Here is a 55,845-nt window from a genome sequence, read left to right as displayed (position 1 = left end):
ACTCTTTCCTTTGGAGATGAGATCTGCAGGTGGAATAAAACAAGCTTTGCTCGAAGTCATTGAATAGATTTTGAAAGAGAGTTGATAGCAGGGAATATTTGGGAATTACATGGCTGGTGAGACTAGTAATCTGATTAGTAGTATAGCTCTTGTCTTGTTGAGAGGACCTGCTACTCTAATACACTCCTAAAACAGCAAGCATGTCATCAACACAGTTAACTCTCTACAAGTGCTGGCAACATTTGCATTGCTTTAGTTAAAATTCACTGACATAAATTAACCTTGTTCCCAATATGCTTAAATTCTCTGCTTAATCCAGCGATTAGATGCCACCAAAATTAGAATGGGCTTTCAAGCAGACAGATTAAAGTAACCCTCTGTTCAATATTAGATGTTAAGGAAGAATGATGTCTCTGCTTTACATCACCTTTTCTGGTACGACAAGGTATAATTTGTACAGGAGGAAGACAAGTACTCAATGGTGACTAGAAACTGGCGGTCAAAACAAAAGGCAAAGAGGAGGAAATCCAGAATCCTTCCAAGATGCTATATTTTAAAGGAGACAGACTCTAGAATGGATTTTTCCAGACTCCAATATTTATGTAGTAAATATTACTACAGTTAGAGTTAGCTAACTCAGTGTTCGCTGACTGAGCAAGTAGTAAGAAATAAGCTACTGGTAAATGTGTGAGTGAGAGTATGTGTCTGTGTTTTTCTTGCTTTTTTAAAAATAACCTACTCGACTGTTATGTTTTTATTTCTGAAATGAATAATGAAGTGGTGCTTACTCTTACTGGTTACTGTGTGCTTTGGTTGTATTCCTTATTTTTTACTGGTTACAGATTCCAGCCCTAACACTGCAAATTCTTCACCCAGGCAGCTAGTTTATTGTATACCATGGGACCAATTACCTTTCATAACTTGCAGCATGGGCTCCTTGGCATTGTATCAGTGCTCCTTGTTAACACAATACCACAAGTCAAATAACTCAACTGGTAGAACAAATTAATTTAAGAGGAAGAACATGTCCAGCTAATTCAGCTTTCTGTAGCTGTGACTGATTTTTATGGAGATAGATAAAAAGAAAGTGATGGTGTTTGAGGTCATGAAATCTTCAAACTAATCACTATAATCAACGCACATTTGAAGAGGAGGCTTTGATCTTTTCACATGCCTGTCTTTAAAACTATTTTACACCAATGAGTTTAACAACCAAGCCCTGCTTCCTTGGACTATTGGGAAAGAACATCTAATGAAATACAGGGACAGCTGCTGTGACAACTTGGAAAAGAAGGGGCAAATTCTTACAACTATACAAGCAGCTACTCCACAATAGCAAGTAAGTCCCATTGTTTTATATACAACCATTTGAAGACGGAAAACCCACTTGTTTTGGTTCATTAACAAAAATAAAGCTTGAATGGCAGAAAGTAGTCTCAGCCGACAGTCTGTGTTTATGGAGTTTTTATTCAGCTCTGCAAGGTTGTTGTTCGGTTACCTTACACAGGAACCAGTATAGGTAGGTAAGGGATCCAGCAAGACCATTAAAAAAACCACCCGAATCTTCCTTATGTGAAAGGTTTGCTGCTCTCGAAGATCCTGTGAACACCACAAGCACTGTGAGGACGGCAGTATCTGCTGAATTACTCTGTAGTAAAAGCTCTACAGGCCAAGTGTTGCCATGTTTGTAGGGAATACTGGTGTGTGGCTAAGTGACTTCATTCACATTGTGACTGCAGAAATCTCGTGTCATTTTTAAGGAAAAATAGTTCATTAACAGCTGATACAGAGTCTCGTGCCTTTCTGTAGGCTTGTGTGGTGAGTACCACCATACAATGTAGAGCAGTGCCAGTGTTTTAACTCACCACTCAGTATTTTCCACAGCGCTTTGTGAAAACAGTTGCATGTCATTCTTCTGAGTAAGGACCTCCAAAAGCAAGTGTTAGCAGCTCAGGAGCTTAGCAGGCAGTAAGCCAGGGAATTCAAGTTGCCTTTTCCTTGGAAGGTGCTGCCTGGAGCCACTAACTCAGCTATGAATCACTGACAAGCGGGTGGACAGGAGTGATACAAACTGTGACTTCTCTGCAGTTTAAGGGTTCTTGTTCCTCATAGAAATTCTCTCGAGTTAGTTAATTCTACAAACAGACCATTACAACAAAGCAGGTTTGAACTACAATACAAATGATGCAAGTCTGGCATTACTGGATGGTTACCCATTGAACAGTAGTTCCAGAGCACCACAGCCTGGAAATCAGGCCTTTAGCTGCCGTATTTACACTATTGTTACAAAAAAAAAAAAAGAAAAAAAAAAAACAAAAAAACCTGGGGGGAAAAAAAGGAAACCCTGAAAAAACTCAACCCCAACTCCCCAAGAACAGGCAGCCAGAAACGCTGAGCTCTGCCTCTTCAGTCTTCACACAATCCATCACTTCCAGTCTCCGGGATGCTGTTCCTACAAGGGGCCCTTGAACTGGTTTCCTGACAGATGTTGCCTGATGGAGGGTTTGGAGCTCGCGGCATCACCCAGCTTTCTCCAGACAACCTGTAAGAGAAAACAAAGGGTGAGGGAGGGAAAGACGGGAATTAAAATCCAAAGCCTCTGAGGAATTAAGTGCTCCACCCCTGGCGGTGTTCAAGGCCAGGCTGGACAGAGCCTTGGGCGACATAGTTTAGTGTGTGGTGTCCCTGCTCATGGCAGGGGGGTTGGAACCAGATGATCTTGAGGTCCTTTCCAACCCTAATTATTCTATGATTTGCAGTATTTCTACAATTGCAGTCTGAAAGTCACCATCAGCCGTTTCCTAGAGCTGCGCTGTAATTCTCCCCAAAGCCACTGGATGGCACCTGCGCACCAGTTCCCAAGGAAAACACCATTGATGCATTTTTCTAATTAGTCTCTCTTGAAATTAGAACTATTTTCGCTTGGGGTAACAGCATAAAACAAATACACTAGGTTCAGAAGTTGAGTTCAATGCTAGGTCAGCCCTGCCATGCTTACAGAAAAGATGCTACCACGAACACAAAAATAATGAAAAGGCAATGATTAAAAATACACATCTGTGACTTTCTAAACACGTGTATTTTGTCACTCTAGGGCCACTGAGAGAAGGGAGACGATGTTTTTAAAAATAAGAAGCTGCAAAGCACTTTATATCTGCCAACATCAAATAAATATTTAAAGAAAAAACAGCTGATGACAAACAGAAATGAGTCCATTTGGAAGGATGAAGTTACGATGTTTACCTTTCCCCCCGCATGGCTGCACGGAATGTGGCATTAAGCAGACAAAATACCCTAAAGAGCATGTGCCCGTTTAGTCTGGTCTTGGCTTTGCTTATCGGGATCCAGCAACGAAAGTGAAGTACCTCAGCCCTTGCCAAGGATGCTTGTTCTCAAACTCTGCTCACAGCTGAAGCATGGCGTAACTGCTGCGCAGCTGGAGGCAGTGCCACGGCAGCAGGTACAGCAGAGCAGAGGTTTGGTACAAAGGCCCACCATACCGGATGTGGCAAGTTCAGTTAACAGCGTGGTTGCCAAAATGTTAGCAGTGCTGACAGCTCTCCACACATCATGGTACTGTCCAACAGCTCCAGACAAGAAGATTCTCCCTCTGATGTTATCTTACGGTTTAGGTTCAAACCCATTCAAACTGTACAGCTGTAAAGATGGCAATCAATTGCTGCTCAGCCCAAACTGAGTCCCTAAGGGCACAGGCAGAGTCAACTGCTAACCGGACTCTCCTAGCCACGGAGTGCCACTTGCACAGCTCTGTCAGCTTGACCAGCTACTCTACACTTGAAGGCAGCAAAGTGGGAATTAGCAGCTGAGCAAAGGCTGCTCCATGCGGTGAATGAGGCACTCGGGTTACTAATACCCAAAGCAGTGGTCAGCAGAGCCTCCACTCTGCCCTTGTGCCTGTGGATCTTGCATCAAGCAGGGCTTGTACACAGCAGACCCCTCCTCCTCCACACTTACAACAAAAGACCATGAAAGAAACCCCTAGAGTTACTGAGAGGAGTTCGTACATTGCACATTTCACGAACGATCGCTTTCTCCTTTTCACTCAGGTCTTCCTCATAGTTGTCTTGCATTTGCCTGTCCAAATTTTCATGGACCTCAAGGACCTACAAAAAACAACATTACAAAAGCATTATTCTCCTCAAATAATTATGTGTCCCTAACAACAGCATTGATCCGTATCTAAATTGGCAGGAGTCACAAAGCCTCGAGATGAGCCAAGACCAAGCATGACATGAAGAGGGGTGCCTCCAGCCTCCTCCTTCACTGGTGATGGCATGCATCTGTCCCACCCCCTGCATGGTATGGCTGCCACCACAGTCTTGGGGGACCATGTGGTAAGTGGCAGTGAGCTGCCTGTGCCCACAGACACGTCTCTTCCAGGAAGGCTGCTAACAGCCCCACCTTCCAGGCAGCGCCCCCAGCAAGGCAGCCCCCTCAATACCCCCTCCATCGCATCCGCACACATGCAGATTGCTCCTCCAGACAGGCGTGTTGGACAAGTCAGGTGTATCACAGCACAGGACTACCTCCAGATGAGTGACCTACATACCTCACCCAGGGCTTTGCCACTGCTGAGCAAGGTGGTTAGCTCATTGTGCAGGGTCAAAGCTCCTGGAATCACCCAATGCCATCAAACAGCACATTCACCATGATGCATCCACACGCATATAAAGCCATACAGCAGGTGTATCTGAGTGTGAAACTATTCCTACACCTCCTAGGGAAGTACAGAGCTAGATACAATGCAAGGATGGGTTTCACCCTTTCCTGAGGTATACAGCACTGGCTGCTCCATGAAATGGGATACCAGGGTAGACTACCCCTGGGTCTGCCTCCACACAGCAATCCTGCTGTACTTCAAACTGTGTTACAAACAAAAATAGGTCATTCTCCTAGGGCCCTTAACCTACTTGGGACCAATCTTTGCACAGGTAAGAATTATCCTCATCCTTTCAAAGAGCAGAGGAAAAGCAAGAGGGATGCAAAAGGCATGTGCATGCTGACAAAGAGAACATCTATTTTTTTGCTAAAGAGGAGGGAATTAATTATTGATCCAGCTGGACTGGCACATCGAACTTGCTCGTCTGGAGCCAGAGTGTTTCCAACGCTCAGCTGAAAGGCAGCAGCCTGCAGGATCACACCCCCGTGCACAGCACCAGGGCTGCCTGGCTGGCAGCTAAGCACCGGCTGTGTCCGCAGGGCAAGCGTCAAGGGCAGCCATGGTTTAGATTAGTTAAAGATCACATCAGTTCCAGCCTCTGCTTCCACCAGCCATCAATCTTGCAGGCACAGGAGTCCCAGTGGACAGAAACAAACTGTTTTTCTAGAACTTGTGCTTAACCTAAAACCACATTCCCTAGTCCAGGAGGTGTGGAAGGATGGCACAGGCCACTTCTTTCAGTAGAAATGTCTTTTAATGGTGTAAACCAGGCAGAGATGAGAGCTGAGCAGACACAAGTTACGGTTGTACTTCATTTCTGAATGACTTGGGACTCATTTACTCTGGAAACCATCCTGCTCCCAAGGCCCACCCCACATCTACCTAGGCACTTTGTAAAGATGTATTAGCATCTTGGGTATGGGAAAAAGCAATTTTGGGGGGATAAAACTCAACAGCCTAGCCTGGAAAGGCAGACTAGAAAAAAATACGCTGATGAGTGAAATCAGGTCCTGAAGAAAGACAGGAAGGACTCTTAGTGCTGATCCAGCCCCAGCCATTCTCAGATCCTGCTAGGCGCCTCCTCAGCTGTTTAGACCAGGTTAATGTTCCTCCAGTTACACTGCTGGGGACTACGGATGTGCCTTCACATAAATTGCCTATAGCTCAGCTAAAGTTCAAGGACTGTGGATTCAGCTAGGATCTAAGAAACCAGGGTATATCCTCCCATGGTTTCTGCCACATCCCAACCCAGGAGCCCACAGAAAGCAGACAAATGTACCCCACGCTTGGAAGTGGCTCATGCCATCCCCTCCCTTCTGCTGTTGTTCAAGGTGCACTGACAGCACTTGTCATTTTGTGGACACACGGGTGCGATGCGATGACCCTGGGTAAAACAGCAGCCGGCACGGGCAGCCTGCTCCACTCGGATGCAGGCAAACGGGGCTGGACCGGGTGATGCTGCTCTTCTGCCTGGGGACACCACCTCCCGAAGATAACCTGCACCTCGCTCTCAGTGAGCATGCGGCTGGTCTGGCTTTCTCCCTGATGATGTGTGAACTGTGAGGAACACCTCAAGTATATTTAGTTGTCCTTCACTGAAGTCTGTGAACAAGGCAGTGTCACCTCAAAGTCACCCGGTCCATCACATCCACCTCCCTCCTGACTGGCTGCACTAGCCCCACATGGCCATGCAATGAATATTTAACACACAAACAAACAAAAACCCCACCAGAGAGTCTGGATGACTGTAGTAAAGCTTTGGAAGGGAAGCTGAAAGCAGAGGTAAGCGTTTCTGTACCAGAAAGCACTCTGAGGGATGCTTTCCAAAGGGTGCAAGCCTCGCTGATTTTACTGATTTATAACTCAACTGGACAAAGCACTGGGGAACATGCCATCCTGTTTCAGCAAGGGAACAGTCTACATGCCCTGCTAGGACTGTTCCTTAGTTTTGGCAGGGCCAAATCCTGCTTTACCCAAGATCAGCAGGAGTGATTGATCACCTGCTTGATGGTTCTGTGCACATGGAAAAGGTCCAGGCTGCTGCTGTGGGGCAGTTGGGTTATAGGCTGAATGTCGTTCTCTCACATGTGTCTCCTCCTCACCTCCCCACATCTTTAGCAGGTTTTCTCAATTCCCAAGAAGAGTGCTTTGATGTTCAGTGAGATACTGAGCTGTAGCATATGTACCTTTTATTCTTGTTAGCAAAAACAGCTGTCAGGAGTGCCAGCCTGTCATCTTGCTCCTTATTTAGTAGGCGTAAATAAACAAAAACTATTTCAGAAGCAAAAATAAAGAAAACCCCTAAACGTGCTAAAGGAAGAACTTAATTATGCTGAATGGCACACAACGCTTCAGCCACACAGCCAGTATTCAGCTGCCAGAAAAAACTAAGGAAAAAGCCTAGAGGATACCACATAGATGGGTGCAGATGAGACAATCCAGAAGCCCTGCAAAGTGCACAGCCCCTCAGCGCCCTTCACTTGAGCTGCACTGCACAGACTTGAGCACAAGCATCCTGCAAGACAAGCAAAGCCAACTTCCACCTCTCCTTGCTTTTCCTCATGGTAAGGAGCTAGCCTGCTACAGCCATAAGGACTCTTTTACATAACCAACAAGGGCTTTTTCTAATATCTGATGTGGTAGAGCCAAAGCATAAAGTCTCATTTTTAGGCTACTCTCTTCTCTACTCCCTCCTCAAGGGAAGGTCATGAACTGTATCTCAGGCAGGGAGGGTCTAAGCTGCATCCAGTTTCCCACCTGCAGGTGCTGGCACTGGAAAAGCTATTCAGTTCTGCAGGGTGCAGTAAGACCTACCCCGTATGCTATAGCATGCCATGGCCAAAACCCATCATCTTCTACCCAGCTTAAGATCCACAGATGGAGACCAACAGCCACAATTTGACTGTGCCACATGAGATCATGGCCAGTTTCCTCAGTTTTTTCAATTACCAGCTGATCCTTAGAAATGCGCCACAGGATGAAAAATAAACGCCTTCTCATGCCTCCCTCCCACACTGACCTACAGGAGAATTTCCTCCTCACTTCAAATGTGCGAATATTCTTAACCCTGTGTGTGAGCAGGACACGTCATGTGAGATCTTTTATGGCCCATGAGATGTGACTGCTGTGTTACCTGCTTCCTGACTCCAGCCATGGCGCTTTCCAGGGTTTGGGAAACAGATGAACGTACCACACTGGGCAAATAATGAAGTTGCAGAGGAGAATTTATTCCAGCCTTTCCTAGCAATCAACAAAGCTTTGAAGTAGAGGATTACTAATAATATGTGCTAACAAACAACCATATATGCAACTTCAACTCTTTTATATTGGCACAGCATTGTTGTGCCAGACCCCCTAAACTTCATTTCCAGTTTCCAAGAATCTTCTTCATGATTTTCCAGTCCTTTCCATAAGCTTACCAAACCACATCTTAAAACCATTTATGTTTCCTGCCCTTACCAACAAATTCAGTCACATAATCCTTAAAGCAAATAAGAACCTAATTTTCCCCCAGAATGTGTTCATAATATTGTAACTTAAAAACATTATCAACTCTGCTTAATGTGGTATCTCACCACCACCCCACCAAATGCAACAAAGAGCCGAAGTAGAAAGTTATGAAACCCACACTGGGGAAGAAAAAGCCAAGAGCAGTAGTCTGGACTGCATAACGGCTTGGATGATTAAATGCAAGTAAAACTATTAGTACAAAGCATCAGAAAAAACAAAGGTATCACATGAATCTGCAATGTTCTGCAAATCTATACATCCATATATTCCAATCAGAGCCTAATTTAGTTAGAGACTTTCCAGCCATCGCTAGAGCACCTTGGAAAGGATTTGTGCTTTTGTGTCCCTTAGATACTCAGAAGGAACTTGCTTAGCTAGTTAAACTTGCAACACCAGGGTATCACATTTTCCTGCTAATGGATGGTCACTAGCACTTGAGAACTGCTGTGAAATCATGGTGCAAGTTTTCTCCTTTAATTCAGCTAGCAGTGTCCCATGGGTTTTATTACCAATGATCCTGACTTTAATCCCCACTCATGATACACATATCTGCACGGTATGATGCCATGGTTTGCTGTGTACTTACATAAAAAAAGTTCTCCTTTGAAGACTGTTGCAGGATTTAAAAATAAAGCATATGGAGGAACTGCTTTTTGTGTTCCATTTAAAACAGCATTTTGGTCACCACTGTCACCCCAGAGATCCAGTTTACACAGGACTGATGAACAGGAAGGGTAACTGTCCTGGGTTCAGCTACAGCAGTCATTTTTTCTCCTTCTTAGTAGCTGGTGCAGTGCTGTGGTTTTGACTTTCAGCCTGGGAACAACGCTGATAACACCGATGTTTTTAGTTGTTGCTCAGTAATGTTTACTCCGACCAAGGACTTTCTCAGTCTCATGCTCTGCCAGTGAGAAGGGGCACAAGAAGCCGGGAGGAAGCAGAGGCAGGACACCTGACCCAAACTGGCCAAAGGGCTATTCCACACCACAGCACGTCATGCCCAGTATAGAAACTGGGGGGAGTTACCCGGAAGGCCCAGATCGCTGCTCGGGTCAGGCTGGGCATTGGTTGGCGGGTGGTGAGCGGTTGTGCCCTCTCCCCTTGTTATTCCTCTTATCATTATTATTGGTAGCAGTAGTGGTTTGTATTATACCTTAGTTACTGGAGAGCTGTTATCTCAACCTGTGGGAGTTACATTCCTCCGATTCTCCTCCCCATCCCTCCGGGAGCGGGGGCGAGGAAGAAGGAGGGCAGAGAGCGAGTGGCTGCGTGGTTCTGAGTTGCCGGCTGGGCTTAAACCACGACAGTAACCAACACCTTCAGCATCAGCAGCTTTTGCTGGAGGTTTCCCACCCCAAAAAATAGTCATGCACAATCTTGCTTAACTCCACAACTATTTGAAGCAATGATTATTCATCATGATACAGGTGCTAGTCACCAACATTCTGCCTGAGCATTAACTTTCTAGTTGTTATGTTTCCATGAGAAGAGCAACTGTCTAGTTCTGCCACTTCAGTGTTAGCTGCACCGCACCACACGGTACAGCATCACGGTGCATGGCTGTGCAGTGATCTGCAGCATCCTTACCTTCATAGCGTGCACAACAGCCTCTGGCTTCTGACCAACAGGGACATATCCTGCTGCAGGAGAAGATGCAAGATCAGATGTCATGCGAGCTGGTCCCTGTTGAAATAAGAGACGATATGCTTTCATTCCTTTTGGGTGGTTTAAGCAAGGAGAAAGAAAATAACAAGAAAATTTGAGCACTAGCTTCTCTCAAATTCAATCAGCCACCTGCAAAGACAAAAGACACCACTACTCTTCCTCACAAATCACCTGACTTAATGCCATTTAAGCCTACCATCACACAGTCTGGATGTACTCGGGCAGGAGATCGCGCCAGTTTAAAGCTAAATTGATTCAAAAAACGTTTTTCGCTCACTTTGGATAACTTTGTACAAGGACAAGATCAAACGGTCTCATCCTTCTAGCCAAGGGAGCAAGGCAGACAAGATGATTTTCCAGCATAAAGCAGCCATTGCTAAGAACTAAGAAGCTGCATTCATGAGAGAAACAGTTGGTGTAACTTCATTGCTTTTCTGGCAACATTCTTACATAGACATCAAGTACCAATCTTCAGCTACAGAGAAAATTGTGAAAGCAGCCTTAAAACAAGCAGATGTCCAAACCTAATGCTGGCTGAGTTTGTTTCCAAAATGCGGGCCAGTCCTCCTGCATGAAGGATCCCATTGGGAAAGATGCCGAAATTACATTTTACAAAAGATTTCTACTGTCCAAATAGCCTTGTAAGCACTTTTCATAGGGCTTTCCCTTTTTCTAAATGCATCTGACTTGGATTATGAGAGACACAGTATCTTTATTCAGTGAGATGCACCCTGCCTGTCCCTAATATTTTTGCATTCCTTCATATCAGTGGGAGAAATCAACAATGAAACCATTGACCAAATTCTATTTAGTCTTCACATCCTTTACGAAATACAAAGAATTATTATACTGAGCCTCTGAAAGCAAATTAGGATGGCAGAGCGGCATGTAGCACCATCACAAGAATGCTTTCACATACAACACGAGGCACTCCTTTCTCATCTTTACCACGTTTAAAAACACAGCATGTTTTATGCTTCATCTCATCACTTTGCCTTCTAAGCCCAGGCCAGCAAGCTAGTTGTGCCAGAAAGGAGGACGAACGTAGGGGCACTTCGCCACCTCTCGTCTTTCCAAACGTTTTAAGTTGTGGGGGCCTTTTTATTAATAAAAGTGTTCATGTGCATACATTAAAGAAAAAGATGGGCCAATCCGTCAGGCTATAGACAAAAATAGCATGAAAGGCATGGAGCCATTCATGCCTAGGCCACTGATCTGTGCTTAACCCTTGTTGGGACCAACAGCCATAGACTCGTAACTGAGATGCTGGTGATACAAGAATTTCCTTCTGAGATGCAGGCATCTCAGAAAAAGGAAAATAAGACTTAGTAACTCCACAGTAATTCTCTGCGGAGATGTAGCAAACTGACAAAGCACAGAGACCAAGAGACGCTCACAGGCTGGGCATAGTTCTGGACTTGCTGGCAGAGCGTTACAGCTTGCTGGAGCTGTGACAACATGGGGACATGTCCTCATCCATCTCATCCATAACATCACATAGAAAAGGCAGAGGCTGGGGACCAGGGACTGGGTCACAGCTGTGACTTAAGACTGCAAAAATGGGTTAACAGTTTCTCACAGGGCTGGTAAATGCAACAGAGTCCTTCCAGAATCAGCCTCCTACAGAAGTCAAAGACACCAATACATGCCTAATTCCTCTGGCTTTAGCATGAAAGGTGCCTTCTTTCTATAAATTACTAAGATTATGACAACTGAAGGCAAAATACTCAGGAGTTTGCAGCCATGAATGACACTTGATATGGATCTTCCCCCACAGTCCTCTTTAGAAGTAACACAGGAAATACCAAGCAAAGGTCTAACATCCAATATTTCTTCTGAGATGAGAGTAATGTCACAAAGTAAAAGGAATTCTGATGGATCTGGCTGTTGATAACAGCTTAAAAACTGTGTTTAAAATACAGTTTTCTGACCAAAGTAGAGTATATCATGAGGTATCCTATACAACAGGCAGCAGCAGCTTCTCCTCACAAAACTGAAGTCACTAATGAGCTACAAAGCATTTCCATGATTGTAATCACTCTCAAAATCATTATACAATGCAAATGAAACCAGAATGATTAGAGAGAATTTTTTTCTAAAGAGCTTGAACATACTTAACAGACCACCATACCGACAAGATAAAAGTAATCTTGCAAGCATGGTGATGAACTGCATATATTGTGTAACACAAGAAACATTGAAAAGGGTCACCTTCCTTCTTGGGTAAGTTGCTGAAATTCAGTAAGGGCAATCAACTGAGCTCCACTTGAAAATAGGTAGAGAATTTGACTGAAGAAGAGAAAAACAACATTAAAGAAAGAGGGATGCAGCAGGGGAGGTCGGCCGCAAACTTGCTGTTGAAGTCTCAGTAACAGATGACTAATTTCTAAAACAGGCATGATCCTTGATCCTCAGCTTGGAAGCCAAAACCCCCAGCCAACTGAAACAGATGTCCAAATTGCTGAGTGCAATTGTCAGCAATGGCGAGGGCACCAACCAACCACAACAGTGGCCCGCTATGCCCCAAGCCACAGAGGCCTCCCCACCATGTCAGACTGTCACTACAAAAGGCCAAACATGCACGTGAAGAAAGTGGGGGACAAGCAAAGACCTCACCAACATCCATACTCTTTCCAAGTGTAGGATGTAACAAGTAACAATACCCACGCTGCTAATGGTGGCGTAATATTTATCATTACACTTAGTGCTTTTCGTGCAGTTGCACCCTTAGAAAAGGCTCTTTCCAGACACACAAAGAAAGAGAGTTTTGTAACAGGGGTAGGTGCTTTATTCCCACTGATTTCACTATAGTTCACAGAAAATAAAAGCTTCAGCTAAACTCCTATCAGCTTCCTGCATGGAGGCATACATAAAGGAGGCCAGAAAAGAGGGGGCTGTAGTCAGCAAGGAAACAAACGACAACATATCCAGCAGGATGCATGGCCAGCCTTTGGAGGATGGAGGAGACGAAAACAGGCAGAGTTCACCAACAGTGTTAGCTGAAGGGGAGGAAATGGAGGGAACTGGAGATAAGGTCAAGGTTGATGGACTGGAAAACTGCCAACATAGGAGAAAAGTCACGGAATGGGAAGAAAGAGGAGGATGTACATTGTCCAAGCAGGAAACCAGTTGAGATGAGGTGCAGAGGAGGGGAAACCAGAGATACAAGACAGGAGATTGGAAGAAAGGCAGGAGGGAGGGCAAAATCTCAGGAAGTCATTGTTAAGGTAGTAGCTGGAACGGCACAGATGAAGGAGGTTCCTCATGCCTAAAATAGATGCGGTTGGAAACTGGGGGTAAGAATTACCACAGCTGCACCCCAGCATTCTAACTCAGCCACTCTGAGGACCTCCATCACTACAGCAACCCATGCCCTTCCCATTCCCTATAGCTGACATTTTCACAGCCATGGGAACACACTGACTCAGCACCCTGACAGACAATAATAGCAAGGTTAATTTGGTTATATCCTAAGAAGCAGAAATTGTCCATACAGGCAAAAAGCAATACGGTGTCTTTTGGTGCATGAATCACCCCATTTCCTCTCCCTGCCTGGGTTTCTCAAATATGCCCTCTCTGTATTAGATGGACAGCTGGCATTTCAACTCGATAGGTTTTCATAGCATTTGGTAGCTCAGAGATGGTTCACTCTTCATCCCCAGACATGTGGCTGAGCTGCCACATAACTATATAAATGAATAGCGCTAAAAGACAGCTCAGAAGTCACGAAAAGGATGACACTACATTAATAATAAAGTTGTTGAGAAATATCAACTTGATAATTTTTCTCGTTCTGCTGAGGCTGAAGCTCAGCAGAATGAGAAGCTGGGTCATTTCAGAACTCAAAGTTTCTTTATTCCCTTTGGCCCAACTAGCTTCAGAGCTGCTCCAAGTTTACAGCAGCAGAGACAAGAACAGAAGTTTGCTTAACTCATCACTTACACAATGAACTCGTCATTCAAAAGGAAACAACTGTGTATCTATATTGTGGTGTCGAATGGTCAGCTGGGTAGAACTGCATCATACACCACTTTCTGTTTCACCAACAGGCAGCTACAGTGTCACTTAGGATCAGCTCCCATCCCCATCATGCCAGCCCCACATCGTGCATGCTCAAACCACAACTCCACCAGAGAAGTCCAGTTCTGTCTGAGACCCTCCCAGAAACCTCTCACTGGAGCCTGCTGAGCTTTTGGATCAATCTCCAAGTCAGTAAGGAGATTCACAGTCTAGCTGTCTGATTAACAGACTAAGAAAGGAGAGTAACGCTGCAGTCTCTCATACCAGAGCATCCTTGAAGTAATATGCTATACATAGGGGATAAATCCCCCAGTTCTCTATTGCTAAAAATGATACTTGACCTGGTGACAACCTCAAATCCAAAGCAGAAAACAAATCAAAATCAAGCTATCCCCACTCACTGCTCCAGCCCAGAACCCAAAGACAATCAGTAAAGCAACAGCACTTACGTGGGAAAGAAAATCCAAAGACCACAAATACTGCCAATGATCCTTTTTAATCTGACACAAAAAATGAAGAACAGAGGCCTTAACCTGCAGGTGCTGAAGAACATCTGCTGCTCTGTATCAAGCCACAGATGGCATTGCCAATGTCTAAGACCAAGTTGCCTAATGAGTCCTTGCTGGCTCTATCTGTTTGCATGGGATGTGGTCCAGCACACATGCTGACAAGTACCACCATCAATACCCTATTCCTGCATGTTTGGAGGAACAAAATTGATAGGACTTTCTGTAATAGGGCATGCTAGGAACTCCTGATAATAACACACCTCCAGAGAGGCAAAGTAAGGCTTAAAATATGAAACATTTCTTAATAACAGTGGGAATGCTTTGGAACCCAAAAAGAAAAGAGCCTAACTGGGGATGACAGGTGTCTGCTGTTTTAGAGGTTTTGGGTTGGAAATCTCAAAAAGGAACAAAGAAGTTGCGATAAACAATTTCTTCTTGATTCCTCTTGGGATCTGAAAAGACATGAGACCTTAGTCCTGCCATCAGTTTTCAATCTCTTTCTGCTCAATTATATTCTGTCTTTTAATGACATCCTTTCCTACCTCTGCTCTGAGAGAGCTATTCCTGATCTGCAGAAAGACTGCAAAAGACTGTTTCAAAACCCAGAGGAGAAGATCATGCTGATTTTACTTCACCTAACAGTCACAGACCAGGCAGTGAGGATGCTTCAGACCAACACAGAGCATATGAGCAAGTGTTAATGCTTCTGAACCTCACATCTTGTTTCCTTCTATTAATTTTTGTCTATCATTTCAAAAAACAAGCAGACATTTAGGATTCAAACCCGATTAAATAACCTACACTTTTCTAATGGCATTCCTCAGACAACATTAAAACTAAATGGAGTCATATCAGACACTGTGAAGTTTTTATTGCCAAGACAGAACAAGGAAAATTACATTACAGGCAGGCCGGGTCAGACAATGAAATTCCCAGGCAGATCTATTTATCTTGCCATGGTTTTGTTTGCAGCCTGCTTACCAGGCTTGAATTATACTTGGACCCTTCCTTAGCACCTTGTCACCATCCAGGTGTTTTACACAAATAAAGGTGCCGACACTGCTCTGTAAATTAGGAACAATTAAATTAAGGGACAAGCAGGAGGCAGCAGTATACCCACAGCCATGTGGAAAACAGGTAGCAGAGCTGGGCAGTTAACAAGGAAAGGTGCCATGTCTGACTGCAAATCCCAGCCTTGGCATGCTGGCAGAATGGGAGCCCAGCATATTTTGGCTTTGTGAATGGTTCTTCTGGCTATCAAGTTTATAAAGTTCCTGGAAGCAGCTCCAGCCAGAGGCAGTGCTGGGGGGCAGAGCAGGAAAACGAGAAGCAAAACTGAGAGCACGAGGCCACTCTGGCATGGAAGAAGCATCCCCAGACCCTTGCAGGGAATGCACTGAAGCCTGAAGCATGGTGTCCCATCAGAAATGTAGCACAGACAGCACCAAGGGCAAGCTCCGGGCTCACACAGACAGTCCATTCAGAAAGAGAAATGTGCCATCACGCAGAGATGAGTGGCATCCCCAGGAGATGGCACACACAAAAATACCTCCCATTACCACCAGCTGGAGAACTTCCCTGGGCCCCGCAAAGGCAGATCGCACCCCCACCGTTTTGCAGCCTGGGCCATGTTTCCCATTCTCCTCTGCCTTGCAGCTGCAGGGGTGTTAATGGCTGAAACAAAGCGATGGAGCCGTGCAGCACTGAAGTGTGACATGGCTCTGGGCTGATGTTTCACCCTCTCTTCCTTTGAAGCGCCTTCCGTCCTTGTTGCATCTTTTCATGCCCACGGCAGCTCTGCCATTGCCACCACACGTGGTGCTCCTGAAAGGTCTGGCTCCTCTCGTGGCCCCAGAGGGACAAGGCTAGCTGAAAGTACCCCGGCAGCAGCCCCAGGGCTTCCCACTGACTGCAAGATTTCCCAGATGCACAAAGAAGCAACCAGCACTGGCTCCACCCTGCTGCAGGTGATGCAAGACCTCTCATGCTTGAGCGCAGGACACCCTCGGCAGAGCTAGGGAGTACTCAGGTCCCTTATGTGTCCAGTCTGCCTGGTAGATGACCCAAACCGATGATGACACTTGGTTATTGTTACTCCATGCCTACTGTGCAGAAAGCCTGCCAGCATCCAGCTCCAAACAAACCACCTGCTCCCCTCTTGCGCACTCAAATGGCTGCTCAGCCCTGTGTTCCCAAAGTCACAGCGGGCTGCCTTGCAGCTGCGAGTGCTTGACACCCTGTCACCAGGCACGGGAGAAGGAACATGGCGGGGACCCTGCAGACAGACACTGGCTTCCCAGCACAACGTGGGTCCTGGCCACTGGCGGGAGTGAGTGCAGGAGCCATCAGGACTCTGTATTAGCATCTTCCCTATCAAATCAAGGGACTCTATTGCAGATGCTAATCTCCTTTGGCATTACTTAATTTGCAGCCTTTAATCATGGAGAGCAGCTGCTCATGTAAACATTCAAATCCATGCATTAACTACTGGGTCCACACAGGAGCCAGGCGGAGCCTGTCTGTATGGCTCAGCCACCATGTCCCGCATCTTCATGGCCACTGCTGAATTCAAGGGTTTCTATTTAGGGGTTCACATGGCCGTTTTGATTAATAAAGAAACAATTTAACTGTTTCATTGCTTTCTGAGCATAAACATCAAGGACATCCAACAACAGAACAGCTCTTCTCCCTGGCAGGCATGACACAGCGCTGGCTGTATGGGCTGTGCTGGGGCACCAAAGGAAAGGGAAGATTTCAGGGACTGCCCAAGACAGAATAAACAAAGTCAGGACATTGTTTGCAACTGGATCCCATCTACAAACAGGAAGGGTGTCTGTTCATAGCATTGCAGCTCCAGTCCTGTTAAAAAGCCCCACTGACAGCTCCAACTGCCCCCTTGGATTATGACACTATTACACACATGACATATTCAGAGCAACTTCAGCCTGTAACTACCTGATACAAGCAAACAAGAAGTCTGACAGACACAGTGAGCCCATGCTGTACTCACAAAGTGCACTAACTCTGACCGACTCACAGGGGCACTCTCAGCGTATTTTGAGAGGTGGTTGTTCTTTTAATAAAGGAACATCAAGCACATCTGATTTCAGAAGGAAAAAGTGGGTATTTTTGAGACTTTCCTGATTTGAAGCAAACCTCTTTTGGGGGTGGTGCAGGTGAAAGCCTTTGGGTGGTTGCAAGATGCCATGCAGACAGGGAGTGATACCCGTGCATGCCTGTACTGCCCCTCCAGGTCTCCATTTCAGCTTGGTTGCCCTGGCCATTGCCTCCTCCTAGGCCTGGGGCAGAGGACAGATCTGCTGTGCCCCTATCTCTCTCCTGACCCATTGCCAGCCCCACACAAATGCATGCAACAAGTGAGCATGAGAACCTACAGCAGATCCTCAAAGCGGATAACTTTTTCTCACCTCCTGCAGTCACCTGTAAGGGCAGATTATGGGTACAGCTTGTCAGTGCTTCTTTTGCTCATCAAATCCCAAAACTTTGCCATTGACAAACTTTGTGCCGGTTGGCTGCCATGGGGAAAAAAGCCACCCACTGCTCAGAGCTGCTGCAATAACTGCTGATGAAGGGCAGCTGCCTTCCAAAATGGATCAGCTTGTTCTCAGCTGCGGGTAATACACTCTGAAGCTTCACAATAGCACTCCCCGGGCTGCAAATCCTGACAAACCTTTCATTTTACTTTCCTTCCACAGATGTTGTTGCCGCAGCAGCAAAACGGCTGCCTTGAATCTCTCCCTTTGTCTGCCTAACAGCATCCTGGTGGTATTGGTGACGCTGGTGGGAAGGAGCTGCCTTCTGCCATGCTCCTCGATCATTGTCTCCTCCTGCCTGAAAAGGAACTGTGGCCGTCACCACTGGAAGGAGAGAAACAGGCCTGGAGTCATCCTCTGACACATGCTGGCAGCACTCAGCTCAACTGACAGACACAGGGATGAGGCACATGGATGGGAGAAGGCAGGGGACCATCGGTGTGCTGCACAGGATGGGCTTGGGGCTGAAGGCATTTCGAGAGGCCGTGACACAATGCTGAAGCTGTAAAGAGCGGGCCCAGGGATGCCACAGGCACCAGGCAGCCTGGGGATCCCTGCGGCCAGCGGCTGGGGGCTGCATGCTGGTGGTGACAGGGTCCCTGTGCTGTGCAGGGACACCTTGGGGCCACACTGAGGTCCCCAGGGCTCCAGGTGACTCTGCAAGGGCACCAATGCCCACAGGGTTCCCCTTGCTCTTCTGGATGCGCTTCCTGGGCACCACAAAGGGAGCAGTGGCTATTTTAAACTCGATTTTATAAGTCAGGTTGGCTTTAAGGAGACAATCCAGTTCTCCTTCCTGAGAGGAACAGATCTACTGCCAGGCAGGCTGAGTAAGGGACTAGAAGATTTGTTCTAGGTCCCCCAGTGAGACCTGAGACCAGGCTTGGGCCGCAGCCACATCTCCTTGCCGACAGAAGGCTGGCACAGGGGCCAGCTTGGTCCTTCCTCTACAGGCAGCTGAGGGAGAGATACCAAGTCACCTTCTTGGGTTTTCTTCTGCCTTAGCCCTTGTATGAAAGAGAATGGAGACCACCATCTTTCCAGTCAAAAGGAAGAGACATGACTGTCACTGGGGCTGGGATTTAACGGCTACGTGTCCTCAAACCACCCCCTTCACTGCCGCTCTGCTCAGGAAACAGCCAGTGCGTCAGCCAAGGAGGCTCCTTCCCACTCCATCATCCCTTCCCACCCCATCTAATGACTTTTCTTTACACCTACGGACCACAGACATTCGGGTTTGTTTTTGTAATAGTATGCATGCCATCTGGCAAAATGGAATACACTTCTCCCAAGTATCTCTACAAGGCACAGCTACAAGACGCGACTGGTTGTGACAGCATGGTGGGAATCAAGGATAGGAGACCAGGAAGTCAGAGCTGCAGCTGGGCAGCCAGAGCTATTACCCAGGCCTTGCATCCTGCATGAAACAGGCACCGCAGAAAAGGCACAAGAGGCAGTGCCAGCAAGTCAGGGACTTGGCAGCCCTCAGTTGAGTGCTCTCTGCTTGTCCTGCCTACTTCTTCATGTTTTCCTATGGACCTTGCTGGGTTTGGGGTAGATTCAGGGAGGAAAACAAAATTGCCTCTTCCCAGCCTGGGCTGTAGTCTAAATCAGCCTCCTGAGAGATGTGGCTTTGAATACCCTAATGGAAACCTCACTTTTTTCTGGAAATACTTCTTGCAGTCCCTAGGGACGTATACAAAGGCTGAGCATGGGCACGATCACCTCTGTCTTCTCAGAAGAGGGAGCTTTGCTCAACCCTCGCTTTCCCTGGGGACTCCCAGCTCCAGACCCCAGGTGAGCACAGGTCCCTTCCTCCAGCCACCACCTGTAGCACCCGCCTCAGTTCTCCTTCCTGAGAGGAACAGATTTACTGCCAAGCAGACTGAGTAAGGGACTAGAAGACTTGTTCTAGGTCCCCCAGTGAGACCTGAGACCAGGCTTGGGCCGCAGCCACATTCTTCTGAGAAGACATGTCCTCCTGCATCTGCCAGGGCACCCTTGGGCACTCCTGCTCCTCAGCAAGGGGTCACACAGAAAACTACCACAGCACAAACTCAGTGCGAACACTTAAGGAGGGGGAAAGTGATATTTCTTTTAACATAAAACTTATTTCTCTAATGTGTCACTCACACCCAGACACCTACAAACTCATGCTTACGCTTTCACCAAAAGGTAGATGGATGTCCACATGGCGTGGTCAGGGTCACTGTGTGTGACACAGAGGACAAGGGACACACACCGGCAAATCCTAATGACAGCTCTGGCATCCATCCTCATTGATAGCAAAGACCTGGGGTTTGGACACATTTTTCACATGCTTTAGGAGTCAATGGTTATTACAGGCTGACCCTTATCTCAGCATCTTGCTTTACTCACCCACCATAAACCCATAGAAAGCTGCTGCCTGTTGCTTCTCCCTCATTTTGGGCACCTTATCTAAGACTTCCTCTTGGAATGACAGGAAGCGCATGGCACATCACAGTGTAACCTTCCTCCTGTTATCAGGGAATAGGTCTTCTAGTGATGAGCCATCTGTGCTGTGGCCTTATCACAGCACAGACCTCTCGGTCCTGACACAAACCACACATCCTGCCATGTTTATCCATTTGTTTGCTGTCAGTTGTGTCTTTGGTCATCAGCACAGGCCATCCCTGCATCCCTTGCTCTAGTAGTATTCCTCCTGGCGTTTTCATACATACTTTTCCATTCACACTCCATCCACACTAATCTTAATGTTTCCATTACAAACCTCTACAGTTACTCCCACCAAAGGCAGGATTCCTATTATAAATCACACAAAAGCTAGTAGTAAATTTAAAGTCTAAGCCAGACAGGCTAGCTCTGACTGTAGTAACAGGTTTGTTGAATGGTGTTTTATGCCAATGTGCATAAATGGCTCCCTCAGGCAGCTGGCTTATAAGCTTTTCAAGGTGAAGGTACCTTCAACCATAGGAACATGAGCAGCCCTCAGGCCACCTGCCCATGCCTGGGCACTGAGACATGCCTGGGGCAGCAGGCAGGAACGTGGAGGTCTGCAGGGACCGTGTATCCAGGTAGGCAGCCAGAGCACCCAAGAGGCCAAAGGGAGCACAGAAGAGACAGAGATGCACGCTCTGGAACATGCCTCAGCCACCACATTCATCCTTAACTGTGCTACAGGGATCTCATGCCCCAGAATTCAGCAGCCGAGATTCCACCTCTTAGAAAATGAATTGCAGAAACATGACTATTAGTAACAAAATAAGACCTTACTGCTGTGGACGGGGAGTTTCCTTTTTCACCATACATTCTCCCCATGTCAGAATCGTAACTCAGCAATAATTAGACGTGACCAACAGTTAAGTACTGCATAAGGTGTCTTTCCAGAGAAAGAGAGATGTGAGAGCTGACACTGAGTGTGGACAACTCCATCTTCCAGTCATCATTCAAATGGAGCTGCAGAAAGCCCACAAAAGAAATAAGCGAACCCTCCAGCAACACTACACTGTTCCAAAAATTAAACATCACCTTTTAGTGTCTACCCTTGGAGGATCGTGGAGCACTTAGTGGTATTTAGCTTAATAGTAAAGAACTGCCTGAAAACCATGCTCTGGAATGAGTGATTTCCCACCCAGTTCCTTCAAGGGAAATATTGAGGCATGGTGAGGTGAAAAGAAGGAACATATGTTTGCAGAGAAGAGTCCCTCCACGGTGGCAGGCATGGCTCCCAGTCCTGATTCACAGCACTGCACCAACAGGGCTCCTCTTCTCCTCCAGTGGCAATCACCCAAACACAGCATTACTCTCCTAAGCCCCTCAGTGTTACTGAGATGTAATTTCCATCTCACTAACCAGAGGTGAGACCATATGATCGGGCAATCCAGACTCCTTGGACAACGGCAACAAATGAAATGGGAAGTCGGTAACTCGCATCTGGTACTGTTAAACTCCAGAACAGCTCTGATCTGGAAGAGTCTCCAGGACAGACTGAGCATCACCCTCTCTATGCTCTCAAGCCACACGCACATCTGACCTGTTGCTCTTCCAACAGCTTCCTGCGGTAAATCAAAGGGCTGCTAATCTGAGTGCAGTAACTCATCCCAAGTGTTGCCGCATCCACATGGAGCGGCCACGACGGGAACACACGCACTGCAGGTAAGACATGAATGCAACACGGATGAAAAATGTCTGTTCTAGCTACCATGGAGAAACAAAGTACTGAAGACATAGCAACAGCCTGGCAAATAGCAGCTGGAAGCACAAGCCCTCCAAGGATGCTCTGGGACCATTTCCATTGCTGACACCCAGTGTCCTGGTTTTGGCTGGGGTAGAGTTCATTTTCTTCACAGTACCTAGTATGGGGCTGCATTTTGGATTTGTGCTGGAAATAGTGTTGATAGCACAGGGATGTTTTGGTTATTGCTGAGCAGTGCTTACGCAGAGTCAAGGTCTGCTCCTCACACCACCCCACCAGCGGGTGGCTGGGTGTACACAAGGAGTTGGGAAGGGACACAGCCAGGACAGCTGACCTCTACTGACCAAAGGGATGTTCCATACCATATGGTGTCAAGCTCAGCATATAAAGTTGGGAGAAGAAGGAGGAAGGGGACACATTCAGAATGATGGCATTTGTTTTGCCAAGTAACCATCACACATGATGGAGCCCTGCTTTCCTGGGGATGATGAACACCTGCCAGCTGATGGGAAGTGGTGAATGAATTCCTTGGTTTGCTCTGCTTGCATGCACATCTTTTGCTTTACCTATTAAACTGTCTCTCTATCTCAGCCCACGTGTTTTGTCACTTTTACTCTTCTGACACTCTTCCCCATCCCACCAGGGGAGACTGGGTGAGCGGCTGGGTGGTGCTCAGTTGCCAGCTGGGGTTAAACCACACCACCCAGACACCAGGTCCTCCTCAACACCAGGCTACTGGGTCCTCAGCAGTGCACTGCTTACAGGTACCTCAAGATCAGCTGCCACACCTGGGCATCATCTCACTCAAGGCTGAGCAGGTCTGGAGGCTGCCAGCTATGGGAAAGATGAAGTCAGCACAACCAGCCTGCCCTGGAGCCTGCCCTTCTCATCCCAGGGGAATCACTGATCCCACAGGGAGTTACTTGTTGTCACCTCCTCTTATGCCTCACCCAGAGTCCAAGCCCAGGGGAACCACCTTCATCCTCCAAACGACACAGGGAGCCTTTGCTACACCACAAGATGACTCTGGTTTGCAGTTCCCAGGGCTGGTGAGTTCGACCAGCCTGCTCTCAGTTCAAGCTAACATGCATGTCACACCTTCCCTCGCAATGGCCAGGGGCCTGTAGGTCAGAACTGATCCACTGGGACTGCTTTTCCTGGATATTTGGTAACTGCTGCAGACCCACAGAGCAAATCTATAATCCTCCATCTGAACAATGCGCCACTGATTAAACAGTGCACAGATTGCAACTGTCTTGATTATGCATCTTGAGCGTGCACGGGTGTCCATGACCCAGGATCCACTGGAAACACCAAATTGTTTCATTAACTGAGGTACATCAGGGCCTGAGGGAGCTGGAGTGGTGCCTAAGTGCAAACTGTGTGACAGTGAGGGATGCGCTGAGGAACTTCCCCAAATAGCTGCGCTGGCAGTGACGATGATGAGACCCTGAATGGATGTGACAGCTCTGGAGCCAACACCAATCGACCATCACTCACATGTGTGAAGCCTGTGCAAGCACAAAGAGGAACGATTTCTCACAAACTCATGCCTGCTGTCAAAAAAAACAAGGCTGCAGAGAAAGTCAGGTATATCTTAGTGTCCACTTTCTGGGACATGCCTGGGACATTCACAGGCACCTGCATGAATTTGTGATTGCTATTCTTCCTCACAAAAACAATACATCATGTCAAGCCACAAACCAAAGGGATTTTGGTAGGAATAGGTAGACAAATGGCTATGTAAGTATCCCAGATGATGAGGATTGGGATCCAGAGCTGGTTTTGTTTTTAATCTATCATCTTCCCACAAATAAGGCAGAACACAGCCAGGGTAACAGATGAAGGTGAGTGTCACACAGCACCTGGGCCTCTCCATAAATGCCAGGTGCCACCTCTTCCTTGAGGAAGGAGGGAAAGCAGGGACAAGTGGCCAGGAAGGGCTCCAGCAGGCAGCACCATCTGCCACCAGCCCTCACACAGCCCTGGTGAGCTGCGGGGGCCAGTGCTCAGGTAGAGAAGTCCCCTGCCAGCTCCCAGCCCTGGCACGGCTCCTGTGGCAGCTCCTCACGGAAGCTGCTGGCTATACCCCAGCCTGACCCACAAGATGAACATAAAATTGTGTCTGGAACCAAGCTGGGGATCAGAAGCCCAAGCACAAGGGAAGTGAAGCAACACCCCCAAAACTGTAAGGCACTGGCACAGCCAAACACCTCGAGGCTAATCTCTCTCTGCCCTCTCTATAAAGTCTCCTGACTTCATATATGGGGCACAAAGTTAGAAAATGGTATATTCAGTCACAGTCTTCCATATCATCTGTGTGGCTCTGTACATTTTTTTTGGCTGGAGGGTCTCCCTCTATGGGGTAGAAAGGGGCTCTGCTTTCAGAGAGTCTTATTTATGCAAACTATCTTAAATTGTTACTACCCAATGTTTTATAGCTCTAAGAGGCACACTAAATCCACAGAACGGCTTTTACCCAAGCAGGCAGCCAATGTACAACTGGTCCTACAGCACCTGCAGCTCTGCTGACCAGTGCCCTGGGCATGGACCAGAAGACACAGGGCAGCAGGGAGGTCCCCTGTCTGTGCTGCCATCAGGCTGCTGCTCACGTTCACGAGACTCACAGCAGGGCTCCCTGACTGCATCCATACTTTTCCTGCAGCCTGGAAAACAGTGTCACCACGCAAATGCAGTGTCTCAGGCAGTCACGAAAACACCTGGAAGACAACTGCCTGGCAGGGGTCAGCCTCCTCAGCCATGCCTGTGCAGGAGGAGCCCTGGCACAGCAGCACAGTATCCAACTTTTGCAAGAGGCTTTAATCAAAATTCCTCTGTTGTTTGAGAAGAAGCAATGCAGGCAAATCTCAGGAAAAATAAACCTCATTCATGATACAGAAAAACCTGTAACTAAAGTCATAAGAACTTTATTGCTAAAGCAACCCTGACCACGCACTGCCAGACACTTGGCAAACCATCTTTTGTTTCATCCATGACCAGCTTTTTGACAGCAGGCATACAGAGCACTGACAAAGAAGGAGCGGCAGGTATAGCAAGACTCACCCTTGCTTCAAAAGATGCACAACAGTGACCACCAGCTAACTGAAAAACCTATGCTGGGAAGCTGATGGTCCAAACTCAGGTAAAGACCAGTACTTCCAGGGGCTCTCCATCCTCCCCACAGCTGCGGGTTTCAGCTGCACATCTGTACCACTGGTTTCAGGGTGAATTCTCAGCTGGGAGAGCTCCCCTCCAGCCATGCCCACTTTCGGGGAAGCCCATGGCTCTGTGTGTATAGGTAAGGAAACGTTTCTTACGTTTTGCAGGGCATCTTGGTACTGCGGCAGTGATGAGAGCTGTGACTCAGAGTGGTACGGAGACAACCCTTTCCTCAGAGTCCTCAGGTCCCCCGTGCTGGACTGCTGCAAAGACAACAACAGAAAACAGGGTAGTCTGTATTAACCAGAAGAAGGAAAGCTGTGCCACTCCTGCTGTATTGTTTTTTTCCATGACCACTTCTGTCCTGTGACCTGCTCCCGTTACTTCTCCCTGCCACAGCAGGGACAGTGAACAGTGTGATTAAATGCTTTTTCCATGCCCACACCTGGAGAAAACATTTGCAAGCAGTTGGAGGCGAAGCATTCAAGGTCTACTCCATTAGCTGATACAGCAAGAAGGCTTTTTCATTTTGCCTAAGTTCCCACGTTTCATTAAAAACATTTGTTAACATGCAAATGGAAAAAAATATTTTTAAGACTTCAGATTAAATCAAGATCCACAGAAGAAATCCACCAGGAGACATTTTTCTAGATTTTTAATTTTAAAACACCATACACTGTTCCAATCATCTGCATGTGGAAAGCAAGGAGAGTTTGTAAACACTGCTACTGCGATCCACCTAAGCCTGCAAAATGTGTCACAGGAACAGTTTCTTATTTGGTTAAAATTTGCATGCCCCCACAGGTCTTAAACAAAGCCAAATAAACAGAGGTAGTCTGTGTGACCCTAGAAACCAGACAAATGCAATCAATAGTCTGTGCTCAAAGGAAGAGTCAGCACTGAGTGTTAAGAGTACTGAATAATCTCCCTGGGACAAAGGTTCTGCCTCATGTTGTCAGTTCTCTCTGTGGTTCTGAGGCAGGCCAGTCCTAGAAACGAGAAGAGTTTCTTATTTATAAAAGTACACCCTTAAAAAGCCAATATACAAGTAGCCAAAATCAAAGGTCCGGGAGATGCTTATGTCTTTTCATTACCGATAAACATCCTCATTAACTTTTCATGTTTTTAAGAGTATAAAGCAGTGCACTGTCCTCTATTTCAAAGCTATAAAATCATGACCTTTCAGATTTTTATGCTCCATTAAGACTTTTGACTTGCATTTGCTGCAGAAATGATGTTTTCTACTTCAAAAGAACCAAAGAAAAGCCACTGGTGCAATAAAATTTAACAGGAAATCTCATAAATCAGCTCAATTGTATTTAAAAACCCCTCAGTAACCCCAAAGGCCTGACCATAACCAAGACTTTGGGGACTCTGGCAGTGCATAGCTCTCTGGAAATAGAGAAAGTTAATTTCTATTTCTTGCCCCCATTTAGCAGAGAAGAATTGGTGCATTTAGACTGGATCATTTTCTATCAGTGTCAAAAACATTTTCTTGTAGCTCCATGGCCTGTTTTAGGACACGTTCAGCTTTGGTTTTATTTCAAAATGTTGTTTTCTTAGGTTAAAACATCAAGCATGACCCAGTGCTTTCACAACCATTCTGGTGCACTCACCCTATCAACTTTCCTTTTACAAGCTGTGAAGAAAAGGGCAGTTTTCAAGAAACCCATCAGGAGAAAAGGATGTTAGTCCTGTATCACCCAGTCTGCTGGGGACTATTATGCCTCACATAGAGCCAAGTGTTACAGAATGACTTCAGCATATTGGACGTCTGGGATTCCCTTAAATTTACAAGGTGGCGTCAAAGACGACCGTGGCCTATATTTCTTTCACATTTCACAACACAAAGTCAAGAGAAAGATCTGAAGGAGGTAACTCTTGATGAAGCTAAAATGTGACTGCTGCAAAACTGAGTTTCCCCCACCGTGCCTGGGAGGTATATGCTTTCAAAGGAAGGTTAGTGGGTCACAAAGGAAGATGATGAGAAGACTCTTCATTTACTGGCATTTTCCCAGGCATATGATATGTAGGGGTCTCTTGGAGGTTATCCTGAAAGGATTCTACCCTGGCTGGTTACGATTCCACTGCCCTGCTTTGTGCAACCTCTTATTCGCTATTGTATGTGCACGGGGGGATGGCAACCTCCTGGAGAGGTCCTGACACTCTGCTACCCACTCCTTTAGTTAGTCAGCTCAGGCACCCTTCCCTGACATTTGTAATGAATGGGCACTTACACAAGCAAGGGAAAAGCACAATAAAACAGCAGAGTGAAAACGTGAGGTTGTAGCTTTGTGCTGGAGACCCTAAAGGTCACCGATCTCCCCAAAGGCTCTGCTCCAGAAGAACAGGTACTGCCTCACCGGTGTTTAGAGGCCCTGGATTGCTTAGGCTTTTGCAAATCACACTGAGGCTTGCAAGACATCACATGCTAGGAGGCATCAGGAGTGTAGAAACAGGCACAAGAAAGAGATTTGGTGGACATTTGTTTGCCACCTAGAAACTTGTTCTCTTGCTGTAGGCAAGAGACGCAGCATGTGTTTCATCACAGTATGGCTTGTCCCCACAGAAAGTCAAAACACCTCACCTAGCATAAGGCAGTAACTAAGTAAGGCAACCGGACCTAAGTCTAACCAACGCACAACATCATCCTGCTGGAACTAAAAACACACTAGTTTAAATTGATTTAATTTAACTGCCCTATGCTCCTGCCTGGAGCAAGAGTCTGCATTAATTTCAATTTGGCTTAAATCAGTTGAAATTGTTTTGGTAAATACACAGATACAGTCAAAACTCTGCTATAACAAGTGTTTATAATGGATTAGTTCTATTGCTTTTCTTAAGCAAATCCCATTTAAGACAGTGCACTTGTGTGTGACAAAACTATTGTTAGGTTGTTTCAGTGACTGCTGATTATGAATCTGACCTAATGCATTCAATTTGATGGAAAGATTCCCACTGAGTTCACCGAATATCAAAACAAGCTCTCAATTAAAGACTATAACAAGTGTTTATAATGGATTAGTTCTATTGCTTTTCTTAAGCAAATCCCATTTAAGACAGTGCACTTGTGTGTGACAAAACTATTGTTAGGTTGTTTCAGTGACTGCTGATTATGAATCTGACCTAATGCATTCAATTTGATGGAAAGATTCCCACTGAGTTCACCGAATATCAAAACAAGCTCTCAATTAAAGACCAAAAAAAAAAAGCGGGGGGGGGGGGGAAGGGGAAAAAAAAGGACATCTAAGAAATAAAAATGCTGAACAAACATCTACCCAGAAGAGGAATGAGGTGTTTGGGCACGGGGTGGGTTTGGTAGTGCAAGAAAAATCTTCATCTGCTGTTATTTGTAACACATCCATGTTGGACATGGCCAAAGGACCTCTTTTTCCTGCCACTGTCAGCCATAAAGCCAGTCCCTTTCACCAGCATTCCCCTCAACACAATTTTCCTTCTATAGTTTCTAGAATTTGTTTCAGATCTAGTTACTTTTTCCAACAGCCTACTAATCACAGCCCTGCACTATTTATTTTCCTTGCATGAAAAGCAAATGCGTATTTCTTCACCATAACGCTTCTTCTTCCTGTTTTAAATTAAAATGCTGCAGTGACACGTATTCATCAGACCTCCGTAAACATTTACGCATTCACTGGGCTTTGCTATCAGTGTTAGAGCTAACCAGGAAAAGAAAGCGAATCCCTCATTAGAAGGCAGTATGACTAATGATGCATCAGAATGAGTAGCCATTACTCCACTTAAACCTAAATTAAAAATCCTGGTATTTGCATTGTCAATTCATTCACAAAATGAAATCTCTTATTACCTTACCCAATTTTCATTACTGAGATGTAAGTGGATCCCAAATTGCCTTTCTTGTCAGAATGGCATTTTAAAAGTACAAAATCCCTGATCATCTCTGTTCATCATCATTGTTGGAGATTATCTCAATTAATGGGCAACATGTCTATAATAAATTGCCCTTCAGGTAAAATCACTTCACATTTCTGGAGTTTCAGGGAATTTATGAGCAAAATCATCTTCATCTGAACTAAAACTCCACAGGAGAGTGCTGTTTCGACTGAACTATTATTGGGAATGTTTTCTGAGATAAGAAGCAGAGAGAGTGGGAGTGACACAAGAATAGGAGACCAAGAGAAAGCTGAGGAGACTCACAGTCAGTCTTTACTTAACCTGATTAAATTTACAGCTTGCATAACCTGAAATTCACTTGTTCTCAGCAAATGCCAACAACTGCCCATTGACTACTCCAGAGTAGTTCTTGCTCTTTTACAGTGAATTTTTATTAAACACTAGTTTCATCCAAATATTAAATGAAACAGGGGAAAAAAAAAAAAAAAAGAAAAAAAGGAAAAGGGAAGGTAACAGGAAAGAAGAAGAAGAAGAAAGCATCTCCTAACTTTTACCATGGCACAAAAGTGCAGGACCTCTCCTCAGCATCACTCTACGTGGTGTCACCTCCCTTTACCAGCCGATGAGCACAGGGACAAAGCTGCAGACCCAGGGCTTCACCTTCAGCACCAGCCTGCGCTACACACTACCAGTGCTGACAGCTCCACAGCGGTCACTCAGACACAATAACTCTTCATTATCTGGAAACACTGACAAGACATTTATTGCTAAATTTTTCAACTAGGCAGAACTTGAAGCGACCCCAGAAGATGCTGTTCTTGGACCAAAACCCAAGATTCTTGTCAGCCTGTTATGAAAGAAATGGACCTAGATAAGCCCCTCCTGGCAGGGAAGGGAGTTTTGCCTACTCATATCAGTGAGAAAATAATAGGATCAACAAATCAGGTTTTTAGTAAAAATGGATTGCAAACACAAGTTTTTCTCTGTCTAGAAACCAGAAGCAATCTGATTAACACAGATGGAAAGTGGTTAAGTACTTTCCATAAAAAACAATGAAACATTTTAAATTCCTGAGACAGAAATTAAAGTCTTGCTGCTTACCAAAGCCAAAAATTACATTTTTAAAAAAATCAGCCAACACTTGTTCCTATCAAAGCTTTCTATCCTGATAGCAAGGAGAAGAAACAGTGGCCTCTGACTTTTTGACCTGATGTGCTGAGTGATTCAATTTGAAAATAACACAAGAAGATGGATAGTTTGTGGTATTTTAAGGTCAAAGTACTATGAAGAAACATTTATTTTCCTTTCCGTTTCTGTCCAGTAAAGTCAGAGCAGTGCTGTGGCCATGTTGAACCAACTGTGAAGATAAAGTGTTGAAAACTTACAGACAAGTTAGACAAATTATCTTTTCTGTTACCCTTTGGTGTTACTTCTGCTGGAAGGGAGAAAAAAGAAGACAAAGATTTATTTCTGAAATACTCTGATGTAACAAAATGATCACTCTTAAGAGAAATTAAGAACAGAAAGACAGAAATTTACTTGGCAAATATTTCTCGACATTCATGAGAGAGATTAGAAAACAACCCAGAACTATTTCAATTTGAATTATGCGCTGAAGTGACCGAGGAAAATTAAAAAACGACACAAGTAATTCATGAATTAGCATTCAAAACAGGGCTGTTACATAAGTAGCCTTTAATTGAAAACACTATTTTCTCCTTTTGCGCAAGTTGTAACAGCTGAAGGCAAAACAGAGCTTTAAAAACATTAATCATAAATGATGGGTTTGACCCTGTGCCATGAAAAATATTAAAGCCTTTACAAGGGCCACAGCTTCCCTTCTCCCCACGGGCTGCAGGGTCACCTGGGAGTAATTCAGGTGTCTACACATGGGCATCCCATGACTGAGTGTGCCCGAGGCACCCACGGAGGCTTGGCAGATGTGATGAAGAGCTGCTAGAGTCCTAGTATCCTTCTGCTGCGTGGCAGGAGGCAGCAGGGATGGCACTGGTGGCACCTGAGGACTACGCCTGAGTCCCTGAGATGATACTTGCTACACCTCTTTGTAAGTCATTTGTAACCTCCTGCATTGTGAAAGCTTTGTCTCCCAGTCTACATGCCATTTAAAAAAAAAAAAACAAAACGAAGCACCGATTTGAAGGCCAGGAGTCCTAGAAATCCCCTTTCTGTTTACCTCTGGGGAGTCCCTTTATATAGGGATGGAAAAACGTGTCCAGAATGAAGAGGAGAATCAACCATATGTGAGTCACAGACAGCAGACTTCCCAGAGGACTGTCATTTTGGAAGGTTTATAATAATCAGCGTCGTTTTCCCACAGTGCAGAGCCAGTGGCACTAATCTCAAGAGACAGCGGGTTACACACCGCACCACTTAAACGTATTAATATTATACCTGCTATTCAACATAATGTTAGAAGAAATTATGTATCTTAACATGAAGTGCAACTAGATGGAAAAGCATACTGTGAAGAACTCAATACTGGCAACAGAAGACACCCTTATTGACACCAGTCCAGAAGATTTTCTTTGGCCAAATGAAGATGCCACACCATCACCCAAGCCCTCAGAGTGACAAGCAATTTCCATTTTTTAGTGGCTGCTCCACCCTTTCACAAAGCACAGGATTTCCTTTAGTTGTCATTTAAATATCAGGGTGAACCTGACCAAGTAAATCTGTAAGGATCTGGGCTTTACGGAAAAAAGTCTATGTAAAAAAAATGTCATTCTTACTTCATATGCTAGTTTTACCCCATAAATCTTGGGGTTTGGTTGGAAAACTCTGCTTGGCTTGTAATTATATGTACTTGTGAAGGAGAAAGGTTTTATTTCAGTCCACTGTGCCAGGCTGCTTTCATCTTTATGGACTCTTGTACTGCCCATTACCTGAATTACTTGCCTGTCACTGTAATGTAAATTCTTAAACCTACCAGCAACAATTTTCTAAACCATAATTGTTCCAGTAATTGAAACTGCCTCAATTTTGACACTCACCAACCCATTGTTTGCAACTGGGTAATTAAATGGAAGGTTTAGCTCAAAATCCTTTCCTGTTATTTCCTGCAGCAATTTAGCTAGAAGTACCAACTTCTCTTCAGGTAGAGGAACGGCTACGATTTGAAGTTGGTCAAAACTCAGATATTACTAACCAATGTCTTTTGCACAAGTACCGGAGAGAAATAAAAAATAATTTAGAGTCATATTTAATATGATTCAGACGATTAAAAAATGGAAATCACCAACATTAGCATGTGAAAGTACAAGCATTCAGAGCCCCAACCAACCAGCAGCAATACTAAAAGGCAGCCCCAGATCCAAGAAAGAAGCTGTTTGTGGATGCAATAGCTCTCTCTACCTTACTGCAATTTCGTGGCAAGCTGTTGCAGTCAGCCAGCTAGAAGGGAACAGAAGATCATTATACATTTGGAAACTTCACAGAAGAAAAAAATTCTTTTATAATCTTAGAAATAACTCTATCTTTACCACAGAATGACTAAAATAAGCTGATCTTACATGCTGTACTTGACGAGATAATACTGCTCTTTGAACTTCAACCCCATTTCCCATATTAATGAATGAAGTCTTGCAGAATCCATCATCAACTACACAAACATTAATATCTTACTGTCCTGGTTTAGAGCACTGTGACCCCACAAACAGTTGTTAAAGCTTGATCAACTTACTTTTCTTCAGATATTTTACCATACCTGCAGACTTCAATGGCATTATCAGAATACACCATTCTGTAAGAACAACCTGGCCCAAGATATCCTTAGTAATCCCAGCAAGCAGCAGTATTTTGCCCAGGTAAAGCAAAGAAACACATCTGAAATACTGTGAAGGAGATGCTGCAAAGAGCCTGCCTTGCACATGTCTCACACAGGCACCAGGGATATGGCCCTGGCTTCTTCTGACCTCAGCACCACACACAAGTGACCCTTTCAGGCGGCCTCATGCCTTAGCAAACCTCCCACACTACATGACCTTGCACGAAGATTCCCTCCTTATCTCATTAGTCCATGTTTTAGGGTTTCATGCACCAGGAAGTTGAGGGATGGGCAATTTCACTGTGCGAAGCTAGCAAATAATTGAATTAAGGTTCAGTAATTGCAGTTATCACTACAAGACATATTCAAGCAAAAATAAGCTCGGCAAAGCACATATCTGACTTTAAGTATATGTGAAGAGTCCCATTAGCTTCAACAGCATTTACCAGGCAAGCTGGAAATTACACACGAGAGCACAATAAAAAATCAACGTCTTTGATTTTGAAAGAACTCTGCAAATAAAAAAAAAAAAAAGGGATGAAATTAAAACTATTTAACATCTTCCATGTCATGTAATAATATGAGCTTTCTGTAACAGGAGAGATTAAATTGCTCCACACTGGTTCATATTCCTGTTGTACATGCAGCGCATCCAAGGATCCTTCCTTCGACTGGTAACAAAGGCTTTAGAGGACGACAGTCTGCCAAGACACCTATTGTCCCAGTTCTCTCTCCAGTATTCAGTCAGCAGGTCACGAGCACAACCTCAGCCAACTTCAGCAGTAAAGCCATTTTCAGTCCTCCACGTGGAATTGGAAATGGTATGACCCTGAGAATCACGTGCACAGCCCTTGCACAGCAGCAGCATGGGGAGCTGTAAGGGTGCATTTTGGATGTTGTGCCATGGCTGGATATCAGCTGTTCACAAACGTAATGCAGGAACAAGCATCCCCACTTCTGCCTATGCTACTTCTCCTCATATTATGCACTGCATTCATACAAGCTGAAGAAGCAGATTTCATCTGGTTGCAATGGTGACAAGTGAAATTCTCTATTGTCAGGGGAGCTAACACCAGGAAAAGCTTAATAAGTATCAGGAGACAGTCAGTAAGAGGCTTAGCAGATTTTGCCATGTAAAACCACCCTTGAAAAATATTTTTATTAGTATCTCAGTGGGGTACAGGCAATAAAAGCAGTGCAAGTTTCAAACCTCTCATTCTCTGTAGCAACTGTGGTAGCGAACTTTAGTACACTGTTAATATTCAAGAGTCTGTATTTTTTCCCTCTTGTTTTAGATCAGCAGAGAAAGATCAATCCTATAACTCATGGGAGACTCAGATAATCAGCTCAAATCAAATTGCAGTACATGATTATAATCACACAACTGGCAGGCTTTGCTCAAGAGAGAATATGGGCTGGTGCAGCTAAGATTCAAGCATCACAGCATATACCCCAAGCAGAAATGCAGCTCAATAGTTAACAAAACCAAACAAAGCTATAACCATTGATATGGTCTGTGGCTTGTATGCAATGAGTTTAAGAGTCCCAGACTAATGGAGCCCATCCATGGCTCACTAGCACCAAAATAAATCTCTTCATTAGGGATGTCAATGAAGAAGCTAAGGAATGCTGCCCCAGTTCCACCAGATCAGTAGATACAGATGTGGATATACACGAATAAACTCACTGGACCATTTCCTGGAGTCACCATTCATTTTCTTCTGTTAACTGCACTCCAAAGAACAAGGGCAGTGGGAACCACCACATCTACTCCCCAAAGCTCATCCACAGCAACACCACTGGGGCTGCCTTCAAGACACTCCCCACATCCCATAAAATGAGAGAGCTGGGAATGAGGAAGGCAAAGACCTGAATCCCCCTCTCACAAATCAGAAGAGGTCTCTTTTAGGCTTTAACTAATCTGGGACCAAGCTGGCCAAGGGCTCTGCTGGCCGGCTCTCTCTTCCTTTGGGCAGCACTCAGGGCAGGATGGACACTCAAATGCCCCTCATCTGGAGGACCACTCAAATGTTCAAAGCTCTCTACTGAACCAGGACTCCGATAGTCGAGAAGAATCAGTTACAGCCAGTCCAAATTTTTATGCGATAGCTTGAATATTCTTTAAAAGTCTCCTACAAAGATTTAATTTGCATTTTTGGCTTCATGAACAGCAAAACAAAACTGAAAATTTTGTCACAAACTTATAGTTTTGGGTGAAGACTCTTTTTTTTTTTTTTTTCCAAAGGAATGAGTGATTAACATCCTTCCCATACTTCCCCAAGTTGTTTTCACATACCAGACACTGAGATTTTCTTGAGATGATCTAGAACTTGGTATTGAACTTACTGCAAAAATCTGGGTTTAAGCCTCTGCAGCTATTGTTTAGTTTCCCCTTAAAACATTTTTCAGTCTTTCTCAGATGGACTGATCACTGAGAATCTGTGTACTTTGAACATCTCTACACATTACAAACACAGAAAATGCTGCTTCTTCATTGCCTGATCTAACTGCAGTTAAGAGTTTTTTCCCTGACCCTGTCTTCATATACAGAAAAAAGTGGAATCTCATGAAATTATTACAAAGCTGTTTAAGCATAGGATATGACTAATCCTGCACTTCACAGCTGGAGGTTAAACTGAGCCTCATTAAACCCAATGTCCTTTCTTACCCAAAACAGAAACAACTGGGGCATGGCAGAGTTTTGCATGTGTGCATCTCTCACGCTCACACTCTCACATAGAAATCCAGCTCCAGTCCTTTGAAAATTTTGACTCAGTTGAAAGAAATGATATGGTTATCTCAAATTCCTGAGATTCAATGAATATTGTATGTTTCTGTCTGTAATTTGACTTCTGGATTCAGAACTCCTTGAATTTTTATTTCCTAGGTTCTTGGGGAACTCTATTTATATGTGCCAGGTGACACTCTTGCAAAAACCCCTTGATTTCCACAGGTGATAATCCCTAGAACACACACTACACCACCCTGCTTTCATGACAAGTTGCAAAAGCTCATTTCTGTCATCGATCCTGCTGTTTAGACAGGCTGCTACCTGTGAATAGGAGGTGAATACCAAGAGAATATTTACTGCGGTAGATAGCAGCCCAAGACCCTGATGTCCAAAGTCAAGAGAAAGAACTCTATTGTCTTAAAGGGCTTGAAAGTACTTTGGATGCAAGTCTGAAGCATCTTCGAACTGCTTTTATAAAACTGTACATCTCTTACTTGGGGGGAAAAAAAACCCAATCACATTTTATTCAATAAATTCATACTGTATACTTAAATCTCGGGTCCATTTATTTGATAGCAAATTGGTCAGATCAGTCTTGTCATTTTAAACCATATAAGGAGGAGGTGAAATGAAACACACTTGGACATAGTGCTGCCACAGCTAAGGAAGCTACATTTGGTGGATTCTGTTAACATCTTTTGCATTTACACATGTAAGCAATGCAATACAATTACAGGCCTAAATAAAAGTCTGGAGAGTGTTCTCACGAAAGGCCCCATGAAAATCTGGTTCTGCATGAGATGTACTCAAAAATGCATGGAGTCCTACAGAAAGACTCGCCATTGACTTCAAAGAAATATTTGGATTAGTCCCCAAATATGCATCTCCTTTTTGATTAGTTAAAATTAATATGCAGCTAAACATTTCAACAGCGTATAAAAACGGTAATATAGTAACCTAGGGCATGTCCCCTTCAGTACTCTGAGTTTAAACGGAGACCAAATGAACTGGAAAGCTTTCATGTGTGAGCTGCTTTCTATTACAAAAAAATCCAATTTCCCTTGTGAGACCTTAAATTAAAGCAATTACACTTATCTTCCTCACACACAAACAGTAGGTAGACTTTGGGGAAATAAGACAGGTTTGTAATTTTGTTCTGCTTTGTGTGGAATGTGCAATGCTCCTGGCACAAGCTATGGCCTCCCAACAAAACCCTGTAGCCGCAACTCAAGGAGAGGCCCAAATGTTAAGACCCTATAGCAGCTCTGAGAGCCAAAAGGCAACTCAACAAACAGGATCTGCTAATGGCAGACTTGGCACAAAAGTGTCTGACAATAAAACAAGAGAGGAAATTGCACTCGGACTCTCCTGGAGCCAGCCAGCACACTGTGGGCAATTTCTTTTTCTCCTCCGTCCTCTGCTCTTCAGAAAGAGATCAAGTTCTCCACTGAACAGCATTTACATCGTTGTTCTTTACAGTACTAACGAGTCTCAGGCTCTCTTCAATCCAGTTTTTCCCCCTTGTTTTCAGAACAATATGCTAGAAACTGCCTGCTGAGTGCATGTCTGTGCCAAGTTCACATTTGTCTAAGAAGAATTGAGGCAGCCTGTAGAAGCCCTCACCATGGAAGTTGCCAGTTCAAAAACCTCAACTCTGCTCTAACAGCAGTGTTTACAGGCATTATTTACTATTATTTTACTATCTGTACAGCTGCAGCCTTCTTTTAATTCAGGCTAAGTGTGCAGTTTCTTAAAAACAGTACTAACCACAGTTTTCGAGACCTTCCAGGATGCTCTAAACCCCCTTCAGCCAGCAGGCAGATGCTGAAATGCTGTGAAGTGCTGGTAATAGTGAAGTCTATTTGGCAATTTTAATTCAATAATTTTATGTTCCTCATAAATCCCAAGGGTTTTCCACTCCCCAGAGAAGAATTTTTTGTATTTCTGATCTTGACCAGGGGACCTGAAATTTTCCCTGAGAGATGCACCAGGACCTCATTGTCAAACGTCCAGTTACTCTGAGTCTCACCTGCCCAATACATCTGCTCTGTTCAAAAGTGGGCTTTTTGAAACAAAGGTGTGCAACGTGGCCTTCAGAAGGAAAAGGCCTCAGGCATTCCTTTTTGGGAAAAGCCAGACACAGCTCAGCAAAGACTATAAACCAAAAGAAGTCTTGACAGCCAGCCCATCATGTTATGCTGTGAAGAACAGGGTGATGAGTCCACAAAGCCTGTAAATTTCAGTTTTAGCTAAAAGTGCCCAACCCTTGCCATTGTACAGAATGGCTGAAAATGAAAAATAACGTGAGAGAATGGCCAGAAGTTTGTCTAAATGTATACACTAGTTATAAAACTAACCAGAATTTACCTTTGGAGCTCCCAAAGCTCATCAAAACAGGTTTCTCTAATCTTGAGGGGAAAGGCTGTAATTACAAATACATTTTTAGTTTACGGGGCAGTGTGAGGTGGCTGAAGGGGTCTATTTTCTGCTTAAACACTTTCAGCTCAGAGGAATGGAAAGCAAATATGGTCTCCCATCTCAGGGGTTATATCTTAGCAATATGGAAGGCACTCTCATCCTAGGCAACCAGACACCACGAAAGAGACATTAACACCAGCTCTTCTGGGCAATTCCTACAATGACACAGCGGAAAAGCAGGACTTCTCCCACATGATATTGCATAGATTAATTACACGCACACAGCAGAACTTAGGGTGCTTCTTCCATAGAGAATTTGAGACTATAAAAATGAAGCCTGTGAAGCTCTCCAAAGCCAACACACAACATCCCTCAGAGCTTACATTCATCTTCATTACACCTTGACTAAAACTTCCAGAAACTAGCTACACTGGTGAGAAAGTCTGACACCATCCACCCCAGGACACTGAGGTCCCCATCTGCTCTGCAGGGGCTTTGCCACTGTGCTTACTTACATCACAGAGAAGTACCACCATCGGTGAGCAGGCGTTAAGGGCCCCTTTCTGGTAACAGCATTCTCTACTGTATCTCCCCAGCCAGTATAAACCAGGGCAACAAAAACTGTGCATTGTTACAATTCCTGCCAGGGATTTTGCCAGCACAGCAATGCTATCCAAGAGCATGACTTTATAGTTAACACAGCCATGCCAGCAAAACATTACAGTGTAAACCTGAGTCAAAGAAAGGTATACAGCTGGAGTCCGCTTCTGCTCACAGAAAGGAGATTGGGAAGAGTGATGACTGCTGATGGGTTAGCAATGTCAGAAGCAGCTCGTCTCCCAGCTGGAAATGCAGGCTTATAAACCAAAGGAACCAAATAAATCCACGCATGGCTATCATAAGTAACATCCACTTCTCCATTAAATTTCCTCCCACTGCAAAGTGTGGCTCATGAGATGGTACTTCTTGGTCTCCCAAAGGCAGGAAAAGCTTTCACCATTAATCTGTTCAAATGAGTCACCAGGAAAAGAGAACTGTGAATCCCAGCACAAGTGTGCTGTAGGTAACACGTAAAGCACAGAGCAGCTGCCTTGGCACGGGCTGGAGAGCTCTTCTTCTGATGGTAGAGAAAGGGGATGTTGGGGAGCCCAAGAAAAAGTTCAGGCTGGGGACCCCTGCACCAACTTAATCCCATACCTGAAGGTGGTACAAAGACACCACCTCTCAGCATAGCTTCCAGCCCCAGATGCCGAAGAAGATAAAGCAAGAAATCTCACTCAGGATGCAGCACCTAGCAAAGAGGCATTGTGTCACCGGACACTGTAATATAAATCCTCCTGTAAACTTGCAATTTCATTTGCAGCACCAGCCTTCTCGGGTGTCTCTGGATGAGGCACCATTTCAGCTCTATGTTTAGCAATTGGAAAGAAGCCAGAAAGACTTCCATAACCACTACTGATTTGTTAATCCTTTAATGCACAGGCACTGTTTGTTACTTAGGACGTGAGGTTTCATCACTCCTCAGCATGCTGGTGATAGAACTTCTTGACACCAGACTGCAAATACTATTACAATGTCAATACTCCCAGGGAGGAAGCCAAGCCGAGTTAAAATGTGACTTTGGTGTTGACAAGCCAGTTTGGCACTGCAGAGTTCAAACAGCCAGGATCACCAGGCAGCTTTAAAAACAGAAGAAAGTTTGCCAGGATCCTTTTCGACTAGAGTCTTATCCCAAGATCCGCATGGGAACAGCTGAACACTTTCCAATCAGATGAAGCAAGTAAGAATACAGGAAGTGGATTATACTTTTCCAGGGAAGTGCTGGGAGCAACGTGTACATATGCATGTGAGTTCGTGTCTATACAGATTTTCCTCATCTTTCTCACTGAAAGAGAAAAAGCCCAAATCTAGGTTTGTAGCATGACAGATATGGAGGTGATGCAGCTCAGTATTCCCAGGGAGTTTACTCAGACCATGGTAGCTTCAACACTTCTATGCCGTAAGGAAAGCTGTGTATGATAAAAAGAAGTATTCCTGAGTGTGACCTAAAATAGATCAGATCCTGGTCTTTCTGGAGGGCCATTAAGACATCGCACAGGAGCTGCATGGAGGATCACAGCCATGTTGTCATTGGTGCCTGCTGCTGCTGGGGAGGCATCTGGCCTTCACCATAGCATAGAGCTGTTTTAAAATCATTTCCCTCCTGGATTCAAACATCCATAGGGATACAGCCTGAAAGGTGAGGACACCTGAGGAGAGTTGTGCACCTGAGGAGAGGAAAAGGCACAGCCTTCCCACCCAGGACAGTAAGAAGAGGAAGGGCTTATGGGGCTGCTTCAGCACCACGTGCTCCCAGACTGACTGGGCTTCACCTTACCAATGCAATAAGCCCAAGCAGCTATTCAGCTCCTATTAATTTACCCCTGATTAATTACTAGCCACTGGTTTTTTTTGACCTCATAAGGCAGATCTGATGGAGTAATGTGCCCAGCTGTGGCAGGACAAAGCTGGGCCAAGGGCACATCAAGCCCATTCCCGAATCCATGTGCATCCCAGCTGCCCACACACAGCCCATCTACTTATCAACAGCTCCAATTAAATGGTCTTGGGGTTTCGACCGCCACCAGCTCACTCAGGGTTGGAAGAAAGACAAAGGGAGTTAAAATTGAATTAGCAATTGATTAATACATGAAGCCACTCGGTAGCTGTTGAGTTGTGCACCCTTTGGGGGCTTTAACTCTTTGGTGCCCTGTGAGTTTTGTTTCACAGCTAGCACTGCTAATGAGTACACTGGAAATTTGGGGTGATTGTCAAAAAAAAAAGCTCACGGTCAGGTTAAAATGTGTATTTCAGTAAAATCAAGGTTTGACAAAATTATTTTATTGACATTTCAGTAAGCATAGATCCTTCACCCTTTAACAGGGATGTTTTAGAAACATAGATCCTGGAGCAGTCTGTTTTCAGACTTGGTGAAATGCAAAGAACAGCACAACATAAACTGGCAAAAAGGTATTTTTTCTTTTAAATAATTAGGAGGGTTTTTTTCATTTCCAGTCTTTATAATTGGAAAGAATTTGGAACAAAATGACCGTGAAACTTGGTGCTTGAAGTAAGAAGCAAAGTATAGAAAAAACCTTTAAAATGCAAGGGAGGTAGAACAGACAACAGTGAAAGGATGCAAAGAACAAGAGAAAAAGGCTACCTCTTCCAATGGTTTAACAGACAGTTGAATTCAGCAAAGCTGCCCCTGTTTACAGTAAGCACGGTGTTTTATGGGGGCATCCAGGGGACATACCAGACAGAATGACTGTTTTTTTCCTACTGCTTGATATTGCTGTATACAGATAGGTAAGCACGAGGAGTGATCAAAAGCCCAGTGGCATGTGGAATAGACTTTGAAGGGCAGATGCAAGCAAAAAGTGCCAGTTTAGAGAGGTCTGTTCAGATTTAAGCAAGATCTCAAATAAAAGCTGGGAGCCAACACTGCACAAAACCATTCCCAAGGCTGTCTTTTGACTACAGCCTCCTCTTTCAACAAGATTAAAGCCAATGTAAATGGGCAAGTAAGACAAAATCCTACAGCAAGGGCACAGGCAGCACCAGACTCTCACAGCATCCCCAAAAGCAGGATGGATCAAGGTGTTCTGCAGGGAAGTGTAAATGCATCTCTGAAACACACACAGACACTAACAGAGGGTTTATTTTTTTTTCCTTTTCCTCCTTTTTTTTTTTTTTTTTTGACAAAAGGAGACCAAATTCCACCAGTGGGTGCTTGATATGTAAAGTCCAGTATGTCCACCAAAAACCTTTGTGCATTCAAGTGGGCAGTCAGACACAACCATAAGGAAACAGGAGAACTAAGCCACATTAATATCTATTAGGCAATAAAAAACCTACCTGGGAAAGAAGCTTGTTGTCATCCTCCAGCAGTTTCACTTTTGTTTCAAGTTGCCTGATGTAGTTGGAAGACGAATCTTTAGGAAAAGAGAAAAAAATACATTTAAGCTTCTTGTGCTACAGCAAGTACTGACAGACAGTGATACGTTTTCCCACTCTGTGGAAGGCATGTTTGAGAGAGACTAAATGAATAAAATCCCAAGTGTATTGGGTGAGGAGGGGAATATCATGTGATCTCATGTCAGTGCCACTAGGTTAGGGAGTGAGCAAGTAAAGAAGGAAAGTGAAGTTGAAATACTGTGTTTCATAATTTTATAAAAGTACTTTCCTAGCTTTGAAAGCCATGCTCATTCATCTAAAATGTACCAAAATACTCAACAACAGAACAAGATGTTTCCTTTTAGGCTTGAACAAACAACCCCTCCACACACGTGCCTTTTTTCTTTCAAAAACATCTGAAAACCTTACAAAAATAAGTGGCTGGCACAACTCTACAAGGAGATCACTGCCAAAACTCCCAGTGCTGTAAAAGGGGAAGAACTGTACACGGCAAGGCCATAGAGCTGCAGCATGCACACAGCCTGGCGCACACAGCAAGTGCCAGCCCAGGACATCTGTTTTTTCTAGTGGAAGCACATAACACCAAATAGAAAAATTCCAGGAGAATAAAATACAGAAAACTCTCAAATAAAATGGTAATATTCGACCTGAAAGAATGTAACGGCCAGTTTTCCATTGCAGTAAGACAGCAACACCAGATAGGGTGACCCGGCATAGAAGATAACTTGCTGGAGAGCTATGTGGGTGGCTTACTGCTCTCCAAAACATCCGATTCTTGTTTTGAAATGTGCTTTGAAGCAACACATTTGCAAATTCCAAGGGAAGAAACTAAAGGAACCTGGGAAAACCTTTTCTCCATTTTCATTACAGCTTAGTGGTTCGCAACAGTTCCTTCCAGCCACCTAGATGTTTGCAGAATTTCCCCTCCACGTTGGTGGCAGACGCTGTGAGTTGTTACAGCAGCAGGAAAAAGGTTTTGCAGCTTAAGTGTACAAAAACCCCCAAACATTTTCTGCACTGCTAAAGGGGCTCTGCAAAATGGAATTATATTTTACCTCATTTCATTTATCATGGTAAGTCTGCAAAAGCCACTGTTCAACTGTAGGGTTTCCCACCAAGCGTGAATCAATGAGCAGCTGTGCTGATGCCGGCCGGTGTGTGTCGCCAACTGTCAGCACCCTTCAGGATCAGCCCCACCATGGTTAGCAGGCACCACTGCCTGCATCTCCCCGCACACGAACATGCGCCCATGCACACATGTAAGGTTTAGGCTGGCTCTGTGCTAAACAGCTTATCTCTGCCTTTGCCAGTAGCTACCAAGTGCACTCAGCACAAGCCTGGATGCTGTTTCTTGGCCACCCTGGGGGCAGTTTAGCAGAAGAGCTAGCATGCAGGCTGTAGTTAATCACTGAGAGTGCTTTGACCATTCAAGAGAAAAATTGGAATATTCTTGAAAAAGTGCTGCCATAGACAAGTGCCAAACTGCACATAAAGGAACAGCAGGATGGATCAAGTCAAGTGCCCATCTAAAGCACAAACACTCTCAGAGGAAACATGCTCACTTTTTTGTGTGGATTGTGCTTCATCCAAACCAAGGAAATCCAAACTGTCCTCATGAAAAAGGTTAAGATGACACTGTAGGAAGCTATGTAAGTTCAGTGAACAGTTCAAGTGGTGGTAAAGTTCACAGCAATATCACCTTCAGCTGCAGGGACCACAAACTGTCCAATAACAGCCCCAATGTGGGAGGGGTCTCCAGATCAGAGGAGAAGAGGGCAAACCAAGTAGATTCTATAGGTTATAGGATCAATCCATAGCACCTCCCCTGCAAATGCCTTGTGCCAACAACATCTGAATTTAGTCATGCATATGAAAAGGTGGTGAGTATCACACTGCTGAAGATTGGTGCTTAAGTCAGCAAGATTCAGCATCAGCTTGAACAACTTGTCGAATTAGTAATGAATCTGTCCTCCAGCAGGACGAGAGGGGAGTTTAAGACTCTTAAATACAACGCCAGGAGTACAACGGACCCTTTGGTCTGACCTCCTCTGTGCCCCAGGCCACTACACTTTATTAACTTACCCCTAAATTCAGTCCAATAATACTGTTTGGCTAAATAGTTCCAGGAACAGTCTCCACGTCAGTCTGAAGACAACCAGAGGCTCCACCATTCCACTCCTGTGCTGGATACAACAGCCTCCATCAGTAGATCTGGTCAGATAAGGTGTCCTTGCCTGCCTGCCCTGTACCTGCACGCTAGCAGGGCAGCAGCAGAGCCAAGTGCCTCTACACAATGAACGCAGTGATCCTGATACAACAAATCCTGATTTTTATCTCAAAGTATCAGGGCATTCAAAGCAGCTTCAAGGAAGGATTCAAAGTGGTGTCAATGAAAGGCTCCATCCATGCCTGCCTGGGAATCAGAGATATGCCTCTGGATCAAGCGCAGCCCCTGTGAGCATAAATTGGGCAGACAGCAACACTTGCATGAACAATTGTAAAAATGTTAGATAATGCTAAAGAAGATCCCAATGTGATGCTGGTAACAGACATAGACTCCACAAGACCCACAGCACCGACTAATCCTGTTGCCTCTTAGTAGCCCAAGCCTGTTTCCCAGGTGGCAGGGAGCCTGCTATATGCAGCATTCCCCCCTACCTTCGTACTCTGTCACCACTACTAAGTGTTTATATCGTGGATCACCACATCACGTCCACAGCAACCAAAAAAAATCCTATTTCTGATGCAAACAAGCTCTTTCTCAGAGTTCTGTGCCCATGGAGAGCAGAGAAACTGCAGGAGGTCCTCTCCAGCAGCTCTGCGTTCAAGCACAGTGGGAAGTTACCCAAGACGGAGGCAGGCAACCTGAACCTCGTGAGCAACCTCTTCAACATGTGCTTGTGGTGGGTTCCAGCACTGCTAACAGCTACAGGAAATTCATGTTAAGAGGATGAATGGTGACACAGAAGCTGTTGTGTTCAGGCCCCGAATGCTACAAGGACTGACTGGTTGGTTGATGGAAAAAATAGGGCATGTCTGCCAAAGAAAAGGAAATTGAAAGAGAATTATTTCCTCACTTCGCTTTCACATGCCTTGCAAAAAAAAAACCAAAAACAAAGGAACACATCCCTGCATCCCCACAACACTCTAGAGTTACCCTCAGTATTGAAAGCTTGCTCTGAGATTCACTAGAATTCTTCAATCACCACTGTTCAACCCCAAACCATGTCCGATGTTTGACCTCAACCAGACAACACTCCACAGCAACACAAAATATATGGAGGAAAAAAAGAAAAAAAAGCAACTGAGCTTTTCTGTCAGCAGAAGATGCTCCATCCCAGGCTAAGGCTGAGAAACAGCGCTCAGAGCCATCACCATTGCTGCTGTGCCCTCACAGATTAACTGCCTCCACCTGCCTGTGTTGAAGTAGGTGCCAAGTGAGCCACTTGCATCTTGATCTTGGGTTTAAAAACCCCACAGCTCTCATGGCAGCAGGCAGTAACACTGCTGGGCTGAGCAGAGAAACCCTAGGCTGTGCCTCTTCCACATTAGATCAAGAAACACATTCCCAACATTTTTCTGCCTCTGACCTTCCTCTTATCAGAGGTTCCCTCCTCTCCTACCTCCCCCAGAGCCATAGGGCAAGGACGGCCCTGCTGACCCACCCAGGAGAGGCAGCAGAGCTGAATCACTCATGGCTTGGACCCCCTCGCCCCCTTCATTATAAATTAAACAAATGGTGCTCATCGCCTTGTCAAAGCCTGCCACAAGCTGTGAGGAATGCTCCATCTTCACCAGCCCCACTGCCCTCTCCTCACTGGCAGGAGCAGCTCCCAGACCTGGGTGCTGGGGCATGCCCCCAAGCACACCCACCCAGCCACCACCTTGCGGCACCGACTTTGAGTCCATCCATGCCTGCTGGTGCCTTGCCACTGACCTGACACCTTGTCCTAGCCTGGCTGGAAAACTATGCCAGCTAGCTCTAGCACAGTGAAAGGGAGGTACGGAATCAGGGAAGCAGACAAGGCCAAAGACACACGGTCAAGGCTAAGCAAGGTGGTCAAGGATAAATTTTTTGGGAGGATGGTTTGGCACTCAGTGCCACCTGGGATGACAACAGCACCAACATCCTCCTCCAGTTACTCCTCAGGGCCATGAGCACAGCTGCATGAGCAATGGGTGCCACAGTGGACCAGATGGCACCAGAGGGAAGGAATTTCCCATCAGAATATCTCACCTCGCACACAACACCCTCCCTGTCACAGCCAACCATCACCCTGGTACAGAAGAGGAGGCTGGGGAGACGGCATCGTGCCCTCCAGGCTGCTACCTGCAACAGCAAAATGGATGAAAACCATAATCACCATGAGCCATTGATCTCTTGTACAGTGTAGATGCTTCAAGCTAAATTGTTCACAGAGCTGTAAAACCTGAAGTCCCGTTTCTTCACAAAGCCTTTGAAAAACTAACTGGATGTCACGCCGCACGTTTTCTCCAAGAGAGGTGGAAGAGTCACATTCCAGCCTAAAAAAGAGCATTACTGTTATCCACCCTCCTCAAGATTTACTGTCTTAAATATATACCCCACCTGGAACAGGGTGTAATTCAACTTGGATGTAATCTAGCTGAGTAACTTTTCTCCACATAGATAAACCACTTAATACTCACTACAACTAAATTGAGGCAAGACAAATCACTCTACCTTGTTTTAGCTCAGCCTTTGAGAGAGCAGGGAACCGCCTGACTCCTGAAGCTTTTTTAAAACATAAATTAGAAACTGTTTTAACAATGAAAACAAACTTTCAGCCTGCAGAGCACAGAACAGTGTCATTTGAAAAGGCACTTGGAAATACTGGAACCGTTCTGATTCTCATCTGAGATTTCAGAAGAATGTGTCAGAGAGGTAAATACTATGAATTATACATTTATTTTGATAGTAGCAAAATAAATGTTTTTGTTTCCTTCTATGTCATTTCTTCAAACCACAGGCACACAGAGCAGAGGCTTGTTTGCGACTGAGACACTTTCATTTAAGACTTTTTAATAACGAGGTTTTAGCACTTAAAAGAACGAAGGAAAAAAATGAATCCCTTTTCTTAGGGTGGTTCACAGCAGAGCTGCAAGGAAAAGTTACTGCTGGTGTCCGTGAGACAAGAAAGCTGTCAAGAGCCCTCTGATGGGACATGCGGCAGGATGGTTCCTAGCCTGGGCAATATGAAACAAGTTGCCACAAGCAAACTTGAGCCAACAAAGGTGCCTCAGTCCCCTTCCACAGCATCCCACTGAGGTTTGGTCTGTCTTTTCAACATCTGCTGCAAAGAGGTGGTTATGCAGTGTCCGGATGGGGTGCTGGCTGGCAGGTCAGGACCGTGGTGCCCCATTCCAGCACTGTCCTCACATGCACGAGGGAGGTGCCCCACACCCCCCATCAAGCAAGGCTGGACACCCGCTGCCTCACGCTGCATTTTTTCTCCAGGAGCTGCTTTTACAAAGCATGATATGAGACAGTATGCACAGCTATGTTTTGTCAATGTCCTGCAAACAAGGATCTTTCTGTCCTCATAAAAAGCATCATCCCTAACGCGATTCTCCATAATCCAAACCCAAGGAGGAAAGATGCAGGAAGGAGTGATGCTGTGCCAGGTTAGCATCTTGTGGCCAGCTGCCACCTCCTCCTTCATGTGATGGGATGCTGACATTTTCGCTTCCTTCCCTTCCATCAAAGATTGTCTCATAAACAGGCCTTCACCTGTGTTCAGTAAAACATTTTGCTGTTTGTTGGAAGTTTTGTTATCACACCTCTGCTCTTCAGCACCACATTTCAGATTTGTATTGCTCTGCTGGTTTTGCTTCTTGACACAGACAAGCAGGATAGGCCAGCACACTTGTAAGGAAGTTGATTTATTAAGCAAACAGCACTCTTTCAGAGCATCTGGGAAGCAGATGAAACCCATGTATCTTCATATACTGTCATTAAAGCAAAATTACTGAGAGATGGACAAACCCACCACCTTTGCCCACCACCTCACTGACCTAAACCCTCCTTCTCTCAGGTCCAGAATACCATCCTGTGCTAACCCAAATCCCCATATCTCTCCAGGTAGGAGTTTGTGCATAATTTGGGGTCTCCCTTGAGATGCGGTAAGACAATACACAATGACGAGGTCTATGGCAGACAGAAAGTCCCTGCCTTTTGTAGCTTTGCAAGATCCTCTGCAAGCAAACCATACCAACCTGCTCTACCTCTTGTCCCACCACCTCATTCACTGTGGGTTGTGCAGGGAATAGTTTCTTCTGCACTCTGCTGGGCAGCGTTAAAGAGGTGTCAGGAGGGCACTTACAGAAACAGAACTAAGGCCAAATGTCATTATTTCCATAGCTGAGATGATGCAGCACACTTCCCCTGAATAAACTCTGCATTAGACTATGTCAAATAACTAAAAGGCCCATATGGAGCATCCAAAGCCACCCATGATAACACCTGTCTTTGTAAGACTGGCAGGGTCAGACCTCATTTTTAAGGTGCAGGTGATAACTCAGGTATAGAACAGGTATACAAACGTTAGTCAAAACAAGAGAGAAGTGTGTTACCAGTCTAATCACAAATAGCAAAGAAATCTGGTCTTAACTAATACACATTTTTTTAACTCTCACAAGGCAGTGGTTATGCACTGGTGATGTGCTGTGCTGTCGCTAAATGCTGCTCTGGCAGGATGTAACATATGCTACTGCAGCTATGTAATTAACATTTCATAGCAAGCCTGTAACTATGAGCTCTCAAGTTTTTCAAGACCACACGTTCCTAACTCAGTTCCAGTTCATTAGGCCTGTCTGGGAGCTTAGCGGCCTCAAGTCAGTCTGTAACCATTTGATAAGGTCTCTCCTGACTTGAGTTTTTACAGCTCCCTACTGTAACTTCCAGCCATGACATCATCTCCACACACAGGAAAACATCTGTCTATGACAACTGTCAACAGGAGCTCAAGATATCCTGATACCAGGCATGTGTGCCCCATGTACTGCAGCGCAGCTGGAAGAGAGCTGTCTTGTCCCATCAGAAAGCAACCACCACTTTCTCCTTCCTTGCTTGGGTGACCTTTACATTACAATCTTCACGGGAGCTGTCCTTCTATCAAGGAATAGCACTGTAGGAACCACTGGAATCACTTGCATCTCAGGATCTCTAACCCACTCAACCCATAAAACCTGCTTAAAGGGAAGGTAGTAAAACACCTCCCAGTCTTGTAGTGTGACACCACACTTCCCCTCTCCTGAGGGGGACAACCGGTAGCGGCTCTTCTGCTGCTGGGAGTGAGCAGGGACAGACAGCGCTGCTGTGGCTCTCCAGGGCTTTCCACAGCTCTCCTTGTAAGCCTGCTTGCAGAGGATGGCACCTTCACCAGCTGCCTGGGCGCACTGTGCAACTACATAGATGTACTCAGTGAAGGATTGCCTGGGTGCAGAAAGGACAATTCTACAACAACGTTCAAATCATAGGTGGATTAGAGCAATTCTCCCTTCCAGACACTGTAGTACCAGCATTTTGCTATCAGCTTCTCCTAGCTGATATGAAGCAGACAACAAAAGATGCAGAAGCTGGAGAAAGGACAGCAGAAGATCAGACTGACCACTGAACATGATACTGTCCTCATAAAAACTTGTAAGAGAGGAAAAGATGACTATCTTCAACAAACTAGAGGCTTTTTGACTGCCTCATGCCTCAGTCAATGTAACTCCATCCAGAAAGTTTTGCTTTCCAAGTCAGAGCTGCACTGCAGGATCTTCTGCTGTCGCCAATCCAGGCAGAGTAAAGCCATAGCCCATTGAACAGTGCCAAAGCAGTGAATTAGGAAATCATCATAATCTTCCTTATCCCGTACCTCTCCACTATTGCCACAGATGGGCAAGGGCTGATCTATCACCGTATGGCCTAAACAGGACCTTCCATGAGAGTCTAATTTTAGATACAGAGAGATAAATCCTCCACTTCTCATAGACCCATGGATTGCTTCTCATTGGACTCCTCGATGCACAGGAAGCAACAGCCAGACTCTCTGCTCGAAGTTTGGGCCCTACCAGCCAGTTGTGATGGACTTTCCCTTAGGGTAAGGCAGAGATGCATGGTACGTTGTGTCACCAGCGCTCATTTGGGGACTGGAGCTGCAAGTTACTCACTGCTAATGGGATTCTGCAGCTTTAATGATTACGAAAAGGTTAAAATGACCTGCCAGGCACCCTCAGCTGTTTAAGCCTCTTTTCCTTCCTCGTGCTGCTTTAATCTTGATAGCACAGTCACGTGACCCAGCCAAAAAAAGCCCCAAAGCCGATTAGTGGCTTTCCACCAGCCACAAAGAACTCAAAACATTTGGGATGGTTTGGAGGCTTCAGAAAGAGTAGCCCGCTTAGCTCCATGCCCTCCTTTTGGCGGCACTTTGATGAATACTGCAGCCTCTAGAACTCACCAAGAGGGTATGAGCCGAGGGGAAACCCCTGAAACCAAGGCAACAGGCTGTACTTATTTGCACTTCCCATCTAGATACTTAATTCCTCCCTCCCATCTCCAAAACTCAACCCTTCCCACCTGACTTGGGCTACCACTGCAGTAGCTGCTGTCCCATTCTCTACAACAGCAACCAAAGGCTAACTAAGCCAATCCCACTGCCAGCACGCTACGCTCAAAGCCTCTGCCAAAGTCAACCTAAACTTTTGCAGCAGCATCCTTCAATTCCTCGTACACAGCAGTTCTGTGAGAAAGGATCTTGGGGCCTCTTGCAGTCTGTAAACTGTGCACAAATCAGTGTCACACTGGGGCAAAAGCAGTGTATCGTAATGCAGAAAAAAGAGCCCTGTATGTAAACAGGGGAAATAATCCTCTTTCATTGGTGCTATGAAAGATCTTCAACAGGGATCTGTGTCTAGTTTTAGGCATCACGCTTCAAGACTCATGCAGACTAGTTGGAAGGAATTCAGGAGAGAAATAAGAAGGATCAGAGTGTAGAAAGCATAATCCAGCAGGAGAGCTTAAGGGAACCCAGATTGTTTAACTTGGAGAAGAAAAGACCAAACATAGAGGTAAGTAACCCTTACTAACCTTTAGGTAAGTAAGGGTTCAAATATGTAAATGATTGTCAAAAAAAGATGAACTGAATACACTGTTCTCCATGTCCACACAGGAAAAGCAAGCTCCCTAATAAGAAGGGTATTTAAGGGCTAGAAGATACTGCCTTGGGAGGTGGTAGAATTGCCACTGAAGGCGGCTTTCATGAGCAGGTTAGATAAACATCTGTCAGGAGTAGTTTAGGTATCGCTGAATCTGCCCTGAGGCAAAGAGATGGTTAAGTGACGCCGAGAGCCCTTCAGTTCTGCTTGTCATGCCTACCCTGTCCAAGTATCACATGAGAAAATCTCAGGCTATTTCACTTACATTCAAGAAAGCAAGCACCACAATTATTTGAAGGCAAAAATGGAATCACTAAACAGCCTTTGATTGGCATGTCAGTTCAATAAATCTAAAACCATCCACACATTTTGGTTTTTCCTCACCTGCAGAAAGTCTCACCTAACTGCATGGTGCCTGGCAAAGAAGAAAGCGGGGCTGGCAAGACGGTGTGGGAAGACGAGTGCTGGAGTAGGGCCCTCCAATACTAATGGGATGTTTGCAGTAAAAATGTTATACTGGAAACAGTTGGATGTTTTAAAATACAGCCAGGGATTTCAAGAGTTAGTACCTCCACAATAAAAAGAGAGTTCTTATCTTAAGCATTATAATTTCCAGCTTTTCCAAAGAAATTCTCAGTCCTAAATCACAGAAGGCCAACATGCATGAGGCTCGGTATGACTATAGTAACAACATATGGTCTCTAGCTGAAAGAGCCTAAAAAAGAGGAGCTCAGTAAATACAGACTAGCTGCAGAACGCCAGGAAACAGCCTCAGCAGCACTGACAGTCCAAGGCTCATAGTCACCGTGACAGAGGAAGGGGCTGGAGAAGGTTACGGACACAGCCGTGACCATGTCTACAAGTCTTAGGGCAGCACAAGGGAAAGTACAAAGTACCAAAGTACTAATTTGAAAGTACAAAGGTACTAATTTGAAAACTGAGTATGTGGGGAATGGAGATCAGGTTGACGTAAGCTGTTGTAAAAGTCCAGAAACCCCCAGAATAAGCTGCTACCTTTGCTACCTTCCCCAAAACAACCACATGATCTTTCAAGATTGGAAGGTAGCTATCAGCAGCACAAAGATTCTTGAGTTTGCACTAGTGAAACCAAAAAGAGTTGCAAATGAAAGCCAAGTTGGGTTCAGAGCCCTTTGTCACTGTCACAGCCAGAAAGCTCTCGAAAACAGGCTGATGTGCAATGTTTAGACACCCGAGTGCCCTGTTAATTCCCTCTTGCAAATCCATTGAAATGAGTGCAAGCGTATCCCAGAATCAGCTCCCTGTTTTCCATTTGGCACTATTGCTGATCCAACTCTCAGCAAGAAGGAACAGTGAGCATCCACAATCAGTAGTTTTCTCTTTGAACTCATCACACTGACCAGAGCTGCACAAGACATTTGCCCCCATATCTGAACCCACCCAAACACACGCAGATTTGATCCCACCCTTGAAACATCTGGCAGGGTTGTTGCAGTTGCAAAAGCTTCACCGAATTTGACAAGACCTTTGCTAAAGTTTCTCCTTTTTCACAGTAACTTACTAATCATCAATGGTTCAAAAGCCTCTCAGAAAGACATCAGGTTAATCAAAAGCCTTATGAAACAGAAGAGTTGTGAATGGGTTTTGCTTTGAAATTTTAGGTTTGTTTGAATCCTCCAATATTTTCTCCTGAATAGATTAACATTACCTCCTAGGTAAGAAGCACTGCCAAGTTTCAGATGGCTGTAAATCTTATGTTTGACATTGTACATACAAATTGGCCGGTAGGATTTATGCAGAAATTCCCACTGCCTTCGAAAGAATCCTGCTTAGAAACAGACAGCACAAAGCAATACAGCTGCAGAAGTGCTCTCTTTAGTTTACAAAACTACTTCCTAAGCAACCTGCAGGGGTAAAGGCAGATTACCAGATTAATGGATGGTGGGCTTTTCTGTTAAAAGGGTAAATAAGAAGATCTTAAATATTTGCTAAAGTCTTTCTTTGAAAACATCAAGTTGAAACTTTAGGAGGCTCTGAAATGCATTTCGGGTTGTAAATCTGCTCCCCCTTTTTGCTCGGGAAGATTATTCTGGACAATAAACGCAGCGAGCCTAGAAGAGGGCTGCATAATTACCCACTCCACACAATGGAATCCAGCCTTTCCTATGCGGTCAGGAATCCAAGCTGCGTGATAATTAAAACTCAAAAATCCTATTCCATCCAGAGAGAAACTGAACTTTAATTTCCACTCCTCAAATACCCCCACCACGTCCAGGAAGTCCCCTATTAAAAAATAAATCTCATAGATGCAAATGATGCCCTTCTGAGTACTGACAGGAAAAATGTAACTGGCAGTGAGAAAAAATAATGATTAGGTTAATGAAAAATAGGCTCTATTGGCTCAGGCCACTCAACCATTCCTGATGAGGATAAACAGCCCCCCCTTGTTCCTTCCCGCTCCCCTCGCCTTTGTCTAGTGCGCACGGCAAGGCTGAGAGCAGGAACGCATTCAAAAGCGATGCCTCAGTGGGAAAAGGCTGGAGTCAGATCAAAGTCCTTCCACCCAGGGGCCCGCCGGAGCCCAACGCTCGCTCATCGTGTGCCCAGGAATTTGCCATCCCCCCACCCCGGTCCCGACTGCCCCACACCCCACCCTTAGCCCCAGCGCTGGCTGCCCCATCTCTCCCCTTGTGCCTAAAGAAGTGCAAGGTAACAAAGGTGCTAAAAGTTGCTGGCCTTTTTCCAGCAAAAAGCATTTATCCAGTCATGGCTGGCTTTTATGTACCAGTAACAAACCTCATTCCCACACCTGGGCTGGCAGGGAAGGGCTCTTGCCCAAGTGATGAGCAAGACGCACGGCTTCATGGTACCACCCACTCCTGCCACACTAATTGGGCTGAGGGCTGATTGGGAATTTTTAGGTAAAGCAGGTTTTATAGGAAAATACTGATTTATTAAGAGAGCATTTTTAACATAGGCATCCAATTTCATGCCATTTTTAGCTCAGGATGAAATTTCTGGTCAGATCTTCAGAGAAAGAAAGGGAGAAAGCCTAAAATAGCTGTGAGCCCATGGCTTAAGGCAATTGCCAGGGAATGTCTAAATCCCTGCATGCTAAGCTCTTCTGGAGTTGGGGATTGTACGCTTCTGTGTCAAAGACGCACAAATTTCTATGGCCAAGGATACCAAGCCTTGCTGAACTGCAGGCAGAAACCCTGCGCCCAGCCCTATTTGCCAAAACTACCTACACTTGTAGAGCTAGTGGCTCCTACCAGCTAGGACGGGTACCTGCATATGTCCCAACATTCATACATAGTTCCATTTTGGATTAATATTTTGCGATTAGCTGGTTTAATGTGCTGGTCTCTCCCAGAAAGCTAGTGCTTCAGGAAGCAAAGCTCTGCTGCAGTCCAGAGCACCGAGGGGACCCTGCTCCCCTCCACCTGGTCCCCTCTGATTTGGGCTATTTTCTGAGGTGGTTCTTCTCTCTTCCCCTACCCAATTTCTCCTTTCCACCTAGCAGCACAAAACCATTCAGGCTTGTGCTCTCCTACTGCAGATTGTAGTTAAACATTACGTGCTGTAATTGCCTAGTAATTTAACTCACTTAAGTCATACTAACGGCAGCATGATGGTGGGAGGAAGGTGTGTTTCTTCCCAAACACCTTTAAGGACTCAGTACAGGCAGGAAAAACAGCCACACATGAAACCAATAAAGTACGTACAGTTAACTCGCAATCCTTCAGTGTCAAGCTGGGTCATAGAGGAGCTTGTTTGTGCCATCGAATTACATGAATTCATGAATTCATGAATACATGAATTAAAGAGGAGCCAGAGGCTGTTGCCCATATTCTTACACAAGGATAAAGGGAAATCCTTGTTTTGGAAAGCAGTGTTGCCCCAGTGCCTACCTGCCTCCCTGTCCTGCCTGTACCAGCTGCCCTGCCATGGGAGTTAGCAAAACGAAATTAAACCAGGAGAACGGCTGTCAAGTGTAACATGTTGGCTACGCTGAGCTAGCGTGGGCTTTGTCAGGGCCAGCTGGGAACAGCAGTAGGCCAGGCAAAAATATGCTATAACCCAAAACTGAGCAGAACAGGGACTCCAGATACATAAGCAAGTGACACGTGGTATGGCTTAAGAATCTGAATACAGTAAACATATAATTAATGTCTGGAAAGAAAGGCTAGACGATATCTAACCATTTCCTAACTGCACAATGTCTACAGGGAGTAGAAAAAGATGGAAGAGCAGATTACAGTGTATCACTGGGCTGGACTGAAATAATAAAGACAATAGGAAACAAAACCTGGTTTAAAATAAGTTAATAGTACAATGCTACTAGAGTAAAACAGGATAAATCATTTAGAAATAGCAAGTCAATCCTCAGATAAATCTCCCTGATAACTGTGACTTACTCTCATACTGCCAGCCTCAGTCAGGAGTTTTAGGAAGTGCTCGACAAAGCCGGTGCTTTGCCAGCCCTGACCCTTTCCATGGGATGCTGAGCAACTCCTGCTGCAACGGAAGGTGTCTGGGGAGCATCCCACAGGATGTCCCCCAGTGATTACAGCAAAGCAGAGAACTGCACCATCACCTTGCCTAGGGCAGCCCAGGAGAGCCCAGGCATTTGGCCACTAGGGAGAATAAAATCAATCCCACACGATTC

At 45.1% G+C, this 55,845-nt stretch overlaps 1 protein-coding gene across 1 annotated transcript; it reads right to left on the bottom strand.

Moving 5' to 3' along the window:
- Positions 1–2,452: 2,452 nt before the first annotated feature.
- On the bottom strand, positions 2,453–45,893 carry CCDC85C (coiled-coil domain containing 85C). Its single transcript, XM_010013633.1, has 6 exons — positions 45,662–45,893; positions 41,979–42,055; positions 25,434–25,538; positions 9,779–9,874; positions 4,026–4,124; positions 2,453–2,542 (listed from the first exon to the last, which is right to left on the bottom strand). The coding sequence occupies exons 1-6, from the start codon at positions 45,891–45,893 to the stop codon at positions 2,453–2,455; spliced, it is 699 nt and encodes a 232-aa protein (XP_010011935.1).
- Positions 45,894–55,845: the final 9,952 nt, after the last annotated feature.

Source organism: Nestor notabilis, unplaced genomic scaffold (genome assembly GCF_000696875.1).
Source record: "Nestor notabilis isolate BGI_N333 unplaced genomic scaffold, ASM69687v1 scaffold1954, whole genome shotgun sequence".
NCBI lineage: Eukaryota > Metazoa > Chordata > Aves > Psittaciformes > Psittacidae > Nestor > Nestor notabilis.
Note: the sequence above shows the minus strand (reverse complement) of the source record. Positions and strands in the feature narration are given on the sequence as shown.

Bases quoted from the DNA above. Each gene is read 5' to 3' on its own strand.
- CCDC85C (XM_010013633.1), bottom strand. From the start codon at position 45,893: ATGCCCCAGCACCCAGGTCTGGGAGCTGCTCCTGCCAGTGAGGAGAGG. The intron at 9,875-25,433 runs GTAAGAAACGTT...TTATTTCAACAG, and splicing joins ACCAAGATGCCCTGCAAAAC to GGACCAGCTCGCATGACATC. The intron at 4,125-9,778 runs GTAAGGATGCTG...TGTTTTTTGTAG, and splicing joins CTGTTGTGCACGCTATGAAG to GTCCTTGAGGTCCATGAAAA.